The 72089-nt window shown below is 42.5% G+C and overlaps 1 protein-coding gene across 1 annotated transcript; it reads left to right on the top strand.

Moving 5' to 3' along the window:
• The first annotated feature begins 17970 nt into the window (after window positions 1-17970).
• CACUL1 (CDK2 associated cullin domain 1) lies at window positions 17971-70783 on the top strand. Its single transcript, XM_066239983.1, has 9 exons — window positions 17971-19052; window positions 36559-36685; window positions 37468-37570; window positions 51538-51633; window positions 52537-52639; window positions 56502-56591; window positions 59743-59881; window positions 66966-67009; window positions 67427-70783. The coding sequence occupies exons 1-9, from the start codon at window positions 18695-18697 to the stop codon at window positions 67465-67467; spliced, it is 1101 nt and encodes a 366-aa protein (XP_066096080.1). The 5' UTR covers window positions 17971-18694; the 3' UTR covers window positions 67468-70783.
• Window positions 70784-72089: the final 1306 nt, after the last annotated feature.

Here is a 72089-nt window from a genome sequence, read left to right as displayed (position 1 = left end):
CCTTGGCCTTGTGACTTGCTTTGGCCAATGGAGTGATAGGCAGTGTGTCAGAGGCAGAGGCTCGGGAAGTGCTTGTGGGTTGGAGCTTGCCTTCTCTGACTGAGGGACCTTCGGGCACCTAGTGCAGCAGCCCACCATCGCCCCTGGGTTTTAGGGGTCACGGGGAGAGCAGCTGCAGACACCCAGCAGCTGAGCCCCGGCACCTGTGCATGGGGCCATCCTGGCCCACCCGGCTCTGCCCTGAGAACTCGCAGAGATGTGAGAAAGTAGAAACATTTATTGCTGTTTCTTGCTGGAGGTCACTAAGTTTTGGGATGATTTGTTACAGGGCAAAAGCTAGGTGCTACAGTGGGGAGCACGTGAATCTTTCACTCAGGTCAGATATGTTACAGACTGAAAAATGGGTGGTCACCAGGTGAGACGACTTTCAACAGTCCCCCCAGCTTTGTACAGACCTTTGCGGTTCTAGAGCCTAGAACAGGACCTCGCACGTATTAGATGCTCAAAGGCATTCGTGGAGGCAGATGGGTCATAGCAAGCTCGTATTGAACATGTCCCAAAGTGTTTACATGGACTCTGTTATTACTCTTTCCCCCAAACTTGAGGTACTGTGATTACCATGGCCCTTCAAGATTTCCGTAACCAGGACCTAGGGAGGGTTAAGTAACTTGCGCAGGACCAGGCAATTGGAAATAGCCAAGGAGGATATCTCCCACGTGTCTGCTCTCACGGGACCCACTTAGGTACTATGCAGTGCACAACTTCTAGCCTGTGTATTTTTCTATACTGAATGAAATTCTAAGGGTAAAAGCTAGAACCAGAATTTTCTGTGTCTGTTGCTTACCTACATCTGGCCCCTCCAGGCACACAGTGGGGGGTGAGGTCTGATCTCTTAGCTTTGAGAACCTGCTTTCTCATGTTGGTGGCAGCTGTGGGCCCTGCCTGACTGGGGAGAGGTCAACCATGGAGGTGGCTGGGAGTTGAAGATAGGGAGCTCAGGTGGCTTCCGACGCCATTACCTGGGAGGGGAGCCAGGGTGCCACTCCAGCTTGGGCTTGATGGGAACTAATTGATGCCAGTTGCCTTCTCTGGGACCCAGGTGGTGCCCATTATGTAGAGGGACAATGCCAGCTCAGTGGAGGATCTGTGCCAGGCCGGGTCTGCAGCCCAGAGCTCTCCCTGCTGGCAGTCTGTGTGAGGCTTCCTGTCTGTCCGTCCTCCCTCCCTTGTCCTCAGGTGGACAGGAAGAGCACAGACTGGGTTACCTGGTGGGCTCTATACCCAAGCTGCAGGGGGTGGGGGCGTGGTGAGAGGGACACTTGGGTATTGCTAATGGCCGCTCCCCTCTGGTGGGAGCAGGTCTGGCAGCTTCCGGGAGAGGTGTGTGCTCAGAGGTTAACATGAGTTATTCTCTTTGTCTTTAGAGGGGGTGGTTTCCCAGTACCCAGGTCTCCCACACTCTGTCGTTCCTGTTACAGTAAGCTGTGTATGGGGATTACTTTGTTTGCTTATTTACTTGCTTTTCTTATCCTCTCTCCACCACTGGACTTCCAACCCCAGGAAGGTCAAGGCCCTTCTGTCTTTTTCTCCACGGTATCTCTAGCATCATGTCATGCAGATGGTAGATGTACATTAACAATTTGTTAGGTGAACTCCTCAAACATACATTATTATTCTTGTTTAATCAGACAGGAAACTGAAGTTCAGAAAGGCTGAGTAACTTGCTCAAGGCTACCCAGCTAGTGAATCTTAGAAACCAAATTCTTACCCAGGTTCAACTGACTTTGAAACTTCTCAGTTTTGTCTAAAACATGGGGCAGCCTCCATACCCCATTAGGGGAGACAATTTTAGGAGTGCACACACACATTTTTTTTTTTTTTGTATTTTTCTGAAGCTGGAAATGGGGAGGCAGTCAGACAGACTCCTGCATGCGCCCGACCGGGATCCACCCAGCATGCCCACCAGGGGGCGATGCTCTGCCCATCTGGGGCGTTGGTCTGTCATGACCAGAGCCACTCTAGAGCCTGGGGCAGAGGCCAAGGAGCCATTCCCAGCGCCCCGGGCCATCTTTTGCTCCATTGGAGCCTCAGCTGCGGGAGGGGAAGAGAGAGACAGAGAGGAAGGAGAGGGGGAGGGGGGGAGAAGCAGATGGGCGCCTCTCCTGTGTTCCCTGGCCGGGAATCGAACCCGGGACTTCCTCACGCCAGGCCGACGCTCTACCACTGAGCCAACCGGCCAGGGCCAAACACACATTTAAAGACTATCAAATCATAATAGAAAAGCCATTTCCTTTCCACTCACCTTTTTAATCCTGATTATCTCAAGAAAATAATTTTTCCAAAAAAGAGCAGGCCTCAAGCTTAGCGCTAGACTGTCAGCATGAGGTTTGGCTGTGAGAGGCAGAAAGCTTGACAAGATCGTGGAACAAGATAAGGCATGCTTCTGTCTCCTGTAATGAACCAGAGGCAAATACCCCAGGGTCGGAAAGGCCGCTCTTTGATCGTCAGAAACCCAGATTCCTTTTTTCTTTTTTTAATTGACTTTAGAGAGAGAGAGAGACAGGAACATAGATTTGTTGTTCCACTTATTTATGCATTCATTGATTGATTCTTGTATGTTCTCTGACTGAGGATCAAACCGGCAACCTTGGAGTATCGGGCAACACTTTAACCAACTGAGCTACCCGGCTAGGGCTCCTGGACTCCTTCTTATTTGTTGCTTTGGCACCTGTATCAGGTAGAGTCTACTTTATAGCCCAAAAGAGCTGCTGCAGCCTCAGCCATCAAATCCATCATGCTCACCATCTGGCTGTCAGAAGGGAAGATCCGGCCCCTTTCTCTAAGGGCCACTTCCTAGAAGTCGGTTTATATTCCTTCAGCCCTTGGAGAAGCAGAGAAGGAAGGTGGTGACAGAGGACCTAATGATGTTATTTTTATTGTTCTTTTAGGAGCCTGGCTTTCACAAGGTGCATGGGCTTCTCATAGCCCTTGGCAGAGCCTTCGAGCCTGGGAGCTTTGATCAGGGGACCAAGCAGTGCTTGGTTGTTGGACGGGCAGTAAAGTGGGACCTGTCCTCCGGTCTGAGGCTGATGAGGACAAGGAGTCACCCTGTGCTGTGTGAGGGAGGGTGGCGAGGGACAATTTCTCTTTTTCCACAGAATGTATGTGAGAGGGAGGGGCAGCTTCTTTGTGCTGCTCCTCTCATGTGCCACCAAGCCCAGCGATGAGGAAAGACGGCAAGAGATTGTGGGGAGGCCTGGGAGGGAGGCTGCAGGAGGGGAGCCAGGCGCTGCAGCTGGATTGGACAGCGCTGGGGCCCTGGGCGTGCTGGCCTCCAGAAGGGCCTCAGGGAGCTGGGGGGGGGGGAGGGAGAGAAACGGCAGGGCCAGGGCAGTTCCCCGACCCACGTGTGCCCTGAACAGCCATGCGTGCCTTTCCCAGGCCTCCGGCGGACATGGTGGGAGGTGGCTGCCTCTGGGCAAAAGGACCCGTGGGAGTCACTGCCAGCGGGGCAGAATCTCTGACTCCCATCCCCAACTCCTGACAAGCTGGTGAAGGGGACTGTGTTCTCAGAGGCAGACCAAGGTCCCCTTCTCTCCCAGCTGCGGTGATGGGAGGAGGTGGCCACGGAATGTTAATTTTGTTTTGTGAATTTCACCTCAATTAAAAAAAAAATGCAAGTGGGCTGGAAATGTGGTCCCAGCTGCTGCCCCCTCAGTGACAACTGCACACTCCAGCACAGGCTTCCTGAATCCTTGGTGACAAGCTAAATATCTGGTGTGCCCCTGTCCTCCCTCCCCCCGGAACACACTCATCTCCTCCCCCAGGGAGATGGTCCGAAGACCTCCCAGGTCATGGGAGCCAGCTCAAAGCTGAGGAGATGCAGTCTTCTCTTGAGTTTGGACGTGGCTTCTCGTGCTTTGGTGACATGTAAACTGAAAGGACAAGTTATCTAAGCCCCCCCCCCCGTCCCCCACCTCCAAATGCAACACAGAGAGGTGGGACAGAAACAGCATGAGTACAATACATACTTGTGTTCAGAAAGGGGAAGCAGGACAGACTGTCCCTGGCCCCTGACAGCTGTAAGTTCCTGTTGGGCAGGCACTGAGGCGGTGGGACCAGGGGTGGAGAGAATAGTTCTTCATTAGACATTGTTCTAACTTCCGGAAGAGGGTCTCTGGTCCACTGTTCTCTGTGGCCCCGACTCCGCCCTCTGGGCGTCTCTCCTTGGCCACCATCATCTCCTGGGCTGCCTCTGCAGGGAACACCGGGAAGTTTGCCCTACTTAGAGGCTCTCTACATCTTGCACAAGCCGACTTCCTGCCTGTGCAATCTCGAGGCCCCAAGGGTTGTTTAATGCTTGAACAGTGAAAAATCTTTGCTAATTAGGGCTAGTCATCATTTTTGGCAATAAAATGCCCTAAAATTGTAGTAGGCTTCTTAGTAGGCACACATAAAAATGCCTGGTGTATGACTTTAGTCATATGATGTTCAAAAACAGGCAAAATGAATCAAAGATGACATTTTATGTTGGATTGAATTCCTACAGACAAGAAGACAGAGGCTCGGAGGCTCTAAGTGACTTGCCTGAAGTCAGCCGGCCGGTCTGAGCTGAGGCAGGACTAAAACCCAGGTCTCCACATTCAGAGCCCAGGGAGCTGGCTGCCTTTCCCACCTGGCTCTCCTAGGGCGTGAGCAGACGCAGAGGTTTCCAAACGCAGCCTTTTCTTTCGGTGCTTTTAATTAGCATATTTGAAATACGCTGCCAATCTAATTTAATTATAATTAGGTAACCAGAAGGCTGATTATGTTGTAAATTTAGATTAAAGAGCTGTTGTTTTCAATTAGTTTGATTCTAGCGCGCTTTGACACTTTTCCGGCCTGGGCCTCGAGGAACATTCATTATGTAACTTTCCACATATTCACTTGCAGGGCTGGGATGTTAGTAACTCAGGTTCTCAGGGCACCCCCTCCCAGTCTGATGCAGATTTGGACCTCATACACACCCCACTGGTGGCAAGGGCCACCAGATGCAGCTGGGATGTTGTGTCAGGGTGCTTCCGGCTGCGTGTAATAGACGATACAACTGAAAAAGGCTGGCACCTCAGAGACTTTAAGTTCTACGTAATAAGAAATATGGAGGCCTGGCAGGTCCAGAGTTGGTTAACTTACTTTTGAGAACTTCCTGGAGGACCTAGGCTCCTTCTTTCTCCCTGTTCTACCAACTTGAGCATGTTGGCTCTGACCTCATGCTTTTGACTAAGTGGGTGTGGGATGACTGCTGTAGCCCTAAACCTGCCCATGTCCCCAGAGGGGACATTCCTTCCTTGCATCCATGGAGTCTCCAGTGGGCTCCATGACTCCTGGGCCAGGCTTGCAGCACAGACCCATCCCGAAGTCCACCGCTCTTCCTAAGGAACCTCCACTTGGGAAAATCAAGGTTCATCTTGTCGAGCAGTGTTTTCAATTGCTGCTCTGCTGACCAATCCACCAGAAATTTCATGCTGGTCCGTGAAAGAGTTAACCACCTGATGTTGTATGGAGATTGTAGACCCAGTGATCTTAGTCGAATTCACTTATGCTCAGGGTGAATTCTGCTTTAGTGGTCCCCCAAATAATTCTCCTATTTTCACCGGTCCTCAAGTGTAAAAAGGTTGAGAAGCACTGCTGCAGAGTCTTTCCTAGATCCCATGATTGCCTGGTACCTGTCAGCAAATTAGTAGAGGCTGTAGAGACAAGGGGTGGCTCTGAGTTAGGCTATCGACGGTCCATGGCTGGAGTCAGTTGTGGACACACCCTGGGCAGATCAGGCTGAGCCCAGCCCAGCCTGCAATATCATGACAGAGGGAATCCAGCTGCAAGTAACTGCTGCTTGACCCTCCATCAGATGTCCGCCATCGCTGTATTCCTGAGGGTCAGCATTAGCCTTGTTTTTTGGTGCTGTCGGCAATCTAAGGCACAGTTAAGCAGGAGGAAAAATGGAAAAGAGAGGACCTGTTAAAATAAGATGAAGAAGGCAAGCTGTCTGGAAGACTAGCCTCTAGTGTGTCTATGGCTGTGGGAGTGGCCAAGCCGCCATGGTTGTCTCTGGAGAATATTGAGAGATCTGTCTTGGAAAGACAGAGAAGGGATGGGCACTCAGCATCTCTGGATGGCTCCTGCCAGTCCCCTGAAATGGGTATTACCTGACCCAGACTCTACTGTTCTGCTGTACCAGGCTGCCCCCAGAAGCGACCGTCCTCTGGTGGGCCCGCCACCTGAGGCCCCTGCTTCCCTCTGCTGCCCTGTGTGACCCACTTCTGGACAATGGGTGTGGCGCATGTGTGGCCCTGGGGTCAGAACCCCTGTGCTCACACTCCAGCGCCCAGTGCTTCTCACCCCTGACCTTGGGAATTGCTTTAAGGTCTTTTTGCCTCAGCTTCCTCATCTGTAAAACTCTGACTCTTAGGATTCTTGGGAGGATTAAATGAGATAACCCATAGACAACGCTTAGCACATAGTCTGGCACAGAGTTAACAGGCAATGAAGATTTGCTATTTTTTTTTTAAGATAAAAAAAAAAATTCATTTTAGAGAGAGAGAGAGCAGGGGGAAGGAGCAGGAAGCATCAACTCACATATGTGCCTTGACCAGGCAAGCCCGGGGTTTTGAACTGGCGACCTCAGTGTTCCAGGTCGATGCTACAATATATCCACTGCGCCACCACAGGTCAGGCCAAGATTTGCTATTTTTCTCACTCTTGTTAGTAACCTTATTATTACCACTATTGTTGTTATTTATGGTATTCTGGTCCACATGGAAAAGCTGGCTAAGGCTGTGGTGTCACAACTTCCAGACTCTTTTTCACGGTTGGTTTTAAGGGTAGTTCCGAGCCTGGCGGAAAGGCAGCATGCTCTTGATGGGCAAGTTCCTGGCATGGGCCTCGTCGTACACAGTAGATGCAAGGCCACTGTTCCTGCCTTCCCTGCGCTAGGATTATTAACCTGCTCAGTGGCCTTCCTGTTTTCCCTCCCGTCACCTTGGGGACACTATGCTCCAGGGCAAAAGTTTCCCTTTTGAATCTCTGCACGGGCAACCTCTGCTTCCTTACAAAACACGTTGCTCAAAAAGTTGCGACAACTGAATGTGTGGAAGTTGAACAACGGAGCCACCTAGTTATAAAAGGCTCTTCTAGTCTCAGAAAGCTAAAAGTATAAAATCCTCCATCACAACTGTTTTTCTTTCCAACAGTCCTTGATAGTATTTTGTTGCCTTTTGAACTTAATTTTGTTCTTTTATTTTGCAATTAAACACATGAGCAACTGACTAATGTCCAGTGAACGACTGAGAGAGATTAGTCTCCGTTTGCAGCCCTTTTAATGGCTTGCATCTGTGTCCAGATAGGGTTAACGTTATAGCTTTTTAGAATCACTGGTATCAGTTCATTCAGTTTTCCATTTTCTGCTTATTTTTACAAAAATATTAAGGCAAAAGACTCAATTTTCATAAACATATTGTCCAGCTAATGAAAGGGAGCTGCTGAAATTGACCCGTTGGCTGGCCAGAGGCACCCCTGTGCCAAAGCTGAAAATGTTTGGGTGTGGACTATGAAAGGCAGTTGTGGGTATAATGTATGAAAACGTCGATTGTGGGAACTCTTGTCTCTTTCCTCGATGGGGTACTGCCTGGATCATGCATCATTCAATAAAGCTGATTAGATCTCAGAAAAAGAAAGAAAACATCAATTGTATGTGAAACACGAAGTTGGTTTCTGCCTTTTAAATATGACAAGATAGATACCAACTCCTCCTGGATGTGGCCTTTACCTTTAAGAGGCTCTGGCCTCTGCCCAGGGCTTAGCCATTGAGAGTGTTGGTCCCAAGATCAGGAAGCGTCTTTCTCCAGCCACCTGAAACGCCAATGAGAATTTCCTGGATTGACCGGCCATAAAGAAACCAGGTGTTCTGTGCTCACTGCTGCCAACCACAGGCATGCCCATGGCACCTGGCAATGCCGGCTGATGGCAGAGGGCCCATCCTGAACATTTCAGTCCCGGGAAGGGCTCACTTTCAGACCCCAGCTGTGTTAGGCCCAGGTGTTCCCTTCCCCTAAAACTCCTTTGGGATCGAATGCGCTGGATCGTTCAGTGCTGTTTTATCACAAACAATGACTTCTAATAAACGGAATCCTCATCAGCGAACTTCTCTGTCATCTCCCCGGCACAACCCTGCACCCCTTCCTCCCTTACAACCCCGTTTGCTGCACTTTCTTGAACACTTGCTTTGTGATCAGCACATTCTTATATGTATCGTTTCTTCAAATATTCCCTTCAAGTCTTTGCCTGAACACAAACTTTGTTACCCCCTGAGCATTGCTTTCCTGTGACCTCTCAAGGGGACACTTATTTCTCAGACCCTGTATTCCTACAATGGGGAGGTGGTCTTGGTTCATTCTTGTTTCATTCCATTCCTTCCTTTCCCCCTTGTGAACTCCACTGAGGTTCATACCATTGGATTTCTCCACCCCACGGCCTCATAGCGACCATCTCCTGGTTGTTACTACCTTCTCACTCTCATCTGTGGATATCCTTTATCTTCATGCACAGTCCTGCCATGATTCCCATTAGGGAAACTTCCACACCCACGTGGATAGCCCTTCACTCCTCTGAACTCTTATGCTCCTGGTCACTCCTCGGAACTCTTACGCTCCTGGTCACTCCTCGGAACTCTTATGTTCCTGGTCACTCCTCGGAACTCTTACGCTCCTGGTCACTCCTCGGAACTCTTATGTTCCTGGTCACTCCTCGGAACTCTTATGTAAGTTCCTGGTATCCTCACCAGACTGAATTCTCAAATGTTATACATCCAGCTAACAGACTATTCAATAGCACACGTTCTCTTCCACTCCCTTGGTAAATATACCTTTATATGATGACAAACAAAACAAAGTTAGGGTAAAATATCAACGATGACTGCATTTAACCGTTTTTGTGTGTCTGGGTGCTCTTTCTATGAGCTTATTATTAGGATAAGTAATAAAATACAGTCATACATAAATTATATTCCATAAAAGTTCACTTTTTTAGATTCATTCAAGTAAGTTACTAATGTTGTTATAATTAAAATTTTCACATAATTTGTGTTCTTTGGAGAGTAATGACTAATGAGAGAAACTTCTGGAGCCTGACCTGGTGGTGGTGCAGTGGTTAGAGCATTGGACTGGGACACAGAGAACCCAGGTTTGAAACCCCGAGGTTGCTGGCTTGAGAGTAGGATCATAGACATGACCCCATGGTCGCTGGATTGAGCACAAAGGTCGCTGGCTAGAGCAAGGGGTCACTTGCTCTACTGGACCCCCACCCCCTGTCAAGGCACATATGAGAAAGCAATTGATGAACAACTAAGGAGACTAAGGAGCCTCAATGAAGAATTGATGCTTCTTATCTCTCTCCCTTCTTGTCTGTCTGTTCCTTTCTGTTCCTCTTTCTGTCTCTCTCTCTGTCTCTATCTCACACACACACACACACACACACACACACACAAAGAAAGAAAGAAACTTCTGGGGACATTGTGGTTCTTAGGATGTTTTTCCATTAATTTCAAAAGGGAGAAACTATGTTTGGCTACAGTTGAAGCAACTGAAATTTCTAATTACATTCTTAAAGCAATACTTAGATTGGAAATGAACCATGAATTTAATATACATCATGTTCATATGATCATGATATATTATGAGTTTATCATGTTTAATGTATAACACTTTGGTGAGGTTAGGTTGTATATGATCAATTATTGTTACAGAAAATAGTATAGAAGATTTTTATTTCATTATATAAATTGCGATCACCAATATCATGATATACACTGTCTCTTAAAAGCAATATCAAGATCCATACGGTATTTTAAATTATTTTCCTTTCAAATCCTTCCATGCTGGGCTATAATAAGAAAGTTGACAACAGCAGCATGTCTTTAATTAGTTGTCTCTTTCTCCAGATTACATTTTGATCTATACTGGCCCAAAATAGTCTCTATAGAAATTAGTTTTGGAAAATCCTGATGAGTCTTCTTCATAGTCATGCAACCACTTTTGTTTCCTTTAAAATTGTCTTTAAATATTTTTTTAAAATGCTTTAAAAAATGAAACAGATAAATTTAACTCTGTCTCGCTTTCTTTTGGAAGCAACAGTTCATAACCAAGTAGCTGTGAATACTTTAAATATGAAAGTAATTCCATTTTCCACTAAAGGCTACAATTCACTATGTCTGAGAATCCTCTCAGGTTTCACTTAACTCTTCAAGTGCATTTCATCTATCTTGTTTCAATTAAATCAAGTCACTTTAACAGAGAGAGTAGCTCCAAGACCGTGACTTAGAACGTGCAAATGAACAGTCTGCAGGAATGGGAAATGAGGCTTTGTAATGCAAGAATCTATTGCATTAAATGCCAAGTGGAAAGGATTTCAGAAGTTAATTAATTTGTTTTCTCTTTAAGTGCTTCTGTTGCTCAAATGCTTCCTGCACTCAGATACGCCACTATCTTGCGTGTGGTTGGTGGCATCCAGAAGCATTCCCTTGTTGTTTTAAGGACGTGGGATGTGGAGAAGCAATCTTGATTGCTAATTTAAACATTCCACCTTTTGGTGATGACCTGTCCTGCTGGTTTCTTGATTAGGGACAGCTATCCTTGCAATAGCTCTTCAACTTCACGGTGGTTTCTCACTCATAAACAACTACCTTTTCTAGCCATCCGTCCCCGTCTGCCTTGATTTTCTTACCCAGCTTAGAGCTCATGGCTGATGCAGCCTTTCCATCACTCATCCGCCTCTCCTTCCATGGTGCTAGCTGATCAAACCCCAGCTTTGTAGGAACATGATCCTCTACCCAGGTCTATATCAGAGCAGTTGAGCCATCAACCTTTCTTTCCCTCATCTTCAATATTTAGTGTATCAAGTCCTGTCCATCCTCATCCAAAATAAATTTGTGGTGCATGTACCACTTCTTTCTATCCCTACTACCATTGCACTAGTCCAGACCACCATCATCTCTTGACTAAAGTGTTGCCATAACTCTCGAACTGGACTCCCCTTTTACTCCTTCCTTTCCTACAGGACAGTTTCCTTAGGGCAGTGAGTCGCCCTTTAAAAATTGTAAGTCATGTCTTCTTTCCTCTTTTTCATTCAAACAGAAACGCAGAACTGACTCCCAGGAACATGCACAGCCTGGCTGCATCCTCTCTTTCCTTCACTCCACTCCCGTCTCATCACCTTGCAGTTCCTAGATGACGTCAAATGCCTCCTGTCCTGTTTCTTTTGCCTGGAAAGTTCTCTTTCTAACTTGTTGACTGACTAATTTACACCCATCTGTTCATCTTCGCAGAAATATACTTTTTCAGACAGCTTCTCCTGCATCTTCCAAAGTAAAATAATTTTCTCCGCCATGCCCTTTCAGAGCACCTGGTAAGGTCCTTCATAGCGCTTGTTAAGGTTTGGCTAATGTGGTGGTTTACTGCTTAATACTTGGCCCCTCAGTGGAATGGGAACTCCATGAGGGGCAGAAGCCCTTTTCATCTGTTTACCCTTGTAGCCCCAGCGCAGTGCTCCAACACAGAAATACCTGTGACTGGCTGAGCGAAAGGGACAGGCCTGCAACAGGGTGCCGGGAGGCTATTCTATAACCTCCTTCAGTCTAAAGTCATTTCCTTCAGCTCCTACATTCATCAGACTTATGGAGAAAGTCTACATCATTAACTCTGTTCCCCAACTAGGATGGAATTTAGGATTCAGGTGCTAAGATGTGAAAAGAAGGAACAAAATTTAACATGGAAAGAAATACCGAATAGAGAATACTCCCCCGGGTGGCTACATATCTTCACTGTAAACAGTAATCTGTGTTCAACTATTGAGACTTGAGTTATTTACATGTTTCTAATCCTCTTACCTTCTAATCGAGATCATTCCAATAGCTATGCATTTAGACTTTCAATTGCGTTATGCATTCACAAGTCATTTCTTTGTCAAATTCTGTCTTGGTACCATTATAATCTCCTAGGGATTAAAAAATATTTTTTTTCCTTTTTTTTTTTAAATTCAGTGAGAGGAAGGGAGGCAGAGACAGACTCTTGCATGTGCCCCAACCATGTATCCACCTGGCAAGCCCACTAGGGGGTGATGCTCTGCCCATCTGGGGCATTGCTCCATTGCTTGGCAACTGAGCTCTTCTTAGTGCCTGAGGCAGAGGCCATGGAGCCATCCTCAGTGCCTGGGGCCAGTTTGCTCCAATAGAGCCATGGCTGAAGGAGAGGAGAAGAGAGAGAGAGAGAGAGAGAGAGAGAGAGAGAAGTGAGAGAGGAAGGAGTGGAGAAGCAGATGGGTGCTTCAAACCCAGGACATCCACATGCCAGGCCAATGCTCCACCACTGAGCCAACTGGCCAGGGCCTGTATTATTAGTTTTTCTTTAGTCTAATATAGTTCAGCTCTATCAAAGCTACGTTTTAAAGTTTTCCATGCTATTGCTTTCATGAAATTAATAGTAACTTTAAAATAAAATAGAAATGAAAATAAATGATCTCTATGTCTGAATGCTGTCTATCACAATCTTCTCCGATTCGATTAGTCCTCACTTGACTACTTAGAAGAGGCAGGTACAGGTTTTTGGATTTTTTCCATGTGATTTTTCTTCCCTTCTTCCCTCTTCCTGCTCTCTTCTGAGCTGTTTCACTTCACTAGGAATCAGGTGAGATAGGAGAGGTGAAAAGAATTATGTGGGATAGTGTAGGAGAGATGAAAAAATGTAAACATGGCAATGATAAATTTGGCTTTTTCTGAAGGAAAAATGTTGCTATGGCACAGGCAGTGTTTTAAGAGATAATGAAAGAAAAAAGGACTGTTGATGTGAAATAAGATTTAAGGGAGATTTAAGTTAGTCATACGTTTATCCATTTAAAAATATTGAACAATTGCAATGAAGTGTTCTCTGGGAAAGATGACATTATGGTATTTAAAGCCACACAAAGACTAATTCTAAATGACAATGTCTTTGTGCCCATACTCCCACCCTAAGTTTTAACTATTTTTAGAAAATTATCCACCATTTATATATATATAATATATATATATTATATATATATTATATATATATAAACACAAGTTATGGCTTCCTTGTTTCTAAGTCAGTACAGTACTGACTTAGAAGTCAGTATAACATATAAGTTTGTATAACATATTGGATAGAGAGGCATTTCTGAAGGGGAGGGAGTAGAGATACTGGGTAAGGCTATTTAATAGATAGGCTCCAATGGATTAGGTACTTGGGTTTTGTTTTGTTTTTTAGAGTTTATTTATTCATTTTAGAGAGAGGAGAGAGAGAGAGAAAGAGAGAGAAAGAGAGAGAAAGAGAAGGGGGGAGAGAGGAGCAGGAAGCATCAACTCCCATACGTGCCTTGATAGGCAGCCCAGGGTTTTGAACTGGCGACCTCAGTGTACCAGGTTGATGCTTTATCCACTGCGCCACCACAGGTCAGGCGTACTTGGACTTTTATAATGGGTACTGTTGCCTATCCCGCATTCTTTTAAACTTCCCAACCTGTCCCCTAATGTTTGTTCTTATATCTTCCCTTCTCAGATGATTACTTAAGGAAAAGCCAGTCCTATTCTGAATTCCAGGGGTAGGGCTTATTGGAATAAATCCAAACTCTTTCCAGTAAATGGCTCTGGAATGCAGGTCTAAATATTGGTTCAGGAATGGGCCAATGAGACACGGGGTGGAAGTTTACTGAGAGCTTTTGGGAAAGAACCTGCTTGCTCCTAACAGAGAGCTACCAGAAGTCATGGGCCCTCTTCATGTTGAATTTGGTGTCTGTGTCCACGAGGCCTGGGGCCGCTGAGAACAGGGCTGGAGCCCAGGCAGAGCTGCCCTCACCCCCTTGCCCTTCCTAGACCTTATTAGTGAGCCAATGAATAGCCTTGGTTTCAAAGGAATTTCTACTTGAGATTTCCGTTTCTAGAAGCCAAAACAAACATTTTAACATATAGAATTCCAATTTATACTTCCTTACTGTTGTTTGTACTTATTTTTAATTATAAGGCTTGGAATATTTTTCTGATTATAAAACTAATACATGCTCCTTGTAGAGAACATGGAAAACATTGAAAGATACCAAGATCCGTTAAATACACTCACAACCCCTAGAAACCTGCTATTAAAATGTTTTGAATTAGTCTTTTCTTTACATACACAAACTTACATATATATATATATATGTGTGTGTGTGTGTGTGTGTGTATTTATCCTGCTTTAGAGAAACTGACAGCCTAGTGGAAAATAGGAAACAACCTCAAGAAGCCAAACAGATTAATATCAGTGACTGTGGACGGTTGTAGTAATTACTAACCTTTTTTTATAACTGTCCAGTGTGGCTGAGTCAATGACTGCTGGTCATGTTACTCTCCATCTCTATGTACCAGAACAAATCATTGAAGATTTTAAATAATAACTATTAAAATATATTGTTTTTAATTACAACATAATAAAGTCCCATAATGTCCGTAAAATTAACTAGTTATCAATATGTTCACTTGGTTTTCCTTAAGTAGGTGGGAAATTTTTCTTTTCTTTTTTTTAGGGGGGGGTGTTTCTCCTTATTTATGGCAAATTGCACCCTGTCACCCACTGCTTTGGCCCCATCATCATTGGATTTTTCTGTTGTGGGGTAGGAAGGAACTTGCCTCTAGTTTTCAATGGTCTTTCAGCTGATCTAATAATGAATGTACACAAGGCAGATTAATAAGAGACAATGACCAAATTATATGTGCATGCGTGGGAGGGTCAGAGACACCACAGACACCAGAGATTCAGGGACAGGAAGTTAAAATGAGGTACATGGCATTCTGAGCTAAGGCCTTGTGGCTTCAGAGGGGAGGAAGGTCATACACAGAATGATAAGAAGGGCAGATGTTTAGTAATTAGTAATTTGCTTTGCCCTACAGATAGGTCATAGAAAATTATTTCTGATTAATAACTCTTATTAGGGGCAAGGCCTCTAATTCAAATTCTTCTAAGTAGTTAAGGTGGGGATGGGGCGGGTGGCAGGAGCTTCTCCTGGGCCTGCAGGATCTCAGTTGATTTAGCTCAAAATAATCCACATTATCACAAAGGCACATCTTAGGGTGACTTGTTCTGCACCCCAACACCATAATGGTGTATGTAACCAATTAGAGCAAAAATGAATAGATCCTGGCTGGTTGGCTCAGCAGTAGAGTGTTGACCTGGCATGTTGAAGTCCCAGGTTCAATTCCTAGCTAGGGCACACAGAAGCGCCATCTGCTTCTCCACCCTTACCTCTCTCCTTTCTCTCTGTCTCTCTCTTCCCCTCTCTTTCCCTTGGCCTAGCAGCCAAGGTTCCATGGGAGCAAAGTTGGTCCCGGGTGCTGAGGACTGCTCCATGGCCTCCACCTCAGGCACTAGAATGGCTCCCACCTCAATGGAGCAATGCCTCAGATAGGCAGAGCATTGTTCCCTGGTGGGCATGCCGGGTGGATCCTGGTTGGGCACATGCGGGAGTCTGTCTGACTGCCTCCCTGCTTCTAACTTCGGAAAAATTAAAAAAAATTGAATGTCTTATATTGATCATTTTGGCAGTATACAAGTGAAAAGTGCAGCGTTCACCAATATATTGAGTTAAAATCCCTGGAGTAGGACCTTGCTAGAATTAAAGTTATATTTCATTAAAGTACCATTCCTTTCAGTTCTAAACATTTTCTAATTTCCATTATGACTTTCTGACCCATGAGTTGATTGAAAGAGTAGAAATATGGGAGTTTACTGGCTGTCTTTTGATCATTGATTTCTAACTTAACTACATAGTGGTCAGAGAATGTGGTTGCTATGATACCAATCCTTTGACATGTAGAGAGACTTGCTTTATGACCAGTATGTTCAATTTTTGTAAATGTTTACCATATACTTGAAAAGAATGTATATATCTGCAGTTATTGAGTGTAGTGTTCTGTATGTATTCATCAAATCAAGCTTGACAATTGTGTTGTTATTCAAATCTTCTAAGTCCCTAAAGATTTGGTTCCCTTGATCTGTGTATTAGTTTTCTGTGGCTGCTGTAACAAATTACCACAAAAGGGTGGCTTTGAGCAACAGAAATGTATTCTTTGACGATTCTGAAAGCTAGAATCAAGCTATCAGCAGGGTTGCATCTCTCTGGAATCTCTAGGGAAGAACCCAGTCTTTGTTTCACCTAGCTTTTATACTGGCTGTCAGTATTTGGGGGTGTCACTCCAGTCTCTGCCTCTGTGGTCACATTATCTTTTCCTCTTCTTTGTCTCCTCTTCTGTCTCAGATCTCCCCCTGCTTTCCTCTTATGCAGACACTTGTCATTGTATTTATGATCCACCTGGATAATCCAGAGTGATTTTCTCAAGATCTTTAATTGCATCTGCAAAGATCCTGTTTCCATATAGAGTTAACATTCACAGGTTCCCGGGATTAGCACATGAATATATCTTATGAGGGGTTACTATTAACCCATTGCAATCTGCTAGAGAGCTGTGTGAAGATCATCTGCTTTGATGGCAGATTTCTCTCTCTTTTAGTACTTGCCAATTTTCGCTTTAATGATTTTTTTTTTTTTACATTTTTCTTAAGTGAGAAGCGGGGAGGCAGAGTGACAGACTCCCGGATGCGCCCAACTGGAATCCACCTGGCAAGCCCACTAGGGGGCGATGCTCTGCTCATTTGGGGCATTGTTCCTTAGCAACCAGAGCCATTTTCGTGCCTAAGGTGGAGGCCATGGAGCCGTCCTCAGTGCCTGGGCCAACTTTGCTCCAATGGAGCCTTGGCTCCGGAAGGGAACATAGAGATAAGAGAGAAAGGAGAGAGGGAAGGGTGGAGAGGCAGGTGGGTGCTTTTCCTGTGTGCCCTGGCCGGGAATCAAACCCAGGACTTCCCACATGCCAGGCAGACGCTCTACCATTGCGCAACTGGCCAGGTCGCTTTATGTATTTTGTGATCATGTTATTAAACACATGTATAACTTTTATCTTCCTTGAGTATTGAGTTTTTTTATTATGTAAAGACCTCTCTTTATCTCTGGTCATACATACCCATCTACCTACTTAGAATGTTTATTGACGACACACTCAGTTGTTCGTCTGAAAGACTAATTCTTCCTTCTTCTATTCTTTGTGTTGTTATTTTTGCGGGGTATAGAATTAATTGCACATTCCTCACCTCAGCATTTCACTCAATTGTCTTTTACTTAAAAATTTCCCCCTTATTTTTTATTCCCCAAACGTCCAAGACTAGAGAATTAAAAATGTACTGATTCAAAATATATGTCTTTAATTAAGGGAGCATTGTCTGAAATCATTCTGTTATTGGTAAAACAGTTCCATTGGGTATAGTGCAGAATATACTGGGAAAATATATGAAAGTAATAGAAACAACTGTGGATGTTGTAGTTCATCAGAGCTTCTTGGCTGAAGTGATTCTTCACTTCATGCTAATTACATATTTGTGGAAATAAAGATTCATTATCTGCTAGCTTAAATGTAATTAAGAGGTTTTCTTAGACATTCCTTAGCACCAGTAGCTAGAACGAGCTCCACAATTATAACATATAATCTGATATTACTGTTATTTGCTACAATATGAGAATACAAAGGAATGAAAAAAATTATTATAGTTCCATAATCATTTTTCTTTGATCCTCAAGACTCTTACAAACTCAAACTTGTAGTCAGATTTGTGAAACAGAACATGAAGCTTGAGATTTTAAGTTGAAATTTTCTGGCCTCAGGGTATGGAGAAGGAGGAACTTAAAAATCCATGACTATTTCAAACACATTAATTTTTTTAAGCCATCCTGCCAAGTGTCAGTTTTTATTCTCGGTTTTGAGTTGTGTGGGCTAAGGCCCGCGGGCGGTCCCACAAAGGGCTGTCCCATAAAGGGCTGTCCAAGGCGGCTCCACACGTTTTCAAAGTGCGACTTGGGGACTTTGTGGCTCCAAGGCTTGGACCTCAAGCCGAGACCGGGCTGCGAGACCCTCTGCGGCAAGAAGGCCCCAGAACCCGGGTGAGCGCAAGAGAAATACCGCCGAACGGGTAGCAGGTGCCATAAGACCCCGGGTCGGGGGTCTGCGCCCAGCTTTAGAGGCCGGTTAGGCTCCCGGTAGTCCTGGCAACCACAGTGCGACTGCGCGTGCGCGGCCGAACCCCCTTATTACGCCAGGCCGGGCCGGGGGCGGGGCCGACGCGTGCTCCCGGGACCGTCGCCCTCAGTTGTCCGGGCAGGGCCAGCCGAGGCGGGGCGAGCCTCTGCCCTGTTCCGTGAGGGTGAGTACAGCTCCCGCCCCTTTTCGTTTTCCCTTGTCGCAGCTCGTTCCTCGCACCACGTGCTCTTCGGGCCGCTCCCCCAGCTGCCCTTTCCAACTGCCTGTAGGTAGCTGCTGTGAAATGTCGTGAGGGGCGTTGCCTCTTTACGGTCGCCTCTCCCCGACGGCAGACTGGAGCGCCCACCGCCGCCAGCCTTGCCTGCGAGAGTCCGCCCGGCGGAGAGGGGGAGACCCGGCGCCCCGCTGCCCGCCCCGCCCCGCCGCGCCCGGCCCCCGGCGATGTGACCTCGAGGAGGCCGCGGCGCCCCCTGGCCCCTGGTTGAGACAGGCGGCAGGTGCCTGCGAGGCGGGCGGGTGCTGGGGGCCAGCAGGATGGAGGAAAGCATGGAAGAGGAGGAGGGGGGCACCTACGAGGCGATGATGGATGACCAGAACCACAACAACTGGGAGGCTGCCGTGGACGGCTTCCGGCAGCCGCCGCCGCCCCCCTCGTCGATCCCGGCCCCTGTCCGGGAGCCTCCGGGGGGGCAGCTGCTGGCCGTGCCTGCGGTCTCGGTGGACAGGAAGGGCCCCAAGGAGGGGCTCCAGCTGGGGCCGCCGGCGGCGGCGGAGGCCAATGGGGTGATCATGATGTTGAAGAGCTGCGACGCGGCCGCCGCCGTGGCCAAGGCGGTCCCCGCCCCCACCCCCAGCTCCACCATCAACATCAACACCTCCACCTCCAAGTTCTGTGAGTCCGGCCTCTCCCCGGCAGCCTCGGCCTTCCTCTTCCCCACCCGGACTCCGAGCCCACCCCTCTCGGAGCCCCGCTTCCTTTGTTTAAGGCCCGGGTCCCCCCTCCGCTCCGCTCCCCTCCCTCCCGTCCCCGCCTCCCTTCCCCCGTTTGGTGGCGGCGGCCAGCGCCGCGGCGGCCCTGGCTTCTTGTATTACCTGGCCGGAGAAAGCCGCCTGGTGCGCACACAGCCGCAAGTTCTGCGGAGGCGATCCTTATCACAGATGGGTGTCACTCGACATTGGGCGCTCTTTTCTTCTCGGTACCCCCCTTCCTCAAAGTTGCACCCTCAAACGTGAGAGGAAAATGAGGCAGTCTGAGTTTGCGTTAGGGAGAGGCCTTCAGTCTTTCCTTCTTGCAGACGGGGAGAGAAAAATCTGGCAACTTCTGTGCTTGCGCTTTCAGCCAGTCTGCCTTAATCGAGAATCAGAAAGTTGACCTACATCGACACCCGTTCTCTCTCTTCTCCAGTGTGCACCTTCTGTCTGCACCCTAATAGGAAAATATATGAGTTGCTTCTCGAGTAAACCAATGCAGTGGGAGCTGTGACGACATCCGTTTTGAAGTTAATCTATAAAATTATTTTCAAAGCCTACACTGATGTGAACAAGCCATTCAGCATGTGTCCAAATCCAAAATTCTGTTGCGTGTTGAACTTGTACTGATTTGCCTTAACGCTCAACTGCAGGCAGAAAAACTGAAAACCAAAATCTGCCTTGCATTCCTAAACTGCCCCCAGCCAGGATGTATGCTTTCATAGCTAGGGAAAAAAATGCGCTTTTGCTTTGAGTGGATTTTTTGGGGGAGGGGAGTGCAAATTTACCGTTACAGCTAGAATTTTTTGTCCTATTAATAACTGCAAGTTTTGAATGGCATCTGGTAAAGCAACTGGGAGATGTCATTTCTAGTTACTAATTCTATCAAACCGCACCACTAATTGTCCAATTACCATTGCAGAAAAATGTTTGTCTTGCTTCAGTTAGTCACAGCCTTATACATTTGTGTGTGAGTGTGGGATCAGCACATAACTAATTTACCTTCAAGATGCTGCTTTAATTAGACATTCACAAGTAGGTATGGTTGATAAGATTTGTATTTGATTCTTTCCTGTGTCATGCATACATGCAAATAATATTTATATTGTATAGTTTTTGTGTTGAAGTCTGTGTGGTAAAAGCAGACCTTGGACAGAGTGGCATGTGACTTACTTAAATGCTGCAGGAAACTTGCTTTAGTGCCTAAACAGAGTTCATATGAAGAGTTAAAAAAATAAAAGAGCAGAAATCTGCGAAGTTATAACAAAATTTGCCAAATTCTTTGAAGATTAATAAGCTAGACCTCTTTCTAATAAGATAAAGGAAAGAAGATGCAAATAAAATAAGTGAAAAATGGGAAATAATTATAAACATGAGATTAAAAAATAATTTTATGAATTTCTATAGGTTAATAAACTTGTAAGCCTAGCCCTAGATGGAATGTATAAATTCTTAGTCCTGGGTAGCTCAGCTGGTTAGAGTGTCATCCCCATATGGCAAGGTGGTGGGTTCGATCCCCAGTCAGGGCTCATACAAGAACCAATCAATGAATGTATAAATAAGTGGAACAACAAATCAATGTTTCTCTCTCTAAAATTAATCAAATTAAAAAGAAATGTAAAAATTCTTTAAAAACTATAAACTGAAAGTATCAGAAGAAAAAGATAGCTTGAACTGCCTCATAAATATTTAAGAAACTGAAATAGTAGTTAAAGGTATCTCCTTTCAAAAACTCTGGACCCGGATACTCTTGTAAGTGAGTTGCATTGAACTTTTAGATAACGCAATTCCTTTTTACTAGTTCTGGGAAATGAGAAGAAGAAAAAGAGATGTCAAGCTCATTTTAGGAGATTAGTGAGATCTTGATTCTAAAACTAGATAAGGATAATATGAGAAAAGTATAACTCTTATTTTATTTATTAGCACAGATGGGAAAATCGTACATAGTGTACAAGCTCATCATATCTAACCATGTTTTAAAAGAATTCTGATCCGTAGAATTTGTTTTAGGAATGTAAGCATGGTTTAACATTTATTTATCTATTAATGTAATTTATCTCATTGATAGGCTAAAGGAGGAAAACCATAATTATCTTGGTACCATAAAATTATTTAATAAGATCCAGCTCAAAATACAAGATAACTATATAAAAGTTATTACCAGAAACCTACAACAATAATATTTAATGGAGACATTTTAAGTACTTCAAGATTGGTAATAAGCTAAGGGTGTCCCCATCACTATTACTATTTAATATGGTAAGAAAGTTCCTGGCTAAGGCTGTAAAGGGAAATAGTAAGTATAAGGATAGGGAGGGAAACAATAAAACTCATTGTTTGCAGATAATACCACTTACCTAGAAAAACCATTAGAATCAACAGAGAAACTATTAGGATTAGATCTAGTAAGAGTTTAGCAGGGTTGCTGGATTAAAGATCAACCTACAGAAGTCAATAATAGCATTTACTACACTAGCAATAATCAACTAGTAACCAAACTAAATAGTGTATAAAATAATAGAAACAAAACTATAAAGTCTCTAGAAGTTAACTCAAGAATACATAAAACTTTTAAAGGGGAAAACTTTACAACTTTAATAGGAAACTAGAAGAGGACCTAAATAAATGGAAAAACTTTTTTATGTTCTTGGGATAAGATTACTTACAAGAACAGGCCCTGGTGGAATAGCTGGATTGGTTGGGGCATCGTCCTGATGCGCTACTGGGGTTGCTGGTTTGATCCCTAGTCAGGGCACATGTAGGGGTCAACCAGTGAATGCATGGATGGGTAGAACAGCAAATAGATGTTTCTTTTCTTTCTCCCTTCCTCTCTAAATCATTAAATTAAAAAATGTTTTAAAAGAATGTCAGTTTTCTCCATTTTAATCTATAAATTTAATAAGTGCTATCAAAATTCCTTTTGGTTTGTCTGACAAACTCAGTCATCTAAATTTAAGATATATATGGCAGGCAGGATAATGCTTGTGAAAAGCTAAACCAGTCTTAAAGATCTGCTTTAACAGGGCTTGCCTTATTGGAAGTTAAAATATTGATTCAAGGCTGTAGCAATAAAAACTAGTGTAAGTGCAAGAATAAAAAAATAGATGGAGGGGACAAATTAGAGAGCAGAGACTTACCTGTATATGTTTAGAACTTTAAGGTGGCATCATAAATCACTGGAGAGGCCCTGGCTGATTGGCTCAGTGGATGGAGCCTCATCCCAGCCTGTGGACATCCCGGGTTCGATTCCTGATCAGGGCACACAGAAGCGACCATCTGCTTCTCTTCCCCTCCCACTCCCTCCTGCTTCTCTTCCTCTCCCTCTCCTGGCAGCTAGAGGTTCGATTGGTTCAAATATCAGCCCTGGGCACTGAGGATAGCTTGGTTGAATCAAGCATCGGCCCCAGGCAGGGGTTGTTAAATGAATCATGGGGAATCTGTCTCACTATCTTTCTTCCTCTCACTTAAAAAAATAAAAAAATCACTGAAGGAGAAGAGAGTCGTGTTGTTAGGGAGAATGGCTCTCTGTGTGAAGAATAAACTAGCCTAAAACTGTAACATAGGATGGACTTGGGATAAAGTAAAGATCTAAATGTGAAAGGAAAAACTGAAAAATTAATAAAAGAATGCTGAAGGAGACAGAGAAAGACTTCTCAAACTTTTACAAACTTTTAAAACTGAAAAAATAATGACTTTGATTATATAAAAGTTAAGGATTTCCATTCAGCAAAAGGCAAATGAATGAGAACATACTTTAGAAGTGCCTAAAATTTATAAGGGAATCAATAAAAAGAGGGCAGTGATGTCTGTGGAAGAATGGGCAAATGATAGTAATACATAGATTACAGAATAGGACATCCTAACCAGCATAGGAAGACATTTGAAATTACTAAATAATCAGATATGCAAATTAAAACTAATGCAACATCTTTTTTGAACCTATTAGGTTGGCGATAATGAGAAAGCGGCATAGTACGAAGTGTGCGTGGGATGTGGGGATGGAGTTGCTGGGCGGAGTCCCCGTGAAGTGGACCTGTGAAGTGCTGAGATGTCCACAGTAGTGTGGACCAATAATGAAAGCTAGCCGGAGTACTGGTGTAGCCTTGAGCTATGACCGTGAGTGGACTTTCCCACTGCTACGTGCAAACAGCTCTGGTCGTTTGTTCTGGAATAGATAAAAAAAAAAAGCATTTGTTAGCTTGACGGGTACATACTAAGGTGTTGGATATACTGTGTTGATTTGTCCCTGTAAAAAGGCCATATCTGGAACAGCAACTACCATTGCAGTCTCTGCCTGAGTTGATTTCCTAGAATGTGTTCTTTAAGACCTGTCTGCTCTGTACTGGCCCAATAGGTGAGTGAGGTCAGAGTGCCGCAATGATCGCTATTCCTCTGTCATTCAAGTCTGAAAGACAGGTTCTCTGCAGTTTCCACAGGGTGTGCTTTGAGTTTATTATTTGGGTAGGAGGGGGCACACTTAGGGCATGTACTTGGCCCTTCCTACACTGATACCCCTTAATCCATAGTTCAGGGAGCTGTTAATTGTGCATTTAGGAACTCGGAAATTACAGGCTGAGTCCATGGCTCTATTGGGCCCACTACAAGGTGGACTGAGGCCCAAACAGCGTTTATCAGTGTGACACCAAGCTGATCGGACTGGTTTGCCACAGTGACATTCTGGTCCCCAGTGGTGACTTTCAGCTCAGAGCAAGTGCCTTGCATGAGTCTATTTCCCAGATGTATTCTTCTGGATAAATAGCTCTAGATTCTGCTGGAAGAGGCCAGGTGGGAAACTAAAGATGCTCTCGGTGCAGTTCTATAGGGCCTTTCCTCAGTGGGACCCGTCCTCCCCTGCTCTGCCTCTGTCTCTGTCAACAGGCTCCGTCTGTGGACTAAGGTGCCATAACCTTCCACTGTGCTCACTTCAGTCAGGCCTCTGTTAGATAGACCTAGAGTTTTTCTCTTTTTTCTGCCGATTTCTACACACCAAGTAATTCTACCTTAGTGTGTAGTGTCTAGCTGTTTTTGCTAAGGACATCATGGCTAGCTGCTACCAGAAATCCAAGCCATTCTGATATTTAGTCTGGTCCTGCTGCCTGTTACCATAATCACGCTCACTTTACATGAGGATTGAATGTTTCTACTCCTTTTTCACCCTGGGAATCTTATTATCCCATTGAAATGAAGAAGCCCCTTTTAATGGCAGTATTGCCTATCTTTAACTCAGAACTGCAAAGGACAGCCATCAAGGCATTTTTTCAAGGATATTAATGTATTCCTCACCAGTATACTTCTCAGAGAACAGTTTAAGTGTGTGTGTGTGTGTGTGTGTGTGTGTGTGTGAGAGAGAGAGAGAGAGAGAGAGCAGGTTGGGCATAATAAGACCATACTGACATTCCTGCCATCCTAAATCTGGATTCACTCTACTAGGGAATTTCTGGTGTCTTGACTTTTTCCCTCTCCTCTCCCTCTTCCTTCCTCCCTTCCTCCCTTCCTCCCTTCCTCCCCTTCTTTCCCTTCCTCCTCCTCCTTTCTCCTCCTCCTCCTCCTCCCTTCCCTTCTTCCTCCTCTTTTTCTTTCTCCTCCTCCTCTCATTTTCTTCTTTCTCCTTCCCTTTATCTCTTCTCCGTCCTCCATTTTTATTAATAGAGTGTACTTATTTTGGCCATGTAGGTTGTGAATTTTGACCCAGGTGACTGTTTGATCTGGGATTTGGGCAAGCTATAAAAGAAAAGCTAGGTCTACTGTGATTACTGGGTGCTGGCAGAAGCTGGGATATGCCTAGGTCAGAGAAAGAGTGTCTTATTCATGGCCCAGCAGATAGCATGAGAATCAGCAGAACTGTTTAGGTTCCCTTCCTCCCAAGTCCTCCGGGGGTGACAGTGTGGTCAAGATGGATGCTCCCTCAGTGGATTTATGTCGCGGCTGAAGAAGGCTGAACATGGGGAATCCACTGCTTTTTATAGAAAGCTGTCGGCAAGCCTTCTCTTTGTCCAGGGGGAGACATGATCTCATCTTTGAAGGGTACCAGCTGTGCAGGGGCCCCCGCGTTCAGGGGCAGTTGTCTGGGCCGTGCAGCGTTGGCACACTCAACAAGACATGTAGGAGTGTAAGAGGCCCAAGCAGGACTGTCTCTCCAGTAGTGAGACCACTACTGGTGGCTCAGTCAGGAGGTGGAACAGTTCCATCACCGAAATATGGACTTTTTAAGCTTTGTAGTCAGTACTCCTGACCCTAACCCCAAGTATCCATTGATTTCTGTCACTAGTTTTTCATACAAATGGAATCATACAATCTGTATTATTTCATGCTTGGCTTCTTTCCTTCACTCTGTTTTTGAGATTTGTTCTTGTTTTTGCATGGATAAGTTATTACTTTTTATGGCTGATTACTGTTCTTTTTTGGGATATACCACAAATTGTTTATGTACTCATCTGTTGATAATCATTGGGGTTGTTTCCAGTTTGGGTTATTATTAATAAAGCTGTTGTGTGTAATCATGTAGGTTTTGTGTGGACTTAGGTTTTCATATGAATACCTACAAGTAGAATTGCTTGGTCATATTTTAACTATATGTTTAACTTGAGAGAAACTGCTAAACTGTTTTCCAAAGTGGCTGAACAGTTTAATTCCCACGAACAATGTGTGAGAGTTCCCGTTGCTCCACATACTAGTGGACACTTGTACTGGGAAGGCTTCACATGTAAGCCTTGTCAGTCTTTCATTTCAGCCTCTCTAGAGGTCAGTAGTGTATCTCCTTGTGGTTTTATTTTGCATTTCCTTTTTACATGTGCTGTCGGCTTTTTCAACCCTGTGCCTGTAAGATTTAAGAGATTATTTTATGGCATTCGTGGATGCTTAAGCTAATAAATTCCTTCAAGCTTTCACCTGTTGTCAGGATCCATATTTCTCATTTCCATCATAACTGTCAGATTTTTTCTTCAAGAACTTTATTCTAGGTACTTATAGGCGATAATTTAAATAACTCCTTGCTACTGTGTGCCGTGCACTATTAGTATTATGTTATCTAATGGTAGCAATGTCATTACCTTGACATCCAACTGGATTGGAAGACCAAAACCAGCTTCCTAGCTTTTGAGAGTCTGTGTCCTGTAACTATTCTGGAACCAAATACTTTGTCACAGTTCAGTGTAAGAAACCAACTTAGATCTCAAAGCAAGAAGAGATCTAATACTGAATATCAGATGCTCTAGAAATTCTTGGGAAGGTTAGAGGTGTAGAGGCTGCTCCCCTAAAGCCTCATTCCAGAGGGCAGGTGACTGTGCCTCTCCTACATCATCCCAGCTGCCCCCATCACCCCCATGGCTGGTGACCAGACACTGGAACTTGGGAGTTGGGCTGCCTCAGACTCTCACACCCCAACCTTGCTTGCTAGAACCAGCAGCAGCAGCAATAATATATCCTTTGCCTTGCTCTAGCCTTCCAAATCTCACTCATGTATCATCGGCAGAATCTAATTAGGGAAGTGTAACTAACTGTTTAGTGTACCTCTTCATTCTATGTTAGTCAGTTTTCTATGATAGTAACCACCAAGAGCTGGCTTGTCACAAGTCATCCCATTCTGGAGAGAAGCTCTCTTCTGGGTCCTGGCATTCTCAGCACAGACAAAGATGAGAGTGAACAGAATGGGTTTTACAGCTTCTGCTCAGATGGAGCCTATGTCGTATCTACTCATATTCCAACTATGTTGAACAGAATAGAATGGTTCCCTCTCTGAACATGTTGGGGGATGGGGCAGATGGGATGAGGATAACAGCCAGTGGATGGATGGAGGGAGGGATCTTGCATTGATGATCCTGTGCCATGATCTCAGGACAGTCACTAACGTGGTGCATTGAAGGTTCTCTTCTGATGAACAGAACCTTCACAGTATTTTAAACTGAACTTGGTGAAATTATTCTGTTTTTTAAAAATTACTGTTAAAAATGTGTTCAAAATTGATTGTTGAACTGAATGAAATTAATTTATTTTTGTTAAATCATAAATAAAGTTGCCCTTTACTTGGTCAGGTCCTGTCTGCCAGTTTTCAGATTGGTCAGTCATTTTACAAGTGCATCAGTTAAAGTATTCAGGTCTTAAAATATGCACTGTTTGCAGCATTGGTGGTGGTTATTTGGAATCTTCTTGCCGTCCAGATCAGTGGAATTGTGCTGCAGCAAGCATTGCTAGGATATTGATTGGCTAAATTTGGAAATCTTACCGGGATTTAGTCTTGCCATTTTTTGACATTTATTGCACAAAGTGGCATGAATGGATCTGTAAAGAGAAAGACATCAGAATGTTTATGTAAGGCCCAGTCCCAAACCCTTAGAGACAATAAATGCCGTTTTCTTCCTCTTTAAACTCTGCAAGTAAAGTTAACTCTGCAAGTTGTAGACCATTATAATCACATTGTAAACTGTTAAATATTATATAAAAAAATTGTCGAGGTCCTTTTGTGATATGTCTTGGCAGAGCCAGCTGGCCTTTCAGTTTTCTTCTTTGGACATTTGGCTATTAATCTCTGTAGATAGAATTGCAGAGATCTGTAATTTGTAGTTGCAGGTGTTCTGACTATGCATCTGTCTGAATGGTGTTCTTTTCAACTGACTGTACGCCAGGGACATAGTTTAGCCTCTGGTGATGAATGAGCCTCAGTTTAGTATGGCAGATGATGGACAGATCATTAAAGTTGAGTGGTAAAGTTATGAGTATACATGGTAGCATAGAGGAGACAGAGAAGCTGTACAAGGATGTTTGTCAGGAGAATTGAGGACGACTTGAAGAGACTTAGGCAGGCTGTGCCTAAGACCCAGAGTTGAAATTATTGTTGTAACACAGAGTATGAGGCAGGCTCATTGGGTGTGCCCCAGTTACACGTGGGTAGATAGAAAGGCCTAGAGAGTGAAGGGTGAAGGGCCTGTGTTCCCTGTTAGATGGAGGGTTTTCTTCAGTAGAAGCCACTGGGCGATGTTAGAGTCCACTTAGTGAATGTTGTCTTAGTGAGTGAATTTAGATGAGAAAGGAGAATGAATGGAGACCTGAAGACTAGTTAGGGGGTTGTAATTATTGTGGTCTAGACAGCTGTCGGTTAAATAAGTTTGTAAATATGATATATATTTTTGCTTGCTTATAGTTTGCATTGGGGTATGAGGGACAGGCTGTAAGCAGGCAGGGTCCTTATACCCTAAGGCTTAGTTTTAAAACTAAGCTTTTCCCCACACCCTTGACTGTTGCATGGTGGGGTGGTGCGCACTCATGAGGAATCGCATCATGCCTCAGATAGTGACTTTGTATCAGAGACTTCCTTGTTTATATATTGGATTAAAGGTTTTGATTTTTACACTATAAAATGGGGCAGAGGAGCCCATGCTGGAGAAGGGTAGAGAAAAGCCACGTGGAGGAGAGGAGAGGCAGCCAAGATGGCGGAATGCTGAGGGAGTAGCCAGTTTGTGCAGTTTGTGCAGAGAGGAGGAGATGGAGAACAGAGGTGAATAAGGCTGGTGAGGTAGAAACCTTTGATTCTAGGAAACTCAGATAAGTCAGTGGCTTTGGGAGCCCTGAATGGAAAGGGAAGTGTTTTCCTACTGTGTGTATTTCTTGCCTGTGGGGTGCAAGCTAGGATTAAAGCTAACTGGCCCCCCAGTTCTTGGCTCCGTTGTTTCATTACTGTCTGTCTGAATCAAATGTGAACCTGCATGGGCCAGGCAGCTGTGATGGTGGCCGCGGCAACTGGCTTTACAACAGGAGATGAAGGCTTGAACAAATACAGCATCTTAAGCAAAGTTTCGGATTTTGGAAATGTTTGGTGACTAGAGTCTATAAAATTTGGGGGTTGGGGAGGGATAAAGAGACAAGATTTGCTGCTTTGGATGACTGGGAACTGACCTGCCTTTCACCTGGATATGAGAGGTGTGTGTAGTATAGGTGGGTGTGTGCCTGTGTCTGTCTCTCTTTTTAGAGGAGTCTGTGGACCATTCTGGTAGTTTGTTGGTCAGTCTGAGCTTTCTCATTCCTGTGCCTTAGAATATTACAAACACTGAGACAAAAATTTAATTTCACTAGATTTATTTCTCAATTTCTGAGGATTTAAGACTCAGCAAACTCTTTAGCCTTAAAACTTTGTTCTTACTAAAATACAGGCTTGTAATTTAAAAACTCAAATTGTGAAAAAGACACTTGATGAAAATCAGTGGTTCCCTCCTGCCTATTCCTGGACCTGTTACCCTGAGTCAGTCACTTTTAATGCAGTTAGCATTTCTGATATTTATCTACATATTTCAGTGTGTTAATATTGTTATTGTTTAATTTATCATGTTACCTATTAACTTCCCATTGAAGTGAGGATTTAGTCCTTTTATATCTCTACACACATCAGCTCTTCAGTTCTCAATACCACAGTCTTTGGTTCAATCAATAGACCGTATTTACATTTGACTATGTAAATCTTCACTCAAGGGCTAGAATATATCAGATGACATTTTCTTTCACAGAGAAAGAACTTTGTTGTTAGTTGCCATGTTTATACTTGCATAATTTTCATTAAACTTACCTTAAAAACTTTGCAACACCTTTATCAGACTCACCGTGTACCTGTCCCTAGTGTTTTTACAGTGCTCAGTGAATCAGAATGTTCTTTGTGTCTGCGCCTGAAGCCGTTCATCTTCTGTTCCTGTTTATTCCGCAGGGTCTCTACACAGTTGCTCCTCAGGGACTTCCCAAATAATTACTTGATGTCTTCCTTTTTATTGGTGTATTTGTGCATGTGTGTGTGTGGTGTTTAGTTTAGAATATATCTTCTAATAGCCTCCTGAGAAAATGTGTGGATAAGAGTTTGCCTGTGTAAAAAATGCTGCCTTCATACTTGATTGACAGTTCGGGTATAGAATTCTTACCCGAGATTTTTCTTCCTTGGAACTTGTCAAGTGTTGCTTCATTGACTTTAAGCTTGCAGTATTAGAATGGAGAATTCAGGTGCCATTTCAATTTTTGTTCTTTTCTATATGACTCCCCCCCCCCCCCGAACATTTCTGGGATATTTTCTTCTATTTGTCAATAGTTTGCTCCCTTTACATTTTCTCTTTTCTCTAGAATTATTATTGTAAGGTATTTTCCCCGCCGAGGAAGAAGGAAGGGCGTAGCCACAAAGTGTGGATAAGCAAAAGCTTTATTTAGTACAGCGTATCCCGCCCGACGAGGTTCTCTGGTTCCGGGGACAGAGGCCAGAGGAGTCGCATGGGGTGACCTGTGTGGAGGATATTTAAAGGGTCTCTTGGGTGGTCGAGCTAATATGACGTGGTGAAATCTCACTGTCTGATAGACAGTCGCTGTTTTCCTCAGGACTCCTGGGAAGTTTCTTTTGGTGCGCATGAGTGTGGGCGACTCTAGCCAGAGTTCCCGGGTCTGGGTTCCTCACGTGACTTTCCCCTATTGCTGACCACCTTACAATTAATAGTCAGATGTTGAGTTTCCCCTTTTGATTTTCTAAGTCTATTAACTAGTTTTTGCTCTGCTCTGGGAGAGTTCCTTGATGTATTCTTTTTTCTGTTGAAGTTTTAACAGTGACTAGTTTTTAATTTTAAGAGCATTTGGATTGCTTTTTCATGGCAGTGCTTTTAATTTTTATCTTACCTCTCTGAGGATAGTAATTATAGAGTTTTTAAAAAAGTTTTATTTTAGTTTCTTAATTATCTTTTTTTAATCTTACCAATTTTTGTTTGTTTTGATCTCTCATGTCTGAGACTTTGCAAATCTTGGTATCTTTAGCTCTATTCATGTTTCAAAAAGGCTAATTGGTAGTTACTTCTGTGAAGGGGCCTTTCCAAGTGTAATTGTGGGCTTCTCTTCAGGCTAATTGGATGCAGAGCTGCTAGTTTGTGGAGGAAGCTCCAGATACTAGTTTATGAATGTCTTTTCTCTGGGACTTCCATTTCCTAGGGAAGGATCTTCCATTCCAATGGAGAATGGTGGGGTGGGTAGGTGGGGCATGAAAAAAGTACATTTCTTCTGGCTGCTGGCTTTCTAGAATTAAAGAGAAGAGCATGGTTAGATATTTTTGTGCATTTTTGATGTTGACTGTTGACTTTTACTTAAAATCCACCAGCCCTGTGCTTTACATGCACACGTATGCCCTCCTACACCCATTGTGAATCTGTGTCTTGTATCCTATGCTTTTATTTTGTTTTTGCACAGAACAGCACTTCTTTCTTCTTCTGGACTAGTCTTCACCTCCCACCCCACCACCTCTCTCCCTTCAGTCCACACTCATTGTATCCTGTCAAATCCTGAGCTTCTCAAAGGCCTGCGGGGCATGGATTGGCACACTTAATGGTGTTTCCACTTGAGCACACACGGCCTTCTGCTGCTACTTCCGAGTTCAACTTACCTGGTCTAACGCAGTAAAAAGATTAACTTGTTTTTAAACAATCTTGCAGGAAATCACAGAATTTTAGAAGCATGCAACACATGCTGTTAACGTGGTTTACAACTTGTAGTCTCTATTTGTATATTGTGAAATTTTGGATTAGTTGGAGCCGTACTGGATGTCTTGTCTTGATTGCAGTTGAACCTTTCATATATGTAGTATAGTAATGTTTAGTTTTAGAAACTGTGTCACAGGCTCAAATGTGGCATTTTAATTGTGGAATAATGGTTGTGCAGTAACTATTTTAAAGAATGTAAGTTTCACTGTTGTGGGTGGGCTACTGCAGCAGCTGTTCAGTTTTTTAAGATAGTGGTGATGAAGGAAGTTTCTACTATTTTGTTACATTTCCTCAAATTGAGAAATGTATGGATTTCTAACCAGTAAGACACTTAATGCATGCAATTTTTAAAAAGGTTTTAGCCTACTTTAGAAGCAAATAGGCTTTATTGAGACTTAATTAACAGTAGCTATCCTCTTCTACTGACTAATCAAAATACACCTGAGTAGGTGGTGCAGGTTTTTTTGCCTCCTAATAAGGAAAAGGATAAAGTATTTGAATAAATATTTGACTTTGACTTTTTCTTTAAAAACAACAACTGGGCAGTTCTCTTAGGAGCAAGGAAGTAGATATTTCTGTCTCCTTTGCCAGAGGCAGTCCCCGGGTTACAACTGGAGAGGTTCTGGAGGTTTGCTCTTAGGTTGAATTTGTATGTATATAAGTTGGAACAGGTATATTTACCTATTAAATGTAATTTAGGCAGATGTTTGTCTTAGCATAGTATTGATTTTTACCTTTGTGTATATAAATACTTAAACATTTTCAAGCCTACAGAACCTGTCTGTCTTGTTCATAACCGGGGGACTGCCTGGTGGCAAGTTGAGAGAAATAAGTAATGGGATTTTCTTTTTTCCTTACAGAGACAGAGAGAGTCAGAGAGGGATAGACAGGGACAGACAGACAGGAACAGAGAGAGATGAGAAGCATCAATTATTAGTTTTTCGTTGCGACACCTTAGTTGTTCATTGATTGCTTTCTCGTATGTGCCTTGACTGCGGGCCTTCAGCAGATCGAGTAACCCCTTGCTGGAGCCAGTGACCTTGGGTCCAAGCTGGCGAGCTTTTGCTCAAACTAGATGAGCTCGTGCTCAAGCTGGTGACCTCGGGGTCTCAAACCTGGGTCTTCCGCATCCCAGCCTGACTGTGCCACCGCCTGGTCAGGCTCTTTTTTTTTTTTTTTTTTTAAGTAAAGATGCAAAACCCACGCATTTATTATATTACACTACCTTGTTCTGATTCTGATCTTCCTCTCCCACTCTATTCTTTATTCCCAAAGCCGGACTTTTGACAATACCTATCTCTTGGCTTTGTTCTTGAGAGTCTTTAGCTTCTCTCTATCCATTCCTTGAAAAATTTCAGTCATCCTCTTCTGTTTCAGGAAGCAGAACATTCTACCAGGTGGGAATGTTTTGGACCACACAGATTTACTAGATTGGTATTGATAGATGGGTCCATGGTGGCAACATGACATCATAATTTTTCTCTTATATCACATTTGCTCATCAGAGTTAAGTAGAAAACCCAGAGCTTTTTTCTCCTCCACTCAGTCAGATTATCTAGCTGTAATTAATTATATTTAATCTAAAAAAAATCTAAAAAGTCATTATGTTTAAGATATAATTTAATTTAACCTGTTAGATTTGGCTTAATCATTTTCATCATAATGCTATTATAGTATTCTTAAGGAGTTTATTCTAAATGAAGGTAGTTTTTTTGGTGGGGAGAAGGGATGGAAGAGAAATAGTTTAATACTCTTTGACATGAAAACCAGAGTATTAAAAAAAAAAGTGTTGGCCCTGGCTCAGTGGTATAGCGTTGGCCCAGCATGTAGAACTCCTGGGTTTGATTCCCTGTCAGGGCACAAAGGAGAAGTGTACATCTGTCCCCCCCCCCCCCACCCCCTTCTCCTCCCTCAGCCATGGCTCAAATGAGCAAGTTGGTCCTGGGCAGGGAGGATGGCTCCATGACCTGCCTCAGGTGCTAAAAATAGCTTGGTGGTCAAGCAACAGAGCAGTGGCCCCACACAGATGGACAGAACATCAGCTCCAGACTGAGAGTGGGGGCATGGCTGGGTAGATCCTGGTCAGGGCACATGTGGGAGTCTGTCTCTCTACTGTCTTGCCTCCCACTTGATTAAAAAAAATACCATGTGAAAGACACCTGAGGGGCACTAGCCGTCACTGTTTTGGTCATGGGATGTCATGCAGAATTTACAGCTGCAGGACTTGATGTGTTAGGTTCTTTTTCTTCCTTCATGTCTTTGACTTGGTCCTTTGCTAGTCCCACCTGCATTTGGAGGTGTAATGTTTTGAACTAATCAGTTGAGGAGCCCATGGGATTGGTATATTCTTGCCTTTTTGGGACATGACATTTTCTTTCTGAGCATGTCATTTCCTTTCTTTAAGTGTCAACTTCTGGTGTGGAGCAGGTATTAGGGTGTTGTTTAGGTGGTGCACTCATTGGAATTCAGTATCCTGGAATCACATAGTGGGAAAGTGATTTCTGTTTTTGGTCTTTTATTTTTAAATTTTCTTGAATTTCCAAAAGCAGAAAGCTAGTATTCTGGAGCTGGTGTGTAGTACTTCTCAACATCTGTCAATTTCCCTTTTTCACAAGGAAACAAGTTTTAGGCTCAAAACCTTTAGCAGCAGTAGGAGCTAACTAGAATTTAATAACATTGTATTTATTTCTATATATATTTCCTTCTGTTTAATATCAAATGACACTGCTTTTCCATTTTTGGTTACTTTTTTTAAAAAGTGCAAGTAGTTATAAGTGCAAGTGGGTGATTTTAGGAAGTGCTTGTGGGTTGGAGACATAAGAAGTACAGGGAAGAAGGTAAGAGGAAGCCAGTGAAGAAATCCCCGTGGGGAGCAACGGGAGTGTAATCCCGGTGGTGAGCTCTGGGGGGCAGTGCAGCACGTGTCCCTCCCTGAGAGTAGAGGGGATACTGGGGTGTTTACGCTGAATTTCTCATTAGTCATTGCTTCACGGTGTCTTCAGAACTTCCAGCCTGCCTTGCCTTTGGACTGAGCAGCTCTGGCAGCCAGGGAGGACACTGAGGCAAATAATGGTGGGTACTGACTAGCCTTTGTGTCCACATTTTCTGCTGCTCTCGCAAACATGCTGAGCTTCTCCTGTATCCACCTCATCTTAGTAAACAGCAACCCTATCCTTCGGTGCGCAGGCCAGAAACATCGGAGCCACCATGACCCTTTTGCGTCTCACATCCAGACCAGCAGCAAATCTTGTCCGCTCTTCTCATTGCTCTCACTCCCATCAGCGGGCCCAGCCTCAGCGCCTCCTGACTCAGTTTACTCCTGACACAGCCCCGCAGTGCTCCGTAGGTGAAACCTGAGTCAGAACAGGTCGCTTCTGTCCCCAGAGCCCTCCTCTTACTTAGTAAGGCCAGAGTCTTTACAACGGCCCGCGAGGCCCTCCCTGACTTGGCCTCTTTCTGTTTTGTGTGTGTGTGTGTGCACGTGAGCTCTCCCAGTGCAGTTCTTTCTGTTTCCAGCCTTGTATGCAGTCAGGTTATTCCTTTCTTCCCCTTCCCTTCAGTGGGCTCATGCAGCTTGTTTGTAAATTAGATTCATCACAGATTGTATTCTTTCTCTATCACTACATCCTCATTATTTTTTTTTTAAATTTTCATACGGTAAATTTACTTTTATGGTGTATGGGTCTTGGTTGTGAAAAATGGATGGTGTATCCATACAAATCAGTTCATTGTTGTAAAAATTCCCCCATGTCACCCCTTTGTAGATGGACCTCCCTGCCTTCTAGCCCCTGGCAAACACTGACCTGTTTACCGCCATATAATTTTGCCTTTTTTTAGTGTCACAAAAGTGAGGACCTTGTGTACCCTTCGGTCTGATCCTTTCATTTAGCACAGTGCATTAAAGATTACTGCATGCTGTTTGATCAGTTCATTCCTCATGTCCTTAAAATAAATTTATTTAAGCAACAAAAAAGTGGATCAATTTAAAGAAAATATTGAACCTAAGTGATATAGGGGGTTTATAGAGATGAGGAGCATCTGGAACCTGAATGATGAAGATTTGGAAATCATTCCATAATGGGACGAAAGAAGCTAGGTAAAGGCTTTGTTTACCTGGTACCTCGGGGAAGTCAGCCCCTGCTTCCCAGTTTCTGGTAAGATAATAAAATACTGGACCGAGTAGCTGTTAGCCCCGATCTGCTGAGGTGGTGGAGGGTCATATGACAGAAGGTGTCTTCCGTGCTTTGGGGAGTTCTTTCAAACATTAGCTTCATTTCGTTGTTGTGAGATAACTGTCTCCTTTGAATTTCAGAGTTGTTAGGACCAGGTGTTACGGAGTGCAGGAATGAGCCAGCCAGGGGGAGTGGGGTAAGCCTTCAGTGTAAGGCTCACCAGCGGTCTTGCCTGTTGGGCTTGTCCACAGTGTAAGATAGGGAGAGCGTCAGCTGTGGGCGTGTCTGAGGGTGCCAGCCGTGCGACAGTCTCTGCAGATCTCTAGCAGCCGCTTTTGTTACTGGAGTAGTTGAACTTTTTCATAGTCAGAGGCATAGGTAGATTTTCCCAGGGGTGCCCCAGAACCTTATTGTGGTTCACAGGTGGCTGTGTGTTTACATCATTGACAATGTGGCTTTGAAGGTCAGTGAATGTGGAGCTTCGCTGATAACAGAAGCTTACAGAAATCAGGAAGAGAAGCCAGAGAGATTGGCTTCTTTTTATTTTTCAAAGATGGACAGATTCATAGTAATTTGTTTTGAAATCATAACTAATGGCTACTTCAAATCCATGACCAGGTTGCTTTTTTTAAAAACTGGAAAGGAGATAGTGATTGAGTTGTATTTAGATGATGAGTGTCAGTGTGAAATCGAAAAGGAATTTTACTGAATTGCTAGAGTTTCTGTTTGCTTTACATGTGACAACAGTAATGTTTATTTTACTTTTTACTTTCAGTAATGAATGTTATAACTATTGAAGATTATAAGAGCACATATTGGCCAAAATTGGATGGTGCCATAGATCAGCTTTTAACCCAAAGTCCTGGTGACTATATCCCCATATCCTATGAACAGATATACAGGTAAGTCAAGATCTAACATGCCTGGGTTAGAGAGGGTGTATTGAGGTTCATGGCAACTTGAATTATGACAGCATGTGTGCATAACATAAAACAAGGCTCTGTAAGTTATTTATTTGTTATATACACTGTGGACTGGAAGTTTGATTTATACTTTTTGCTTCAGAATCAGTTTTCAAATCAAGACCGAGTTAGCCCCACATGATTGGACTTCTCCCCCCTCAGCCTGCCACGCCTGCCACATATAAGGCAGAGACTATGGAGGCAGCAACAAGGACAAGATACATAGTTTTTTAGTCTCACAGGGAGACCCTAGCTTAATCTGTTGATGTCTATTGACTCTGGTTATTTTGTTTCCCAGTCCCTAGTAAATGGAGCAGCATATTAGTGGGAAGAACCGGAAGAACCGGGGTGGGATGTGAGGTCAGCCCCTTCACAAGAGGAGGAAGAGACAACTGAGTTGTGTGTACATGATGCACAGAGGTTACATTGCAGATGTTTTTGTGAGAGAGAAGCTTTCTGCCCATTATTACTCTCTTCTTTATTTTGACATTCATTAAAATGAAAGAGATGTGGGTTTATAAGTAGCTACCATAATCAGACTCAAAATACCACCAAATGTTCAGTTATCTAGTACTGATAAAATGTGCAATAGAGTACTCAAAAGATGATTTGTTGTCACTATATTTAGGCCTGAGTTGAGTATTTGACCAGTGGCCGTGTAGCTAGGGTATGCTTTTACCTTAGGCTGATGATTAACTTGGGTTGCCTGGTTTCCCCCACAGTTGTGTGTATAAATGTGTATGCCAGCAGCACTCGGAACAGATGTACAGTGATCTGATTAAGAAGATAACTAATCACTTAGAGAGAGTCTCAAAGGAGCTGCAGGTAAAGAATGGATTGTATTGCTTTTTGCTTCCTTGGGGTTTTCGGGCTGGTTGGAATTAGCCTATATAATATCTTTAGAGCCTTGCTAAATTGAGTATTATATACATTTGTAAACATTTTCTAGCTGGACAGTGCCCACATCAGCTAATCTTTGTAATTGATTATTAAATTTTTAAACATAAATTGAAAAATTTTAGATTGAAAGGATTTCAGATTTTAACTAATTCATTTATTACTGTGAATATTTCTATTACTTGAAAATTTATATTTTTTCTGTTAACTCTAGTGTTTAGTGGCATTTAGAATATAAGCGTGTATATGTTAATGTATTTTTAGAACTTTTAAAAAATTATCTTTGAAGAGTGGTTTGCCTACCAGTTTCTAAAATTTGGTAATATAAAAACCTGAAGTCAGCATTTTGTTGACAAACCCTCTATAGTGGAACATTATCCCGGCTGTAAAATCTGGGGCAAGTTGCAGAAAATATTCTGTCTAAGGAAGCGCTGGCCTCTTGATCCCTACCCTGCCCCTCTCTGCCTCAGTCAAGTTTCCAGTGCGTGAAGGTCAAGTACTATTTTTATGCCAGGGCCAGATAACATTTCAGTTCTAGTGTAGAAGTAGCGTGATGTATAGAAAAGCCAGTCAGCAGTAGCTTTAGATGACCAGTCCCACAGCACAGCTGAGGAGTGCTCTGGCACTCTGAAATACCAGTTCCCAGCAGGTGCTGGGTGTGTTCTGGTGTAGAAGTAGCGTGATGTATAGAAAAGCCAGTCAGCAGTAGCTTCAGATGACCAGTTCCACACCACAGCTGAGGAGTGCTCTGGCACTCTGAAAGACCAGTTCCCAGCAGGTGCTGGGCGTGCTCTGGGCTTGGAGTATTTCTCACTCACCTGTGTGCTGAGGGGTCTTAGTCTGATACCCCAAACTGTTGTTGCATTAAGTAGCTTTTTATATTATTATTATTATTATTATTATTATTATAGCCAGAGCGTTGTTTATCATAGCCAAATGTGTACTTTTCCTGTTGTTAGTGTAATCTGTTTCCTTCATCTTTTTACCACTAAATACTAGGTCTTTGTTCATTGAACAAATATATTTAGTGCCTAGGCATTGTATATAAATTGTAGATGAAACCCAAGATCTGTGGAATATAGCTTTGAATGATTTACTTACTAATTACTCTTTTACTTTAAATAGTTTTATGTTTTCAATCACAGTTGACATACAGTATTATATTAGTTTCAGTTGTGCTCCCCAGTGAGTAGGTAACTTATAGAGTGATCAGCCCAGTCAATCCAGTACCCACCTGACACCACACAGTTATTACAGTATTATTAACTATATTCCCTCTGCTGTACTTGACATTCCCATACTATCCTGTAATTACCAATTTGTACTAATTAGTCCCTTCACCTCTTTCACCTGTCCCCCCAACGCTCCCCTCCCATCCAGCAGAGAACATTGAAATGCTCTCTGTATCTGAGTCTGTTTCTGTTCAGCTTGTTTGTTTTTAGATCTATTTTGTCTGCTGTATTTCTTCCCCAGCTTTTTTGTTTGTTGTTTTCCATAATGAAATATCTTTTTCATTTTTTTACTTTCATTCTGTGTGTGACTTTTGATCTGAGTGCATCTCTCGTAGACAGCACATATGAGGGCCTTGTTTTGTTATCTGTTCAGCCTCCATATGTCTTTTAATTGGAATGTTTAAAGTAATTGTTGAGAGGTATGTATTTATTGCCATTTTATTATTCATATTTTTAAAAAATTATTTATTTATTAGAGAGAGATAGACAGAGAGAGACATACTGATTTGTTGCTCCATCCACCTTTGCATTCATTGGTTTATTCTTGTATGTGCCCAACAGGGGATTGAACCTGCAACCTTGGCTTATTGGGACAATGCTCCAACTGACTGAGCCGCCCACCCAGGACTATTCATATTTTTTATCTTTTTTTTTTTTAATTCTTCATAAAGAAGACCCTTTAACATTGCTTGTAATAGTGGTTTGGTGGTGATGAACTCCTTTAGCTTTTTCTTGTCTGGGATGCTCTTTATCTGTTTTTTGATTCTAAATGATAGCTTTGTTGGGTAGAGTAATCTTGGTTGCAAGTCCTGGCTTTTCATCACTTGTATATTCATGTCAGTCCCTTCTGGCCTGCAAATTTGTTGCAAAATCAGTGGTTAGTTTTATGGAAGCTGCCTTGTAGATAACTGCTTTTCTCTTGCTGCCTTTAAGATTCTTTTTGTCCTTAATCTTTGGTATTTTAATTATGGTGTGTCTTGGCGTGGGCCTCTTTGGGTTTATCTCGTTTGGGACTCTCTGTACTTCCTGGATTTGTATGTCTATTTCCTTTACCAGGTTAGGGAAGTTTTCTGTCATTATTTTTTCACATAGGTTTTCAACTCCTTGCTCTCTCTCATCTTCTGTCACCCCCATGATGTGGTAAGAGAATGCAAGATGGATTAAAGTAGGAAGAAATGACGTAGGGAAATGACGATTACAGCAGACTAGCTGAACCTCAGGTCCACAGTCCCCAATCTGCAGTTCCAAAAATCCGAAGAAAGCTTTGAAAATGACATTTCCCCTTTAAGTTTGGTGCTATAATTCATGTGATTTAAACCTTGATCTAAGCCCATGTGAGGCACTTAGTGGGAACATTCACATATCTCCTCCCAGAAGTATCATTGTGTTGATATTCCCAATTTCTACTTTTGTTTTTTGATGTACTATGTGGTATATATACCATATTACCTTCTTCATCTGGAAACGTTTTGAATTATGGCACACATCTGGCCCCAGAATCTTGGATAAGAAATCGTGGACCTGTTGGTAATGAGAAGGGAGAAATATCTAGGACACACTGCAGAGATCAAGGAAGAAGTATGGATAAGATGGTAACTGCTTGGAGACAGAGTTAGGGTGAGAAGACTCAAAGGTCATTTTTGTTTCAATAGAAATGTTGAAAGATAGGGAAGGAGAATAGATAGTGGTTTTACAATGTTTAGTTCAACATTTAGTGTCCCTGTGCTAGCCAGTGTGCTAGACGCTAGGGCTTGTTCTTTGTACTGTTTAGGGGAAGGGTGTAATGACCTTTTTTGTTGTTGTATTTTTCTGAAGTTGGAAATGGGGAAGCAGTCAGAATCCCGTATGCGCCCAACTGGGATCCACCTGCCACGCCCACCAGGGGGCGATGCTCTGCCCATCTGGTGTGTTGCTCTTTTGCAACCAGGGCCATTCTAGCACCTGAGGCAGAGGCTATGGAGCCATCCTCAGTGCCCGGGCCTTCACTCCAGTGGAGCCTCGGCTGCTGGAAGGGAAGAGAGAGACAGAGAGGAAGGAGAGGGGGAGGGGTGGAGAAGCATATGGGCGCTTCTCCTGTGTGCCCTGGCTGGGAATTGAACCCAGGACTTCTGCACACCAGGTCGACGCTCTACCACTGAGCCAACTGGCCAGGGCTGTAATGACTTTTTTATAAGAGAATCTTTTTTTATTTTTTTTTTATTTTTATTTTTTTATTTTTATTTTTTATTTTCATTTTTCTGAAGCTGGAAACAGGGAGAGACAGCCAGACAGACTCCCGCATGCGCCCGACCGGGATCCACCCGGCACGCCCACCAGGGGCGACGCTCTGCCCACCAGGGGGCGATGCTCTGCCCATCCTGGGCGTCGCCATGTTGCGACCAGAGCCACTCTAGCGCCTGGGGCAGAGGCCACAGAGCCATCCCCAGCGCCCGGGCCATCTTTGCTCCAACGGAGCCTCGGCTGCGGGAGGGGAAGAGAGAGACAGAGAGGGAAAGCGCGGCAGAGGGGTGGAGAAGCAAATGGGCGCTTCTCCTGTGTGCCCTGGCCGGAATCGAACCCAGGTCCTCCGCACGCTAGGCCGACGCTCTACCGCTGAGCCAACCGGCCAGGGCCATGACTTTTTTAATATACTGGGATATGTAAGTTATAGGACAAAGATATGAAACGAGTCACAAGTCTTACTAATTTTCCTTGTAAAATGTGTCGGCTTTCTCTCCTACCACCTTGCTGGCGTAGATCCTCGTTGGTAGTTTCCTGAACAGTGGAAAGAGATTTCTCGTTTGTGTCTTGGCCCTGCACCATCTCTCTATCCATTTTGTTTATTTTTCTCAGACTGGTCATCCATTCTTTTGAACCTTCTGATGCTACTGTTACCTAAAGAGCAAAGACTGCACACACTCCGTGGCAAGGATCTCAAGGCTCTGCAGTCTGCGCTGAGCAAGGCCGCATACCAGTGCTTTTTCAGTTTGAGTGGGCGGTGTCTTTCCATCTCTGTGTGTTTCCCCCTTTGGTTTCTTTTCACTGCTTCTTTCCTCCCTTCCCTTTCCGTGGAGGGTGCTTGTCTGTTAGGGTTTGCCCGACGTTTAACTTCCCTACTCAGATAGGTTTAATTAATCACGTCTGTATCACTTTATTTGTATTGCTGTCGTGGTCCTTTGTTGGGCACTTTGGTATAGATCGCGTTACCAAGCAGGGTATGCTTGCTGCCTGGAGCTTCCTGAGGGCAAGCATCCCGACTCTCTTGTGTTGGCTTCCCTGGGCCTGTTGTAGTCTTGGACCGAGTTAGTGCTCATTAGAGAAACATGCCAGCATAATGCTGTTGACCTCCTGCTTCCAGTTCTCTTCCTTCTGGATGCACGGTAGGACATACTTCCCTATCCCACTGAAGTTACACTTGCCCAGGTGACTGACTTTGCCTGTGAACTGAGTGGAAGTGAAACACGTACCCCAAATCTGAAGCCCGTGAGGGCGGTGGTGCGGTCCCCATGTTAACGCACCCTGCTGGGTGGTCCGTCGGTGGGGGTTCCCTGACCCTGGGTTTCTGGTCAGTCTGACATGGAGCAGACTCAAGGTGGGCATGGCACGCAGCATGAGGGAGAAAGAAAGCTTCGCTATCTATGCTCCCTGGATTTTTAGTCCCTCAGAAATTTCTTTAATTGAGATATAATTCACATGCCCTAACATTCACCTTTTCAAAGTGTATATAACTCAGTGGTTTTTAATATAGTTACAAAATTGTGCAGCATCACCACTAATTTCGGAACATTTTAGTCACCTGGACTAACAACCCAGGACTCATCAGTAGTCACTCCCTAGTCTTCTCTCCTTTCAGCCTCTCACAACCACTAGTCTACATTCTTTCTCTGTGGATTTGCCTGTTCTGGACATTTCATAGGAACGGAATTGGAATTAGACAATATGTGGCCTATTGTGTCTGGTTTAATGAACATAATGTTTTCAAGGTTCATTCATGTTTATGGCATGATGAATACTTCATTCTTTTTATGGCTGGATAGCATTCCATTTTATGGTTATACCACATCTTGTTTATTCAAACTTTGTTATTTTAAGTCCCTGAGATTTGGGAGGGGGTGTTGTTTTTTGACTGACACTATAAGTTTGTGAATTGAGAATATTTAGAATATCTTGTTTTGCCCTACTACATTTGGATAATTTAATTTAATGATTCTAAATAACATCATCTACTCTTAAAACTGTATTAAATAACACTTCCACATTTTGATTATTTTTGTGTACATCTGTATTTGGAATTCACAAGAGTAGTTGTGAGACATTTTTCTCCCCATGTAATGTTAATAAATTTATTGTATATATGAATGCATTTTATTGAGTTGAGAGTATATTTTTACTTTTACCAAATAAAAACATTCTGATGTTTTGGTCACGTAGCTTTATATTTAGGGATTCAGTAGCAACAGTTTGTCAGTGGTTTGGAACTGAACATTGCATTGCCCCTAATAGTGTTCAAACAGATTGGGTTCCTGGACCAGGAGAGTAACGGTATAGCATTAGAAACGCACCAGTAATACTGAGCTCGGGGTCCTGAGGAGGAGAGGCCACAAAGACGGGCGGAAAAGGAAAATGGTGCAGTTTTTGTTCCTAAAGAGGGCTGCGTTTAGAATAGTTTAAATGAGTATTTGCCGACTATTTCAATTAAAAGGAAGTCAATTTCACCTAACCTTTCCTTTTAATAAAATTAGAATATCTAAAATGACTATTGATTGATTTGAGAGAGAGACATTGATTTGTTGTTCCACTTATTTACATATTCATTGGTTGATTCTCATAATGTGCCCTGGCTGAAGTTTAATCTGCAATCTTGGGGTATCGGGATGACCAACTGAGCTACCTGGCCAGAGCAGAAATAGAGTATGTTTGATGTCTTTTAAGCTAAATATAATTTGATTGGGATAAATATAATTTGACTCTCAAACCACTTAATAATGGAAGTTAACAGAAAGTAAACTATAATCAGTCAACGTTACTTTGATGCACTCATCAGAGACACTGCTAAATTGTCCTCAAATTAATCCAGATTTGCTTGGTGTTTAAAATCAGAGCAAGGTTGCCTTGCTATTTGTGTTTTGTCCAGTGGGTGGCAGCATAACTCAACTTGTCTTGTTATGTGGTCTTTTGAAATTTTATATACTTTGTTTCTTATTTATTCATTTAAAAATATTTTATTTATTGGTTTTACAGAGAGAGGAAGTGGGGAGAGCGAGAAGTATAGTTGCTTCACTTTAGTTGTTCATTGCTTGTTTGTTGCTTGTCACTTGTCACATGTGCTTTGACCAGGCAAGCCCAGGGTTTGGAACCAGTGACCTTAGTGGTCCAGGTCAACTTCCTATCCTCTGTCCCACCGCAGGCCAGGTTGAAATTTCATGTATTTTAAAGGCTTTCATATCTATACTGTTGAACTACAAAGTATTAAAAAAAAATCTTTCATTCTTCCAAAGGTGGTATTTACTCCTTGCTAGAACGAAGGAGATTTTAGATAATAAGAAAGTTGCCCAATACCCTTTCTACGTGGGTTTCAAGTAAAATAAATATTGCCGTCAACTGGTATGTAGCTCTTCACATGCGTATTCTACTGAAATTTTTTCTGAATAAGTTATTTGGAGATCTCTTTATTAATCCAAGCTAGAACTTAAAGCAGTTGTTATAGTAAAGTCCTTATCAGAGAATTTGCCAGTGAGACACCCTGTCAGTTTACTATCATCCTTTCAATGCAGGGACGGTGTTTTCCCCCCATAGGACTTAATATAATGCCACGTCCCAAAGAGAGCTGGTAAAATAGTGACTAGTTGATAAAAAGCGTTTGTTAGCGGTACAGCTGAGATCACTAGAACCATCTTGTTTCATGCCAACAGCATCCTGAATTCAGAAGGTTGGACTCTGATGAGCAGGAGAGTCAGGTGGCTTAACCACAGGACAGCTACTGCGGTTGTACATTGTCACAGTGAATGCAGCACAGTTATGAGCTCTACTCTTTTTAAAATAAACGTTTTGTTTTGAGGCAGTTATGTTCTCAAATTGGAAAAGATAAGGAAAAAGTTTCCTTTAAAAAATAAGCAGATCGGGTTAAGTGGTAGGTTTGGTCCGCGTTAAGAGGTGAGGTGTATGGGCAAGTGAGAAGTCATCCTAGTCCGCTGACTTCTTTAGCTGTTTCCTGTTTTTCACTCCTCCGGCCTGACCCTCAGCTCTTAGCAGGGCCTGCTTCACGGAGGGGCATTCTTGGCACCCTTGCCCTGCCCCAGCAGTGAGGGGGTGGACGGACAGCTCTTCGTTCCGTGGTGCCGGTGCGGGAGGTGAGAGGCCCACCTTGTGGGGTTTTGTTCAGTTTGGTTCTCCTGCTCCTGCCCCATATGTCATCGGAGTCTGAGCCCTCGGAGTCGGGGCTCCCATTCCCCGCGGCCCCACCCTTCCCAGGTTCAAGGTCTGGAACAGGGGCTGGTAAACTCTTTCTCCTAGGCATCCGAGAGCAGATACCCTCGCGGGCCTTCTGGGCTCTGTTGCTCATTGCCAGCTGAGTTGTTGCAGCATGAAGGCAGCCGGAGACCATTTGTAAATGGCTGGGCGTGACTGTACCTGTACAGCCTTATTTGTAAAAACGGGGTGGACCAGATTCAGTAAACGGTTGGGCTTGCCTGTTACCTGTGTGAGGCCCCCGGGACTGTACTGCTAGATCACACCTGGCCTTTGGCCATTCATTACAATTGCTGTGGTTGTCTCACCAGCTCTGAAGGCTGCCATCACCAGCGGAGAAGCGCTCTGTGTGTCACTCTCGGGAATTCATTCACCTGGTTGGACGTTCTGTATGTAAAATATTGATGCAGAGACCTCAGTTCCCTGATAAACTCAAAAAATAGATTATGTAGGTTAACCAGACTTGGGAGATGTTGATATGTAGCTGAGTAATAAGAGCAGATCACAAAGTAATGAAATTCCATATTTGTTACACATACAGACACACACAGAGACTCGCACACAGACCAGAACAAAATGTTGATGATAGTTATCTAGCAATGTTGGTAGTGGCTACTTTTCTATAATTGTATTTTTAATTAAAAAATTTTTAGTGAACGTGGATTACTCTAAAGATTTATGTGCCTTTGTAATGGTTATTAGATTCTTCCCTCCTACCCTTATTTCTTCCCGATTTCATTTTAACGTGGAAAAATCATTACTTGTTTAAGAAAACCAGAATGTTTTTGTGACCATAAAATCATATATTCTTAATTTTTCATGTTTCATTTGGGTGGGGAAAGTGGGGCATAGGAGGAGGAGGTGTCTTAATTTGGAATCGTGAGCCTTGTTTGTATTTTATATCTGCAGTGTCCAGTTTGATGACCTCTAGCCCCATGTGACTATTAAAGTTAAAATGAAATAAAAATTCACTTCCTTAGCTTTATTAAGTACATTTCGAATGCTCAGTAGCCATATGTGGCTAATGGCTGCCATACTGGACATTTCTATTATTACAGAAAGTTCTGTTTGACAGAACTGGCCTAGATTATAGTATGTTTGTTTATTGGGTAGTAAAAGTATTAAACAAATCATGTCATTCTAAAATTAATACACATTTAATTAGAGTAACTGACTGAACCTCCTTACCTAGTTTTCAGGGTCATAACGAGCTCTGTCCCTGCCCCACCTGTGAAGGTTTGACATAGGTATCAAATCTGAGCTTCCTTTTCTTGCTCTGAGGCACTTCTCACAGTTTACTAAGTGATGTTTAGCAGATGGGGTCTTCCAAGCTAGGTGTCAAAATTATTTTGTTTTCATCTAATGATACGTGAGGTTATCATCTAGTTCTACCATTTTAACCTTAAATTTTTTTGTTTAAAATTGTCTACAAAAGAACATCTGTATGAAGTCATTGATTGCAATATTGTGATAACAAAAGATGAACAAAAATAATCAGTCTGGGTACTGATTAAATAGTACAGTCACCATTGTACAGTACTTATAAGAACAGATTTTTATTTTATTTTATTTTTTTTTTCATTTTTCTGAAGCTGGAAACAGGGAGAGACAGTCAGACAGACTCCCGCATGCGCCCGACCGGGATCCACCCGGCACGCCCACCAGGGGGCGATGCTCTGCCCATCCTGGGCGTCGCCATGTTGCGACCAGAGCCACTCTAGCGCCTGAGGCAGAGGCCACAGAGCCATCCCCAGCGCCCGGGCCATCTTTGCTCCCATGGAGCCTTGGCTGCGGGAGGGGAAGAGAGAGACAGAGAGGAAAGCGCGGCGGAGGGGTGGAGAAGCAAATGGGCGCTTCTCCTGTGTGCCCTGGCCGGGAATCGAACCCGGGTCCTCCGCACGCTAGGCCGACGCTCTACCGCTGAGAAGAACAGATTTCTTAAAGTGTGGTTTGAGGACCTCTGAGGGTCCCCGAAATCCTTTCAGAGGGTCTGCAAAATGAGAACTCTCTTTCTAATGCTACTAAGGTGTTACTTGCCCTTTCTCTCTGTTGACATTTGCTCTGATGGCACAAAAGCCACGGTGAGGGAAACTGCTGGTGTCTGCATGACGCCTCACTTCCACACACTCGCAGGAGAAAACCAAAGAGAAACAAGCCAGTTCCACTGAAGAGTGACCTGCAAGAAGCAGTGAAAATTATTCATTTTATGAAATTGTGACTTTGAGTATACTTTAAAAAATATCCCGTGTGCTCAGATGGGAAGCTGCATACCAAAGCACAATGATTGTTTTGAGGAAAAGCCCTTGGTGGTTATATGAGTTTTGAGCTAAACTAGCTTGTTTTTTTTCCTCGCTGTAGAATACTATTCACTATTTTTATTTGAAAGGATGACACATTGACAAACTATGGTTATTTAGACTTTGGTATTTGACAGACATTTTCTCAAAAATGAATAAAGTAAGTCTTTCACTTCAAGGGTAACAACTGACATTTGTTGTCAATGCTAAAATTTGAGCTTTGAAGTGAAAGTTAGAACTATGGAAAACTTGTGTCTACCACCATATCCTTTATCACTTCTCAGTACCTAGAAAGACTCTTCTGATTAGATAGGTGGTGATATTACAAATGCAGTTTTTTGTATATAGTGAAATGTGTCAACATTTGGAAGATTTGCATAACTCTTAGTATGTAGTGACCAATTTGTGATGTTATAAAATGTATGTGTAAAAGATCCATTCTAAATAGAAGATAGACCAGTGGGTTTTAATTGCTAGAGAGCAACGAATTATATAGTTTCTGATTTCATATTGCGGCTACCCTTTACGAAACCGCCGCTTGTCAAGTTTCAAAGAATATCCACAAGTATGTGAAAGGCTGCTACAATACGCCTTCTTGTTCTGTCTATATATCTTTGTGAGGATAGATATTTCTTCATTTATTTCAACCAAAACAACACAACATAGCTCATTCAAACAGAAGCAGATATTAAGCCAGACTCTAAAGAGACTTGCAGTAATCTGAAAACAATTCCACTCTTCTTACTAATTATTTTTGTTTTGGAAAATATTTACATTTAAAACATAAAGCTGTATTTTAACATTAAAATATGTTGAAATGAAATGAGTTTATTGTCATTTTAGAATGAATTTATATTTTTAAAACCCAGTTTTGGCCCTGGCTGTTTACCTCAGCAGTCTAGCGTTGGCCGGTGTGTGGATGTCCTGGGTTTGATTCCAGGTCAGGGGACATGGGAGAAGGGACCATCTGCTTTTCCACCTCTTTCCCTTTCCCTTCTCTCTCTCTCTCTCTCTCTCTCTCCCCCCCCCCCCTCTCTCTCCCTCCTGCAGTCATGGCTTGGTTGGAGCAAGTTGGACTGGGTGCGGAGGATGGCTCCATGGTCTTGCCTCAGGCGCTAAAATAGCTCAGTTGCCGAGCAGTGGAGCAAGGCCCCAGATGGGCAGAGCATTGCCCTGTAGAGGGCTTGCCCCGTGGATCCTGGTCAGGGTGCATGTGGGAGTCTGTCTCCCTGACTCACTGCTTCTCACTTAGTAAAAAACAAACAAAAAAACCTCAGTTTAAATTTTTAATGTGGTGAATATTGACATATATAACCTATATCATAAAAGCTTTGTGTAATCTTTGGTTATTTTTAGGAGTATAAAAGATTCCTGAGACCAAATATGTGAGAACCACTAGAATAAACCAGTTTCCAGAATACATTTTTGGAACAGTTGCGGATCAGTGTGATTGTATGTTAGCGTTTGTGTGGAAAAGGGTATAAATGAGATACTTAGTTTTTGCATATACGTAAAATTTTTCTGTAGGGATATAAAAGAATTAAGTGTTGGCCCAGTGAGAGAGAAATGAAACTTTTTAAAACATTTGAATTTTAAACTGGATGAATACATTACTCATTAAAAAACAAAAATTCCTACTACCGGCCATGTCACACATTGAGGGGAATCAGGTCTGTTGTGAAAAATTGGAACAAGTTTGGAGTAACAGTTATTTTTCTTGCGGCCCTCTTTTTCTTGTTTGAGAAGAATATGAACCTTGCTTGTTTTAAGGGTAAAAAATGTCATTTAATGTCTAAGCCAAATATATTCATGTTGAAATAATGTAAATCAAATAGGTAGTGATTTCCCCACTGGGGCCCAGAGTATACTGACTAAGTTTTAAGGATGAACAATTTGATTAGTTTTTAAAAATAGCTTTTCTTTAGGTTCCTAGTAAAGAGATTGGATTTATTTGAGAAGATTGTTATAATTTATAGTCCTGCCATTTCAAAGGTTTTGAGTAAGTGCCATGTGAAATGTGGAAATAAAAAGCTAAGTAAATGTTCTGACATTTCATTCAGTACAAAAAGTACCTTTTATTACTCCTAACCTTTGAGGCTTTGGGAATTTTTGAAGAGAATAAGGAATTCAATTTTATTTATTCTGTCTGCTACTAAGTATGCCTTTTGATCAATGTTCATACTTTTAACTTTGAGATAAAGTGTCCTTTTACGAAAGGGAAAATTATTTTAATGCAAAAACTTCAGATTTTTTTCATATAATACTTCTAAAATTAATTTCTTTGAATACTGAAATATTATTTCCAGAGCTCATTGAACCACTTTAGAGAGAGAGATTACATGTGTTTCTGTTCATTAGTTATAGTTAAAAGTTTGCCCATAATGTGGAACCATTTTCCCCAATTCCTTTAGTTTATAAGGAATGTTTTTAATAATGTTCATGGGTTTTTATGAAGTATTAGACAAATGGGTAGTTAATTCAGAAAGTTTTTTTTTTTTATTTTTTATTTTGGACACTTTATTTCTTTATTTATTTCTTTATTTATTTTACAGAGACAGAGTCAGAGAGAGGGATAGATAGAAACAGACAGGAATGGAGAGAGATGAGAAGCATCAATCATCAGTTTTTCGTTGTGGCACTTTAGTTCATTGATTGCTTTCTCATATGTGCCTTGACTGCGGGCCTTCAGCAGACCGAGTAACTTCTTTCTCGAGCCAGCGATCTTGGATCCATGCTGGTGAGCTTCTGCTCAAACCAGATGAGCCCGTGCTCAAGCTGGCACCTCGGGGTCTCGAACCTGGGTCCTCAGCTTCCCAGTCCAATGCTCTATCCACTGCGCCACCACCTGGTCAGGCAATTCAGAAAGTTTACTTGTTGCATATTCATGTATAATAGTTGACATTTTTTCAAGGCACTTATACGTAATTTTCTTGGAATCTAAGCACATCTTAGAAATAGCATCATTACCATTTTTCCTATTTTATATGTGTGGATATTGAATTTGGGGACTAAAATGAATTGTGTAATGTCATAAAGCCTTGTTAAATAGTGAAATAATTTAGACTTAAGGCTAGGTTAGATTTAGATTTTAATAAATTTGGGTTTAAGTAAGACTGCCCTTGTGCGACATGCCTTTATGTATACCTAGTATGTTCCAGGCTCTGTGGTTGGCACTGGAAATGTAATGATAAGACATTGGTCCTGCTCCCCAGGGACTTGAAGTGTAGTGATGAGACCCCCCCCAGTGGGAGAAGTGTGGAAGTGTGATGGTTCCTGGTTGAAGGGCCATATATCCTAGTATTTATGAAGAAGTAAGTGACAGATCTTGAAGGAGAAGGAGAAGTTAGCCAGGTGAATCTGGTTAGGGGGCGGTGCTAAAGACATTCAGGTAGAAACATGGCTGGTCAAGGAAGAACGAAACAGCCTACAGATGCTGTCGGGTAACTGCTAGCAGTCTGTGGATTTGCTCTGCTGGGCTGCACATGAGGGAGCGGATGTGAGTGCAGAGAGTGCCCTGAGTTGGGAATTTGAACTTTCCTCTAAAGGTTTTAGGGTGCTAAGAAAAGGAATGTCAGTAGATGGAAGGACTAAGGCTGACCAAGGTTTGAGACTCCATTCTTGAGCTTGTTAGCTGTGAGGCCGTAGTCACGTGACTAAATATTTTGAGCCCCAGTTCTTTCCTATGTAAAGTAGAAATAGCATTCGGTTTGCAGGCAGTTAGGACGACTAAGGAAAACAAATGTTAAAGCATCTAGTGTGCACCAGACCTTAAGTCCTCACTCATGGAAGCTGAATTAGAAGTAAGGAGAGTCACTGTACACCTTCGAAGCTTGTAGGTAGAGCCATTTGCACTTGAGGTTGTGACTGAAGGCCTTTAAACCTGGTTTCCTAGAATGCTCACCTTTATGTTTTCCCACAGGCCAGCCCTCCAGATCTCTATATTGAAAGATTTAATATAGCTCTTGGACAGTATATGGGAGCATTGCAGAGCATTGTGCCTCTTTTCATATATATGGTAAGTTAGGGTTTGCTTTATTGGTCTAAGCATAGAGAGCGAAGCATGTCCTGTATTTTTTTTACTATACATTATAGTAGAAATGGAAATTAACCCATTGAAGTGGAATGTATGGTGGGAGCTAGTGGGTGCATGTTTATACCTGCTCTCAAAATGGGCAGCCTGTCATTAGTGATTCCCAGTGTTACCTTTAAATGATAAGCTTGTGTGTGTATGTGTTTTTTTCTGAAGTGAGAAGTGGGGAGGCAGTCATACAGACTCCCGCATGTGCCCTACCGGGATCCACCCGGCATGCCTACCAGGGGGCAATGCTCTGCCCATCTGGGGTGTTGCTCCATTGCAACCAGAGCCATTCTAGCACCTGAGGCAGAGACCATGGAGCCATCCTCAACGCCCGGGCCAATTTAGCGCCCCTTGGCTGCAGGAGGGGAAGAGAGAGATAGAAGAAGGAGAGGGGGAGGGGTGGAGAAGCAGATGGGTGCTCTCTTGTGTTCCCTGGCTGGGAATTGAACCTGGGACTTCCACATTCAGGCTGACGCTCTACTACTGAGCCGGCCAGCCAGGGCCAGGGCAGATGATAAGGTATTTTTAAAGGGCATTTTAAGTGCCTGTCACACACTGTGGGTCCATGTGTCTGTACATCCCTGTCAGGTCATGTTGGTATCTTCCCATGTTCTTTTGGGGGGGAGTGTATGGTTTATAGCATTTTACATTTCCATTCTTTTAACCCCATTCCCAAAAGACCTGTAAATAGGACAGGACTTTCTTATGTTGTTCGATGTTGGGTTTTTATGTTTTAATTGATGCCTTCTAAGAGTTGTTTCCTAAAATAATTTATTCTTCAGTTCATTAACTAATCATTTTCCCTAACTGATGCACTGAAAAATAATTTATCTTTTTCAGAATAAGTTTTACATTGAAACCAAGCTTAACAGAGACTTAAAAGATGACCTTATAAAGCTGTTTACGGAACATGTTGCAGAAAAGCACATTTACAGCCTAATGCGTAAGTAATTCAGCCTACCAGGAGTGAGAGAACACTAACCGTGACAGATACATTGTTTTGATCAGAGAGCACTGGCGCATAAACCCCACTGTTGACATCTTCTGAATCATACAGTAGAAGGTGTTGAAGCCCGTCTCTGTAGAGAGGGGCACGAGGAATTGAAAATAGGACTTGAAGGTCATGGATATGCAGCTGGGAGCTGCATAGCCATGTTAATCAACAGTGTATCATGTCTGGCCCGATCCTTGCCTTTTTTCCTCTTCTGACAGGGGGAGACATTGTTAAGGGGTTCACCCCTACCTTTGTCACTGGTACCTCTAAGGAGCGCAGTGTGATATCTTTGAAGTGGTAGCACAGAATCCTCTCTGATTTTTACTCTGGTGCAGAAACCCCTCTCTTGTCTGGCTCTGTCATTTATTAACTGTCTCATGCAAGCTTCTGAGCCTCTGGTCCTGTGTTTTCTCTCCTGTGGATTGGGGTTTGTAAAATGTTTAACGTGGTTATGTAGGTTAAGAAAGCAGATCAGAGGGCAGGTTCAGTGTGGCTTCCTTTCCCCCATCCCCAGGCCCTGCCCCCTCGCAGTAGGCTGCGTCTTACCATACCTCTCCTAAAACAGTGGACCTCTCCAGCGCGTTTAGGAATCCTGGACAACCTGATGTGTCAGGATCCTTTAAAAGCTCATATTTATGCACTATATCATTAAGTATGTTAGAATTTAGCACATACTAAATGGGCTTGTAGTATTTTTTACTTTCTTATAATCATAGGTATTAACACAATGAACTTTTACCAGAATTTCCCAGAGAATTGTAAGTTTGACCATTAACTCTTACCTTTTTGAGTGTAAAGGAAGAGAAGGAATATTCAACGTTGGGCCAGTTTATTTTAGAAAGGCAGAGTTTTCAAATAATATTGAAGGTGAAGATAATATATGTTTTATTATGTTCTGAAGAGATTCCAGAATCATAATAGAGGTCTAGAATCTTGGGAGTATGCCCCCCTTTTAAGTGCTGGCTGAACATTTATAGATATCTTGAAACATATCATGATATATTCCAGCTGTTAATTATGACTACTTAAGTATTATCTCTGCTATTGACATTGTCTGTGTATTTTTATAAGCTATAACACAGCATTTTGGAGTCTTTCCTGTTAAAATTCTTTAGACCAGTGTAATTTGGTAGTAAAACTTATTTACTATAGAAATGTGTTTTTATATTTTTCATCAATTTGGAAATAACTTTTATTGGGCATATAATTTTATTGGGCAAAGAGAATATGGTAGTCCAGATCTGGTGTGAGAAAACATAAACAGATTACTTCTTTCTTTTGTTTATAATATAATCTGATTTTCAGTAGAAATTACATTTACAGGTGGATATGCCTTTTCTCTCCCAAGTAAACTGAAAGGCTTAAGCTTTTAGAAATTGGATAAAACTGAGCTTATGAGATATTGAGCGGGCAGGAGGCATTGTGCTTAGAGTAAGGGATACAAAAGTGACCCCTGGCCTCATTGCTTTGGGCTGTGTAACAACAAGAAACTCATAAATATTTGACAATGTTATGTGCGTGATCATCAAAAAGAGTTTCTAAACCAAACACACACATACACACACACACACACACACACACACACACACACACACGGCTTACTGTGTGGTGTGGGACTTGTTCTAGACACTTTACAAGTATTACTTATTTCTCATAATTCTAAGGAAGGTAGGATCATAACCTCTATTTTACAGATGGAAAAACTGAGGCACAGAGAGGTTAAATGTTTTTTAAAAATATTTATTTTATTGATTTTAGAAGGAAGGAGAGAGTGAGAGAGACAGGAACATCAATCTGTTCCTGTATGTGCCTTGACTAGGGGTGGAACTGGGAGAGGTTAAAATTATTTAAAAAAACAAACAAAAAACCTCACAGCTGTTAAGGATTGATTTCTTGTCTCTAGTAACACATTTTCCTATACTCACCTTTCACTCTACCAAAACACATAACTACATTCAATTTCTATAATTTTTAAGAAACTGATCAGTAATTTTCTTAACTTGGCTTCAGATACATTTGGAAATGCTAGTGTTTCATTTATTACTGTTGTGTAACAAATTGTCCCAAACATAGTGGCTTAAAACAACAACTCTATTTTATTTTGCTCACCAGCTTGCTAGGGCAGTTTATCTCTGCTCTGGTCAGCATTGGCTCATATGACCCCATCAGGGTTTGGGGACTTTTAAGATGGCTCACTTATATGACTGGCAGGTTGTACTGGCTTTTGGTTTCTCTCTTGTGTTTCCTCTAAGAGTGAATTTCCCAAGATATAGGAACTAGAAATTGCCAATTTCTTAGGTTCTGGGCCCTAACTTGGCACAATGTCACTTTGCTATAGTCTGTTGGGCAGGCAGTTACAGAGCCCAGATTCCAGGGGAGAGGACATGGACACACCTCTCAATGGGAGGCATGCCAAAAGGATTTGGGGACCATGTTTTAAAACCAATACAGCAGGACAAAATGAACACCCATTCTGCTAATAAGTAATTGGTACTTCTTAACCCCTCCCCCCTTTTCACACAGTCCCCCCAACCCCTTTTTCATCTGGCAGCCATCAATTGGAACAAGACTTATTGAAGGTCAGAACAGTTGGTCAGAAAGTAGGAAGATGAATTAATATAGTAGTTAGAGCCTGGGTTTGGGCTACATGTTGAAGTTAGAGCAGAACTTGAGTAGAAGAGACTCCTTCAGAACCTAAAATTTAGAATTTTAATTTTTAAATGTTATATTTTTAAAACATTTTCTGTAGTGCTTAAATTAACATTTGTCTCCTTAAAATTTATCTATGCCATTTAGAATTATAATTATCTAGTGATGATAAATCCAAAGGATAAATTTGAACAATGTACCTTTGGCCTTTACCACATAAATTAAAGTGTAACTCACATTGACTGTTTGAAACTGTGGAGTCATTGTTGGCCAAGAGAGATGGCATTTCCTTTTTTTTTTTTTTTTTTTTTTTTTTAAAAAACATGAACAGAAGAAAAGCAGCTTGTACAGTTTGACAAGCCTGGCGTAGAGTAAAAGTATGCCAAGTTGTATGGAGTATTTTGGTTAGTAAATTACAGGTTTTTGAGAGAAAAATTAAAAATGAACCATTTTGAATCAGTAGTTACCTGTTTATCCAGTAAATAATGGAACTCGTTTCTGTTAATGATGTTACCTGGAGGAATCATTTCTATCCATTTAAAAATGTTCTCATAAAATTAAAAGAAAGCTGACTCTGTTGTCATGTCCCGTCAGGGTCCTGTAGTTACCAGGGTTATGACAGTGAGAAGGGTGGGCGAGCGTGGTCTCTTGCTGTTACCTTTGGTAAGGAAACAGAACATATTTGCGACTCTGATTGCAGTCAACGAAATGACTAATAACACATCTTTTAGAGAAATCCCAGGAGCCTCAAACATGGTGATTTGGGGGAAAGAGAAATGACTGAGAGAATTAGAGAACATTTTATCTCCCAAATATAAATCTTTTGAATCGTGAACATAATGGAAGCACTTTGAGCTCGCTTACTAAGTACCATCATACCATTGCTTTTAGAAAGCTTTACTCGTTTTCAGAGTCTCCACGACTTGAATTATTTCCATTAGTGTTTCCACAGACCGTACATGTTTATTTACTAGATCGAGCTCTGTTGCATTGGATTTAAAAAAGCCTTAGTGTATATAACCTCTTGGTGTGTCCTCTTGGGCTGTTCTCTATCCTTGTACTTGTTTACCCTTCCATCTTTGGGAGACGTAGTAATAGAAAGAAAAACCGTCACAGTAAGTGTTCCATCATTTTCATATCCCATTTTTTCTTCTTATTTCAGCTTTACTTATAGAAGCGCAGTCAACACCATTTCAGGTCACACCTTCAACTATGGCAAATATTGTGAAAGGCCTGTATACTCTCAGACCAGGTAAATTTGTACGTTTCTTTTGGGGTCGGGCTTGTTTGTTTCCAGTCCTATCCAAGAGGACAGTGTTTCTGTGTTTTCTGAGGCCTGATGGTATTTGGATTTGTTATGGCAAAAAAAAAAAAAATCATCATTGTGAAATGTGAATTCAGGATTCAATTGGAATGATCTCTGTTCCAGTGAAAATGAACATTTAGGAAATAATTTGTAGAAGACACTTTTGATGAAATTGAGGCTCATGCCTGGCATGAATTCTGCGTTGTTTGTCATGGAGTTTCTCCTTCACTCCTGCCCCCACCACGGACAGGCGTAGGCTTCCACGTTCACACTCCGCCTTCTCAGGCCTGTTGTGGAACTCGCAGGGAAGCCACTGGAGGTCTTGGAGTGTACCCGCCGCAGGAAGAGGGGGTCTCCTTTCATTTTTATGTGAAATTCTTTTATCATTTGAGAATTAAATGAAATAAAACCTGATCTAAATTTCTTACCACAGTACCTGCTAATATAATGAGCATGCTAATGTTAACTGTTTTGACTACACACTTGGGTACAGTGGTTTTATTTTAATTGGTGGCTTGATCGCTTGTTTAATTTAGAAGATATGTCAGAATTTAGCTTGCTAAAAATGGAAATCAAGTGAAAACTGCAGTGCTAAGTATAGAGTGTGAGGTCAGATTCCTCGTCAGGCTAGTTAAACAATTAGTGACTTCCGCAATATTCAGATTTAATGTGACTTATATTTAATCAGGACTTGCTCTATTCATCATAATTTTTAAGCAAATTAACTGTATAATTACTTATAACAATAGCAAATTTATTATGTGTGTCCAATAAACTGATGTTTTTCTAGTTTCTCAGAAATTTGAATTTCATTTTACTAAATGTGATGAAATGGCTCACAGGTTTTTCCTTTAGTGCTAGTTTGTGAATGATTTATTTTATTTTATTTTGGAAGGTGTTCAAGCGCAATATGACAAATTTCTAAATTCTGCCTTCCAAGTATGCGGCTTTATCATAAAAGTTCTGACTTTTATCATAAGTAACAAATTGCAGAATAAAAGTAGTCACTAAGGGTAGAAACACTTAGAGATACATTTTCATTTAATTGCTATTTTATCTAAGTTTGGGCTCTTATAAAGGATTCATATTACTCGTGAGAACTCTATTTGAGAATTGTCCTTTTGAAAGGTGAGTTTTATGACAGGCTAAACTTTTGTAACCCTAGGCATTTTCTTAATTATTATTAAACATATCTTGACATTTACATGTCTTGACCATTGTTCCTGGTTTATTAAAGCAGTTTTATTTACCTGACAGATTAAGGTTAAACTATTTTAAGAGTTGAATTTTCAAAGTTTCTTTTATTGCAGTGGTTCTCACGGGCAGATTTTGGAGTCGACCAAGAAGGTTTTTGAAAGTGTATATAGATTGTTGGGCCCTAACCCTTGGAAATTCTGATGACCATTATCATTTTAGGTGTGTTTTCCTTTGGTTTTAGAAGCTCAGCTTAAAAATACTTGCAGCCATCCTATCCGGCCCTCCCTCATTTAACACACACTTTGGTTGTTGTTTCTCCATCTTTACTTGAATGACTGCCTGGAGTCGCGTGCAATGGCAGGTCTTTCAAACTCCGGCCAGCTCGCACTGACTGTTCAGTGGTTCTGCAGAGCGCTGTGTTACAGACTCTTAACCACATTTGAGCCGAGCTAAAGGGAGAGACACAAGTGAGTGGATTGGCTCTTGTGTCATTTACAGTGCTTATTATTATTATTATTATTATTGCCAGCTCTAACTTAGCTGTTGTCATGTTGAAATATTTTTTACTTACCAGTGACCCAGCCTTGCACAGCATTAGCATAACCTTTTCAAATTTAGATTGTATTTACTCAGATCACAACTTTTAAATTGGGCTCAGTGGAATAAATAGAGCACTGATATTTTATGGTTGAAAAAACATTTTTAAATATTGATTGTAGGGAATGGGTTAGAGAGACAGACATTGATTTATTGTTCCTCTTGTTTGATTTATTGGTTGATTCTTGTTTGTGCCCTGATTGGAGATCGAACCTGCAACCTTGGCTTATTAGGGTGACGCTCTAGCCAACTGAGCTTTTTAATTAATTAAAAAATTTATTTTTTATTTTAACATTTTATAGTTTTTGATATACTCAGCTAAGATGTTTTCCAAGAGGGAAAATTTGAAAGGGCCAGTTGAAAAGACTCCAGAAGGGTAACGATGCTCAGTTAGGGCCACCAGGAAGGAGAGAGAGTGCTCGTTTCATCATGCCTCTGCTACACCTGCTACAGGTGCACATTGTTTATAGCGAAGAATTAATTCAGTGAGGAGCGGGAAGGGACTGCGCTTATTTTAGCTTGAGTTGTGAATATTAAGGCATTTATTCCGTTTATTTTTTCTCATGAATTATTCAGTTCCTGTCTTTCATTTATCTGGTCTTAGTGGTTTATAAAAATGCTTTATAATAAAAATATTAATTCATCTTTAATGCAAATATTTTCCTTAGACTTCTTTTATTTCTGAATGTTTTTCTTTATTCTCTTGATTATTTTAAAAAATAATTAACCATTTAATTCTTTTCTTTTACTGTTATATATATTTAATTTGCTGGCATTTAGCACGAGTCAAAATAAGTTTTTATTTCCAAAGTACTTATCAGTTATCACCAGCCTATCTTAGTCAGTGAATGTTTAAGTTCCCCTCCATTTCTGTAGTACTTCTTTTTTACGTGTCTGCTTACTACTACCTGTCCAGTCCTATTTGTGGTCTAGTATATTGTTTTAACTAGTGCTTTAAAGGGCTAGTACCTCCATCAACCCTCTCCCTCCACTTCGCCTCCCACTCACAATTCCTCAGTTATCATTCGTGTTTTCCCTCATATTTAGAACTTTTGATGAGACCCATTTAAAATTCTCTAGAGATTTTCATTAAATTTTGTTATATCAGTAAAATGTAAAACCATCTTCTTTCTTTACACTGTAAATTATTTTTAGAAAGGAAATATAAGCTCTTATATGTTCGTTATCACAATGGGAAAGCACTTAAGTTTGGTTTAATACATATTGAATAAACTAAAACTTTCTCTTTTTCGTTTAACGTGTCTATGTGACTTTCTTAATGAACCTTTTCCTTCCCTCACAGAGTGGGTTCAGATGGCTCCAGCTCTCTTTTCTAAATTTATTCCTAACATTCTCCCTCCGGCGGTGGAATCTGAACTCTCTGAATATGCTGCTCAAGATCAGAAACTTCAGAGAGAACTTATACAGAATGGTTTTATGAGGCAAGTTTTTTTCCTTTCCTGACAAAATATGTTCATTTTCTTAGGCCAGTGGCAGGGCAGAGATGCCCAGGTTCTTGGAGGGGAAATCACCACGGGAGTTGGGGCGCCACTCCCGGCGCGGCGGGGGCTCGCCGTCCAGGATGCGGAGGCCTGGGTGCTGGCTTCACGGCCGCTGTTCCTCCCTGGAGGGGCTCTGCGGAGGGGCTTCTCGCTGGGCTGCGCTTGGGCTGGGCGCCTCCAAGAGTTTGTCTGGTTTTGATCCTGTTAGTTCTGAACATTTGGAAATGTGTTGTAGAAATTTTATGATCAGTTATAAGGTATTGTTCTAAGTTAATATGAAGAGGCTTTATAAACAAACATTCTGTTTTTTATATTTTCACTTTTGCCCTAAATTCTAGTTGTTTCTTCATAAAAAAAGTAGAGTATTTCTTTAATGTGGCCAGAAAGTTTCCCTCCCTTGGTTTTGATGTGTACACTTTGCTAATTTCCCTACAATTTACAATTCGATATTGTGGTTGGCTGTAACCCAGAAAATCTGCAGAGTGCGTCTTTTCAACTAAAATAAACTATGTAAAACCTTGTGACTTCCTGTGGGAAAAGGCTGTTCGGTCACCACATCGTTGAAGGGTACCTAGCACCTTACATTTTCACACCCCTTCCTCTTCACTTCCGTTCTTACATATCTACTCTTACTTGGACCCGCGGCATTAAAGGAAGAGAGTTGTGGAAGGGAAGAGACCTGGCCTCCTCACTTAGGCACAGTGTGACAACAAATAGTAGGTTGACCATTGACTCACCAATCTCAGGAGGACTGGGGACGGACATTCGCTCTCATAGCTTCTGAGGCCACATTAAATCTCAGAACGTTGGTCTTGGCCAGGATCCCTGTTACCAAGTCTCTGGTTTCAGCACAGGTTAGGAAATAAAGCAGATCATTTGTTGACCCATGGATTGGCATTTTTCCCCAGTTTGTCCTGGTGGCATCTGTATTCACGTGGTGGTGGGGACACTTGAGTAATCCACTGGTATTACCCCACGCACGGGCAGCTTACCCTGGAAAGGCTCAGTGGTCAGGGAAGAAGGGCCAGTGGGGAATGGTGGCGTGTAGACAACTAGTTTTTCTCTCCGATGTCCAGTGGTCACTTGTTTCCTGACATAAACTGTAATATTTATAACAGCAGTATTATTTTTATACACAGAATAAGGCCACTTAATGCTACAGTAGTTTTACTTATTCATTTTTGAAAAGCTTATATATTTGTGTGGTTCAAAATTCAAATGATACACTTTGAGCATCAAAAGTAAACACTGAGAAGTGTTGTTCCCGCCTGTCTCCCCATCCTCTCCTCACCCAATTAGGTAATCATTGTTTGTTTGTAGTTTCTTGTGATTCCTTCCAGTGTTTTTCTTGATACACAGATACAGGTAAATAAAATATATGTTCTAATTTTTACCCATTTCTTACACATTGTGTTGTGTAGATAGACTACAACTAGCCAGTCCCCAGTAGATGGCAACCAGATTAATTCCAGTTGTTTGCTATTACACAGAATGCTGCAGTCACTAGCCTTGGCTGTGCTTAATTCTCTACTTGTTCCAGGTGTATCTGGAGGGTAAATTCCCATAAGTGGGGTGGCTGGGTCAGAAGTAACTGCAGTTGTGATTTTGATTAATATTGCCAAATTGCCCTCCATAGGGGATTGTGCCATTTTGCATATATATACACCAGCCGAGTTGGGAAGTGCCTGTTCTTCATGGCCTTGCATGTAGAGTATGGTGTTAAACTTTTGGATTTTTGCCAGTCTAGCAGGTGAAGAAAAATAATTAGAATTGGTTTAATTTGCATTTCTCGTTATGGGTGAGGTTGAGCATATTTTCATGTTTGTATTTCCTTTTCTGGAAACTGTCCTTTACTCATTTTTCTGTTTGTTTGTTTGATTTTTTTAGTTTCTAGGTGCTCTTTCTATAGTGAAGAGATTGATTTTTTGCCTGAGATAAATAAGACATTTATTTTTTTTCCTAAAGTTTGTCTTTTGACTTCACTTTTATGGTGTTGGTTTTTCTTTTTAATTTTAAGTCATGTAGAAGTTCTTTTTTAATTTTTGTGTAACTTTACGAGTTTTTGTTTTTCTGGCTTATGTGTTTTGAATTGTAGTTAGAAGTTTTACCTTACGCATTTTAAAATAAATGCAGAATAAACTGAGTATACCTTTTATGCTTTTTCCCCTATAATCATAGGCATAAAATTACCATAATTTTGAAGTCCTTTATGCTTTTATTCATGTTTTGTTTGAATATTTCTTTTAATTCTAGAGATGAACTTAGCGGTATCTTTAAAAACCAAATAACCTGAAAACCTCACTGTGAAGCAGTTTAGGGAGTTACCAGTAGCTCCTGGGATTTCTCCTTTGGGAGCACTGTGGGTAACTATTTAAACATGTTCAGAGACATTTCTTAGCCCTGGTTTCGGAGCTGGAACATGACAGCAGAATGCAGGACTGCTTGCTGTGTGGCTCTTACATAAATTTGCTGCGGGCAAGTAACCAACTCCACGAATAGCTTCATGTGACATTGCCCTCAGACACGAATGACTAACATGGCACGTCTCTGCCAAGGCCAAGATGGCTGTGTTCAGGGAAGTGCCTTGGCGTTTTGGTGGAAGTTGGATCCTTTGTATCCTAAGACCTGAGAAAATTAAACTGTTTTATTTTACCAAGTGAATTGGGCCATTTCTAGTTAGTATTTTGCTACCTGTTTACTGTGAGTATGAAGGTGTACCTCACAGATTGTTCTGATGGGAGTTTAGCACAGAGTGGGCCCTGCCTGGGCTGACTGACCCTCCGGCTCAGGATGGCCCACTGCGGAGCCGGCCCAGCCCGGGCAGAAGGATGTGCAGGGCCACACGTGTGGCCGCCGGGAGAGCGTCTGCCCGTGTGCGCATCCTGCTCTCGGTCCGCGTTTGCCCTGCCACCTGCAATGCCTCCCGTGACCAGTGTTTGGCCAGACTTGTTTTAGAACAAGTGGTGTCCACTGGTACGAAAAAAGCTTTTTAAAATTTTTTTAAAGAATATTGTACAGGCTATTTAACAAGAATTCTGTTACTGGGTATTCCGATATGCATGGTCATTTTATGGTTTATTTCTTACCAATTGCATGATTCCTGTTCCACTGTGTAAACTATGATATTTTTTCATTTAAGATTATGTTCTACTTACATGATGTATGGAGTCCTCAATAGGCAGTAAACAGCTTTAATGTGAATGGCACAGACTATCTTTGAAATAATTTAAAATAACGTGTGAATATTGTCAAATATTATAAATTTTCTTTTGCATTTAGTGGACAGATCCTCATTTGAGCTGGAGTTTGTGTGGAAGCTCTTCAGGTGCATAAAAATACCACGTGGACTTATTTCAAAGCTAGAGTTAACATATAAGTTAAGAACAGCGTTTTTTATCTGTTTACCTACATAATCGAATTGATTATTGTCATGGAAGACAGGTTGGTGTCTGTTGTTGTCACACTGCATGATGGAAGACAAGCTCATTTGGGAACTTGGAATGGACCTGCTCTGAGATAGCCTGCTTGTTCACAACCAGCCTGTGGTCCCCTTCAAAGCGGGGACCAGATAGCTTTAAAAGGAAAATAAAATGCTCTCTGAGTAGTTGGTACCTGGATTTCTGAAGGCAGATAGAACTTTGTAGGGTAGGGGTGGTGTTGCTCTGTAGCTGAGAGGGTTGCTGTAGATTGGCGCTTTTCCTTGTAGCAGCAGGGGAAGGTGGCGCGCAGCCCACAGCGTCCCCTGCCTGCTGTGCTAGGTAATGTCTTCGGCTACCTCTTGCGTGTGTCACGTTCACACTCTGCTTTCTTTCTCCTTGAGGTCTCACATCTGTGTTTCAATCTGATTTTTTTTTTCCATGTTCAGTTTTTATTTAGCTTTTGGGGGTTGGGAGTGAAGATTGTCCGTAGCAGTTGAGGTTCCCTATATAAAACCCTACATTTTCTTTTTCATCAGCAGTACCTCGTTTGTGCAGAATATGTGGCGAGCGCTCTGTGATGACGTGAGTGTGAGTAGTAGTGACGAAGACTCTCGGCTGGCCGGTGGGTGGAGTGCTCACAATAGATGGAGGTGTTAAAAAGTAGCGTAGGCACCTGTTCAGGGTCTTCAGGCCACCTGAGGCTCGTCCGTGCAGAACATTAGGCTGTTTTTCTCTAACTGCCCAGCCGAGAGGACCCCTCAGAGGTCACACGGTGCTCTTCCTGCTGGCCACGAGGACCCTCGCCCAGCCCAGCGAGAGCTTTCTCTCCTAGTCTTGAGCAAAACCAGAGAAAGGGGACAGTTTTGGTAATCTGGTAGAGTATTCAGAAGCAGAAAATAATTACTTGAGCTAGCATTTTAATCCTCTGTGGAGACCATTTATGAATTATTCACTATTTGTTAATTCAGCAAATAACTTACTGTCTTCGATGTGTTAGACACTGTTCTAGGTACAAGGTGAACAGGCAAAGTTGCTGGTTTTAGTGGAGCTTGTGCTTGAATTTAGGGAGATAAATAATAAACATGTGAACAAACTATTTCAAATAATAGTAAATGTTATGAAGAGAATGAAACAGTATGGGGTGGAGAGGGCGTGATCAGAGCACGTGTGAGGGGCTGTTCCCGCTAACTTGGTAGTGTTGTGCCTTCTGAGGAGGGACCATCGCAGCTAGGGAACAGCTGACAGGGAGAGAGACACTGGTGAACCAGGGAGGGTATTGCAGGCAGGAAAGTGGTAAGTACAGAAGTGCTGACATGTCCAAGGGACAGAAAGACAGCCAGAGAGACCGAAGTGGAGGGAACAGAGGTAGATAAGGAGGGTGGAGGGGTAGACAGGAGCCAGATCTCACAGGGCTGAGAAAATGAATTGATTCTTAACTGTAATGGAAACCCACTGAGGGCTGTAATCAGAGGCATGAAATAACCTCATTTGTGCTTTTATGAGAGACCATTCTGGCTCTCGTTTGGACTAATAGTAAGACTCCCGCAGTTATGGAGGGGAGAGATGGTAGTGTCTTGGGTTGGGGTTGTCACTGTGGAGTGGATGAGGGGTGGTTCATTTTGGATTCTGTTTGGAGATATAATGCTCCCAAGTGAGGGAAAGAGAGGAGTCAAGGAAGAGCTAGGACTCTGGCCTGAGGAATTGGGTGGGCAGCGGTGCCCTTGGCTGAGGAAGACTGCGGAAGGAGCAGGGATGGCGTGCAGCCAGCGTTCGTCCTGGCCGTGGTGAACTGGCAGTGTGTATGAGTCATCCGGGCGGCAGTGGTGAGGAGGCCATGGCTCTGTCTGCAGAGCAGGGGGACATGTCAGAGCTGGAGTCCAAGCTGGGACCCACTGGCAGTGGGCAGTGTTTCCAGTCCCCGGACCAGTATGATTATTGTTCTAGGCCAGGGGTAGTCAACCTTTTATACCTACCGCCCACTTTTATTTATTTATTTATTTATTTATTTATTTATTTATTTATTTAACAGAGGCAGAGATAGACAGGGACAGACAGACAGGAACGGAGAGAGATGAGAAGTATCAATCATCAGTTTCTCGTTGCGCGTTGTGACTTCTTAGTTGTTCATTGATTGCTTTCTCACATGTGCCTTGACCGCGGGCCTTCAGTAGACCGAGTAACCCCCTGCTGGAGCCAGGGGCCTTGGGTCCAAGCTGGTGAGCTCTTTGCTCAAGCCAGATGAGCCCGCGCTCAAGCTGGCGACCTCGGGGTCTCGAACCTGGGTCCTTCCGCATCCCAGTCCGACGCTCTATCCACTGCGCCACCACCTGGTTAGGCCCTACCGCCCACTTTTGTATCTCTGTTAGTTGTAACATTTTCTAACAGCCCACCAGTTCCACAGTAATGGTGATTTATAAAGTAGGGAAATCACTTTACTTTATAAAATTTATAAAGCAGAGTTACAGCAAGTTAAAGCATATAATAATAATTACTAAGTACTTTCTGTCAGATTTTTGCTAAGTTTGGCAGAATAAATCTTTATAAAACAACTTACTATAGTTAAATCTATCTTTATACTTTGGTTGCTCCGCTATGGCCCACCATGAAAGCTGGAACACCCACTAGTGGGCGGTAGGGACCAGGTTGACTACCACTGCCCTAGACTAAGGAGAACATACAAGGAAAAGAAAAGTGGCCAAGGACAGGGTGTTGGGCAGCATCAAAAAATAGTGAATTGGGCCTGACCTATGGTGGCGCAGTGGATAAAGCGTCAACCTGGAAATGCTGAGGTTGCCGGTTCGAAACCCTGGGCTTGCCTGGTCAAGGCACATATGGGAGTTGATGCTTCCAGCTCCTCCCCCCTTCTCTTTCTCTGTCTCTCTCTCCTCTCTAAAAATGAATAAATAAATAAATAATCTTAAAAAAAAAATAGTGAATTGGTTGTTACTACTTTGACATTTTAGTCATTTGTCTGAGAAACTAGAGAGACAAAAATAGGATTTATGGTAGCCTAGGACCTAGTCAGAACCTCTGTTTTGTAGTCTACAGTGGAACTAGAACTTCGTTGGTATTTGAAGATAAACTGGTTAACATGCAAAGGTTCATGGTCTCCTACCTGCAAGAAGGGTATTCATATTCATCTTGAGATTCTGAGGTTTTTCAGAAGTTCGGAACAGTTTTCAGTTTCATCGTAGGGCTTTTTGGAGTAAGATTTTGAATTGTCTTTTCTGTTTCATATTAGAAATTTGCCCTACTATGAGGTCACTAGGGATGTTGATAACAGAACCCAGATTAGTCTTCAAAAGGCATTTTAGTCTGAACCTATTTCTAGAAAACATCTTTGTAGATAATCCCTTCTTCATTTAATAGCTTTCTATATTTAAAAAAGACGGCGCCCATTAGCTCAGAATATTCAGGTTATAAATGACTCAGCTACTATTTAATGTCTATTTTATTCAGTGTCTATTTTAAAATAGGTTTTTGGGTTAGAATTGAAATAGCTGGTGCGTTTCCAGTTATCAGTGGTGTCAGTTCATTTCTCCTGTTTTGGTATGTGAAGACGCCAGGCTGATCTGCTGACTCACTCTTCTTGTTTCAATTCCCAGAGGCGACCAGTCCCGGAAGAGAGCTGGGGATGAGTTGACTTATAGTAAGTACAGTAATGATGTTCCTTACCGTCTTTGATGGTCTTATGATGTGAAATAGCCCTGGAAGTGACCAGACAGTGAATATAATGCCACCCAGTGTTCTTGGTCTCATTGGTGTGACCAAGAACAGATTATCCGGCAAGCTATGGCTGCTCTGAAGTCCCATTGGTGGTGGTGGTTCTCCGGCAGGTTGCCAAGAGGCCACAGATCCTCTAGTCAGCTAGAATGGGACCGTGCCCCATCTCAGTAGCTGATGATCTAGCCGCCCTTTCGCTCCACTCAAAACCACAGTAAAAAAAAAAATCTCCTTTTGGGGGATAGGGAGAGGGGTGAGGAATGCGTGTTCAATAGGCAGATTCCTACCATTGTCACATACTGCCTACTATTCATGCTTTGTCCTGTTCCCTTGTTTCTTTCAGACAACTCATCAGCATGTGCGAGTTCCAGAGGGTACAGATAGTGAATGTGTTGAATGTGCTTTCCTTTCTGAATAAAGGACACCCTGGAGCCACAGAGACTGGACTGTTTTCAGAGCACAGCGGGGCCCTGCACTCGGGAGCTCTGTCACAAAGCTGTTCTTGGAAGGTGTTGGACTTCTTACTTTGATTTGTAATTTTAAAAAACAAAAAACTAACAAAAAGAAACTGTCAGTTGCTGCTAGACTTGGGGATGATTTTGAAATGGGACAATCTTTTAATGAAATCTATCTCCAGATTCTGTGAGGAACAGGCATCTTGGAAATGATCATTGCTATGTGAAATCCCGCAGCCCAAATCAGCAGCTTCCTCCAAAAATGTAAGAGCAGAAGAATTTTTTCTAAGCACTGTTTTATTCATTTGTGGACTTGGCACTCGGTGGATTGGTTTCACACATCAAGATACCTTTTGCTTTAAAATCAAGCAGATCATTACAATACAGTATTTTTCACCCGTAACTAAAACAAATCCCTTGAAAAGAGTTGGTCTTTGTTTAGCATTAGAAAGTCTTGGGAAAGGACAATGCTTTCGCTCTCCCTTTTCCCCATTAGGTCACAACTTTTTTTCTACTCTGTGCCTTGAGCTTTGTGCACTTTGCAACTCTCTGACCACGTTGTCAAACTCACAAATGCTTCCTGAGAAGGTGGATGGTATCATGGACTAACCCACCAAGCTGTCAGGTGGGACTTCAGAGCAGGATGCTGAAAGAGTGGGAAAACCGACCCTTGTTGCACATTGGTCACGTTCCCGCCTCCATGGCATACTCATGTTAATGTTGGGGACCAGCTCGTGTAGAGCATTTCCATACCCTCTCTCACGTAACACGACTTCACCAGCGGCTGTGGTTCTGCACCGCGCTGGGTCAGGGGTGGCCAGTGCTTCAGCCCGAAGCAGCCCGTTCAATGCTGAGCAGCACACGACAGGAAAAGCCAGCTCCTGTGGTGCCTCGGGAAGCAGAGGTGGCTCTTAGCTCCAGATATAATCAATGGTGTGGAATTCCTGATCCATTTCATTGTAAATGGGTATAAGTACTTTAGAACAACAAAAACAAAAACTGGTCTGCAGTCTGCATCTTTAAACATTGTATGAGTCTGCTAGAGGGGGTGGCCCGGCCTGTTCCTCTGTACCCACAGTGCTGTTTCATCCCGTTCAGACGCCGAAGCTGATTCTGGCTCTTGAAAGGCGGAGAAAAAGATGTGGCAAACGAAAGACTTTTCCTTCCTCTTCTGCTTGAATTTAAATTGCGCATTATACTGCAGTCTGCTAGGCGATGTCAGGCTACTCTTCCTCAGAGAACTTGGAGCAGATAAAGGAGACAGGCTGCCCCCTTCTGGTGTGCAGGTCTTTCAGGAGGGTTGCCTCTGCCCATTCAGTCTGTCCTTTTTCGGGGAGTTGGGGGAGTGCGAGAGTTAGAAGTGTGATCTTGGGAGCAGATACGTCATCTAATAGAAGTCCTCTGAGGAGTTCAGGCAGAGAGCTAAAAGTAAAGGATGTCAGATTTATTTTTTTAAGTGTTTATCAACCAGAGTTGGGGATTCTGTGGAGGACTTGAGTTAGGCTCGTTAACTCTGTGGGTATCATGAATTGTTTTGATAAACACCGAACGGCTGTAAGAACATGTACGGGCTCCCTGTCTGCCCTGGAAGGTTTGATTTGCTGCACCAGTAACATTCTAGTGTCAAGGAGAAATTCCATTTTACCACGATGGCCAGAGTTGACTTTCCTCAGTGGAAGGCTTACTGTGGGCTTATAAAGAGCACCTGCGAGTCAAGTCTCCTGGGTGGTTTTAATAATATTTCTGCAAGGAATAAAATTGGATTTTTTATGTGGATGAATTCTTCAGTAATTTAATAATACACCCAAATGCTTTTTTGAGACTATTCTTTGGCCAACAACAGAACTTTCCCTATAAAATCATTGTATTTATTAATCATGTGAATTGGCATTAAAATCTTTGGATGTTTTTGCATTATTAAGTTAATAGAGAAATATTTTATATTGTCTTTTTAGTGTAACGTGTGAACAAAAGTGGGCTGAGTAAAGTCTGCAAAATTCAGTTTCTCTGAATTTGTTGTGCAGAGATTGCAGCCAGCCTGGAGTTGTGGGGAGGCCCAGGGGAGGCATCTCCACGTTCTAGTACAGCCGTCCTGTTGTTACTCACTCTTCCCCCAGGGTGCGCTGCAGTATGAAGAACCTACTGATTTTAAGCCAAAGTGGACCTTGCTTATTTAATTGAGGTTCTTAACAAAATTATTAGTTTGCAACATGAGAAGAAATAAGATTTGTCCTCAATTTTGATGAAGCACTGTCGGCCAGAAAGTCTTTTCTGATATTTACTTACAGCCCTGCCGGCGCAGTGTAAAGTTCCTCCACCCCAGTTAAACATTGGCTTTTGTGGGGCCCAAGTCAGAAGATTGTACATGTGGTCGATTGGCTTGTTAGTCAGCCCATGAGTTGATTTGGCAAAACTGACTAGTGCATTTGTGCAGCCTGAATCATGACCCTCCAAGAGAAAGCTAGTTCAAGCACGTTGCAATAACGTCACGTAAAAGTATAAGTAGATGACAGTGGTTTTGAGAGATGGTACTTATTTTAAAATTTGGCTGAATCTTCAGAACTCATCTTATGCCCTCCGGTGCCACCGCTGTATCCTAGCCCAACAACTGCTGTGCTTTGTTTTCTGTGGGGCAGAAAGCAAACCCTGAGACGGTTCTTAGGTAGAGTGAGAAGAAGCACACACCTGGGTGCAGGAGTTGTGCATTGTTACAGTTTGTGGAACAGTTATATTTTTCCCTGCCCCTTTAAAGTTTGAGGTAGCTCCCCTCCATTTCTTTGGGGTATAGGATGAGGACTGCAGAAGAATGGATGCTCAAGGTCATGAACACTGCACGTGCATCCCCAGCGCGGCTGCCCCCTGAAACTGCAGGCCTCCTGGCTACATGTAGATGCTTTCTGTGGGGTTGCAGATTTGCACACGAAAAGAATTCCTCAGGAAGAGTTTGCACATGCATCACCTCGCAATATTCTGTACTGACTGCACAGGGATCTGGATGGCCTTCTGCACAGAGAACCGCGCCGCTGTCTGCACATAGCAGAGGGCGTGGCGATCTGGCAGATGCCATTGATCTGCAGGTGTGAAGTGAGCAGGAGCACGTGGACCACAGTCTTTAGTAAGCCCGTTTACTCCCCCAGAGTAATCTTGCAGATGTGTTGTCGTGTTGTTAGCTGGCTGTTTTTTCTTTCATGTTCTTTTTCTATTTTATTACAATTATTTCCATGATTATCGTGCAAGAGGTATAGCCCTTAAGCCAAAAGCCAATTGTTTAATAAGCAACTGTTATTAAAATAATTCAACCTTGTTTTAGGAATACACTAATCTGAGATATAAGAAACTTGACCATTAAAAAGCAACACAAAATAACCTACATTCGCTGTGAAACCCTTGTTTGGATGTTTTCAGTTAAATTCTTTATGGTGTCTTACTGAGCTTCAGAGTATTATGTTTACTCCAGGTCGAGGCCTCTTAGGGGAGCCTTAAAATTGAAGATCAGAATGTGAATTTCTTGGCTAACACCTTTAAGAGGGTCATAGGACTTTTTGGTTGTGATTATTGTTTTCATATGATTGCATAAGACAAAATTCAGAAGTTTATCAGAAGTTAAAATAGAGGTCATAGTACTTTATGGAGAAATGGCTTTCTGATTATTTTCATTACCTTGCTGAAATTTGGCCTAGTTTCTGGCCACCAGGATACAGGGTGGGGCACCAAGTGGATTTTCAGTTGTTTGTATGGACAGTACTATAATAAAATACTACAAGAATAAACTCTGTATTTTGCATACTGAACAGCTGTAAAACCTTTTTTGCCCCACGCTGTATATGAAAGGACCCCTATTCTTTTCCAAGGGAAGTGATTCTTCTGTCCCCACTGTTTATCAGTTAAGTCATTGACACTTGCCCACCTCCACTGGTCAAGACCCTACTTGAGCCTCTTGCACAGCTGAGTGGCACAGTCCTACTGTTTCCGCTCATGTTGGTGGAGGGCGTGGCTGTAGGCGAGCTACAGAAAATGCTAATCGGAGGTGCACACTTACAAGACCTTAGTATATGCTGTACCCTGCTGGTTGGAAATGGGCTTCAGTTCTGGCTGGACTGGATTGTTTAGAAAGATGTCGTGGCTTACAATTCTGGGAAATTTAGAGTGTGGCTCTTGGATGAATTCAGTGGGTTGAAAAAAAAGTTTTTTGTATTGATTCCCACATGTCATTTTAATGTTGTGACTAGGTACTAAATGCAGTAAGACTGGATATTCTCCTAGAAGGGTGTGTTTTGTGAAACAGATGACAGTTTAATTGCTCTCATTAGTCCTGTTTGTCAATATTAGAGCTGTGCGATTCAGGGGAAATTATTCACATGTGAATTTGTGGAGAGCTATGGCGGGAACAGGAATGCTTATGAGTAGATGGAAGGTCAAGGCAGATAAGAGGCTTTGCTGCCCACCAGCACAGCCAGAGCAAGGATGAGCCAGAGCGGCGAGGTCTAGCCCTGGTGGTGCTGGTTTGTTGGAAAGCATGGCAGAGCTCTTTTATAAACGCAAGGAAAACAA

This window comes from Saccopteryx bilineata, chromosome 7, assembly GCF_036850765.1.
Source record: "Saccopteryx bilineata isolate mSacBil1 chromosome 7, mSacBil1_pri_phased_curated, whole genome shotgun sequence".
Lineage (NCBI taxonomy): Eukaryota > Metazoa > Chordata > Mammalia > Chiroptera > Emballonuridae > Saccopteryx > Saccopteryx bilineata.
Note: the sequence above shows the minus strand (reverse complement) of the source record. Positions and strands in the feature narration are given on the sequence as shown.

Bases quoted from the DNA above. Each gene is read 5' to 3' on its own strand.
- CACUL1 (XM_066239983.1), top strand. From the start codon at position 18,695: ATGGAGGAAAGCATGGAAGAGGAGGAGGGGGGCACCTACGAGGCGATG. The intron at 19,053-36,558 runs GTGAGTCCGGCC...TTTTACTTTCAG, and splicing joins CACCTCCACCTCCAAGTTCT to TAATGAATGTTATAACTATT. The intron at 67,010-67,426 runs GTAAGTACAGTA...TGTTTCTTTCAG, and splicing joins TGGGGATGAGTTGACTTATA to ACAACTCATCAGCATGTGCG.